The 70,000-nt window shown below is 45.0% G+C and overlaps 1 protein-coding gene across 1 annotated transcript; it reads left to right on the top strand.

Moving 5' to 3' along the window:
* The first annotated feature begins 31,295 nt into the window (after positions 1-31,295).
* LOC137422282 (zinc finger homeobox protein 4-like) lies at positions 31,296-35,531 on the top strand. The gene is made up of 3 exons (XM_078769197.1): positions 31,296-33,960; positions 34,551-35,014; positions 35,469-35,531. The coding sequence occupies exons 1-3, from the start codon at positions 31,296-31,298 to the stop codon at positions 35,529-35,531; spliced, it is 3,192 nt and encodes a 1,063-aa protein (XP_078625323.1).
* Positions 35,532-70,000: the final 34,469 nt, after the last annotated feature.

Below are 70,000 nucleotides of genomic sequence, written 5' to 3'. Positions count from 1 at the left end.
AAAATGCATGTTGTTGTCTCAAATGTATTCACCCTTAATTTATTATGTTATGGCAAAGTCTCAGTCAATAAAAACTATCATAAATTAAAAAAAATATGGATAGATACCTTCAAAGTCATGACAATTTGTTTGAAATCGTGATTTGAGAAAGCTTGGCATGGATTTAATTTGACTGACTTTTGCACCCCCCTTGCATCTTGCTATAATTCACCAAATGTCTGTCTGTCCGTTCGAAGGTACTGCAAAAACGGCTGAACCGATCGCAACGATATTTTGGGTGGGCAATCCTGGGATCTCCTGGAGTAAAATAGGGTATATTGTTTTTCCAATTTCAGCTTTGGCCTCCAGCATTTTCAGGTTTGGACTCCCGCATAACGTTATTTCCCCGGGTGCCGCACAAACGGCTGCACCGATCGGACTCGGTGACCTCGGCTCTTGGTCTTGGTCAAAAGGTCTCTTGCAGGCGCTCCGATCTCTGAGACTCTCTTGCTGGGCTCCTGAGATACGCTGAGCTTCTTCTTGCCGGGTTCCTGCTAGCCTCTCCCTCTGACGCGAACTTTTGCCAGAACGCCATACTCTCCCTCACTCGCTTGGCTCCTGCAGGCTGAGATATGCTCCTCGGGTTCCTGCTACGTGCACGTCCTTGATCAACGCCCCGGCTGCGAACATATCCGGCTGTGGTGTCCTGGGGTGGAGCGATCCTTGGGGGTTTCCGTCCAATGAGCCCGTCCAGCCAAGCTGCACGGAGCGGCCGCGCTTTGTGCGCATTACCCTCTGCCTTTCTTTCCCCGAACGAATGAGGGCCCTTGTCTGGGGACCTAGGTAAGGCCGCTAAGATTCTCCGCTTTGTCCCTTTTCTGTGAATACTGTCCATTGTGAATAAATCCTGTGCTTGGTTTCCAACCTGGCCGTCATCGTCCTTTCCACATTGGCCTAGCATGGCCCCGAATTAAAACTGCTCGATCGGGTTCGATAGTGATAACGGCACGAGTTACGCGATGCACAACTGCTCGGGCGTCCAGTATCAGCGTGACTCGTGCGGGGTTCAGTCCTCGTTCTCACAGCTGCATGTGTCGAAGGTACTCGGGTCATGGCCGTTAACCCTTCCGCGCGTAGCTGCGGGTTGGTGGCTGGAATTGCTTCGCAATCCGTCCACCACGAGTGTAGTGTGGTTGGCGGCCTCGTGGACTCGGAGTTTGAGGGGGAGCATGGCTTTAACCCCCCCCCCCCCCCCCTTAGTACGTCGACGAACCCGAGATCCGCAACAAAATTGCAAATTGGAGGTTGGACAAATACCTTTTATGAGGACATGGGTTGAATCCCTGCTTGGGAGAATGCCAACCCCCTCCCTGCCATCACGGCCGTCTCTCCAACTCTCAATCCCATGAGATATGCGGAAAGGACGACCCAAAACCAATAATCTTCTTTTTGATTCGTATATAAACATATGATGATATGAGATGCAGAAAATAGGGCAAAATGGAGAAGATTGTCATGGGGACCGCAAGGCTAACCCCCGCTCTAGCAGGGAAAATGGCCTTAAAATGCATGTTGTTGTTGTATATAAACATCATTAAAAGTAAATAATGACCTCGGCCAAAGTTCAAACGACGTGTGTTTAATCTCTACATGAGAGAATTCCATATAGCTATTTGGGCGGTGTATAAGCGAACAGATCGCTGTCTCCATCGATCTTGCCGAGGCCGTAACACCTATCGGCTCAAAATCCTTTTAACTGTTGACTGGGTAGTTTTTACAATGAAGGAAACATTAACAATGTTGTTAAAAGTTTATTTTGTGATTGGGGTTATGCTGTTTGGAATGACAAAAAGAGATATCGAGTTCAAGTAAATGACAGGCCATGATGGTTTCTACTTTCTGAACGTGAACTTCGCGGACCACCATATGCAGATTCGCCACCGACCCACGATCGATGTTTCGATGCGTGAACGTACCCGTTTGTTTGTGAACGGGTACGTTTTTCATGGAAGTCCTTCACGAACGTGCTGTCCATGTCTGATGTGCGACTGAAGTGCTACAGGAATGTGGAATTTATTGGTTTCATGCTTTAGCATTCGCCGTATCTGCATTGCCTGTTTGCTTCTGGCCTCCCACCCGTGCATAGCACGGGTATGTCACTAGTAAGCCTAAGTGACCAAAAGTGGTCACAAACAAAATAATGTACATGGAAGAGTGCAGGAAGTAGAAAAACGAACACTGAAGGTGTATTCAGAAATAGAGCCCTCAATAATGAACTGAGAAGAGTGACGGACAAAACGAGTGCTGGAAGGAATCATGTACAGAGCTGGGTAAACATGGCAGATCTGAGATTATGGAGTTTATTGGGAAGGCAAAATGTGCAAAGAACAAAATCAAATGCAAAGCACGATATACGTTGATGGAAACGAACAATATTTTAACAGGTTGAAAATTATCCAAACTATAATAATAATAATAATAATAATAAAGGAGTCTTATATAGCCCCATCAAGCAGAGTAAACTACCCTCATGGCGCTTTACATTATCATGCGAACGCACACACACCGCACACACACACAAACATACACACACACAGACACACCTTCACTCTTGCCCTATTCCTCTCCCTCCCCATTCAAAACCCACAGATGTGTACTCCCCCTCCTCCTCCCCTCCCTCCCCCGCACATGTACACAGACATACTCTCGATCTCTGTCCCACCTCAAACCAAAGGGAAAACAGGACTTAGACTTTGAAAGACTTGTGAAACAGATAGGTTTTGAGGGAGGTTTTAAAGGCAGGAAGAGAGTCAACATGTCGAACAGAGGAAGGCAAGTCATTCCAGAGCAGAGGTGCAGCAAAGGAAAAGGATTTCTCGCCAAACGACTTGGTGCTGGTGCGCGGCGGCTCTAAGGTCATAGAGTCGTCGCTTGAACGAAGCCGTCGCCGAGGTTCATAGAGAGTGAGCAAATCGGAGAGATAGTGAGGTCCCGTTCCACACAATGATTTATAACATAGTGTGCAAATTTTGTATTGCACATGAGCAGAGACAGGCAGCCAGTGTAAAGATGACATGTGACAAGGCACAAGGTCAAAGATGACTGACAAAATGTAAACTAGAAGGGCACTTGGTGGAGCGCATACATACCTACACCAGGTTTACATTTTGTATCCTACTGATAGGCTAGATCTGCATCAGCACCTTAACCTGGAACTAATCGGCTTATTTTTGGTCACCTCCCCAACTCGTCCACCAAGTTTTGTCATAATCAATCCACAACTTTTTGAACTATCATGCTATATATAATTTTTGGCCCCATTTCTCAATGGTGAAGAATCACTTAGAAATTAAAAAAGAAACTCTCGCATCCAGATCCAGATCTTCACCAAAATCGAATCGATTATGATTATTCCTCGTCACACACCCAACACGTACACCAAGTTTCGTCAGAATCGGTCCATAACTTTTTGAGATATCCTGCTCACAGACAGATGAACAAACGGGGGTGAAAACAACCTCTGCGTCCAGTTTTGGTGGCAGAGTTAAAGATAGAATTGTAAGATGAACTATTCTTCGGTGAAGATACCTGAGGACTTGACGTAGGAAGACTGAAAACCTGAGTAGCAATGGAGAGCGCGAGAAGGAACTAGACATAATTCGACATCGTGAGGACCGATTATGTCTCAGCTCACCTTATTATATCATTATACACACTTGTACCAAGTTTGATTTAAATCCCTTCAGCTATTCTCAAATATCACATTTTTACCTGATATGACCTCTGACCTTTGACATTGATATTGGACCTATTAATGCCTAAATCGAATTGGTTCATCTTTGCTTCATATATATATTTACATACTTGTACTAAGTTTGACTTGCATCCCCACAGCTATTCGGAAGTTATCGCGGTAACAAAAACCTATCGGGGACGGACGGCCAGACGGACAACCCGAAAACGCAATGCCTCCAGTGACTTTGTCAGCAGAAGTATCAACAGTCAGGGTGTTGATAGGATCCCAATAGAGATTATAAGAACCTTGGTGAATAAGCATTCAAGAAAGTTGGAGATGTGCAAATCAATGTCCAATTAAAGAAAATTCCCTGCTGACCTAGAAAAACCATGATTATCCCATTTGAGAGCATAAAATTGGTAGTAGTAGTAGTAGAAGAAGAAGAAGAAGAAGAAGAAATGATACGCTCTCGACCATCGTAGATCGCTTGAATCCTCGCTCATCAAAAATCTCGTTGCAGTTTCCATTGGAATGTACTTGGAATTCGGACAGAACGTTGGAGAAGAGAGATAGAACCCATGAACTTGCTCTTGTTCAGAACACCTGATGATGATTCCAGGTGTTTGCATTTGCTTCTTCTTCCCTGCAGACCTTGTTACTCTTCCCAAACGGACTGTATTCTCACGCTACTCATCTTTGCCTCTCTCCATTTTTTTTTGTTTTTTTGGACAGCTCCAGGAAAGTGATTCCACAAGTCCTTCAGGGTGCTGTCCTATGTGATCTCTCACATTTACTCTTCTTCTTTTCTATTACCATCTGTTAATCTCAACATTTTTTTTGCAGTTGACCTTTGTTATTTTGAGGTGTGTGTGGGTTTGGGGGTGTCCTGACTCGAGAGGGATGAGAACGGTGTTGGGCGCTGGTTATTATTTTATTTTTTTGTGTAGCGGGGCGGATGGGTTACGTGCCCTTTTTTGTGTGTGCGTGCAGCAGTTGGCTGGAGCATTCGTTTGCAGTTTTGTTGTGTTTTTACTTTGGCCCTAGCAATTGCACAACTTTTTGAGTTGTTCAATTTTGCCAAACACAATATCAACACATCAACCTTTTTTCGTCTCTCGCTGTCAACTGTCGATCTGTGCTGTAAGTATCGACTGTCGTTCAGTGAGAATTGCGGCTGCACTGTACCAGCGAGTAGTCTTGCCTCTAATTCTTTGATACAGTTGATGTTCCACGTAATTATGCTCTGTATGTTTTATGCGCAAATGGTACTCTGTTCAAATCTTGAAGGTGAGGTGGATGGGGTTGTTTCAAAGAACAAAGGTTTGCTAGAAAAAGCCATCTTTTGTTCTCATCTTGTTCTTTCACTTCTGCATGTAATTAACTCTGGACAGTTGCCACGGTTTCAGACACCAGTAATTAGGCAGCTCAGAAGAGCCCTGCAGCCTGGGGCTTTGGCCTTGTCTGACGAGAACTCCATCCATAGGTAAGGCCACACAAAGGTCACAGGGGCAGGAGGCAGGCGCCACGCTGGTTTTGGGGGTTACTTGGCTGTCTGTTTGAAATGGGCATCTGCTCACTGTTGGAAGTGTCCACATTTTTAGCACTTCTCAAAATTTGACCTTGTGCTCTCTCTTTTGTGCTATACACTATAATTATTTCAAAAGTATTTTTTACTTGGATGTTACCACAGCAATAGTGAATTAATTATTTTTCTGACCTGAAAATCCTTGACACTAAGAGCCTGATAGATGAACGTCTCATTGATTGTAGACCTCGGTTGTTTACTTATCCAGGTATAATCACACGATACCTGACCTATATCGTATAATTGTTAAAATCTCATTAGCATCCTGCGGCGTTGGAGCATCAATCACACTTTAGCGGACGGACGGACGCCCGATCCCCATTGGTTGCTTGGGTGTGTATTTATTTATTTATTCTTGTTCAACATCGATTCCAATTCTAAGTTCTTTGCATCTGAAAGCGTCTTCCTCCATTTTTCAGTTGTGGTCATCATTTTTTGGATGCTGTATAATTATATTCCAATGTTTCTTTACATGTGCAGTTGACTCTGATTTTGACATTGGCAAAAAAAAGAAAATGTCAATCTGTGTCATTTATATTGAACGTGTTTCACGCAATTTATCAACTGACTGCATTTAGTATATCATGAATATCCGGGTGCGATTAAACAGCCAAATTAGGATGGCCAACTGCCGTTACTGTGACATTATGCCATTGGTTTTTCACGCCGAGTGACTGTATTAAGCTGTTTGGAGACTAATGAAAAATTATTTTGCTGTGCATAGTTTTTCTCTGCTATGTAAGGCAACTCTCAAATATTTTCACAGCATTGGTCAAGGAAGACTGTTTACAGTCAGGATACTATGACTTTAATGCCTCCATTAAAAAGGGCTGTTAACACCATTTTGTGTGTAGTTCATGTAATGGTAGCACATTCATGTGGGGCTTCAAATGTGCAAATTTGAAATATTATTATTAGTTTTATCATTATTATTGTTGCGGTGTCCCGAAGCAATTTCCATGAGGGATGGTTTCATTTTTTTGAAGGAGCGTGCATTGATGAGGGGGCTCGGGGAGAAATGCATATTGGCATCTGGACAAGGAAGGATATGAGCGACTGACGTAAGAAATGTCATTGAGCTACCGCTTTAAATGACGGAAGGAAGAAGCAGGACTGGACACGAGCTGGAATGTGGTTTCGCAGATTGTAGAAAAGCGAGGCAAATGAATGGCAGCTCATTGGAGGTGAGCTTTCACTTTTATTTTTTCTTGACCAACGAGGAGTGGGTCCGATGATGAGCATGTCGCACTCGGTGTGAGATATCAGAGCGGCGTCTCCTCTATTGAAGAACCAGGCACTTCAGCACTTTCTCTTCTTTATGGAGGAATGTGAGGAATGTTCTTTATGGAGGAATTTCACTTTATGGAGGCAAGCACAAGATACAACCGAACGCAGGATGCTGAATGTGATGTTTGTTTGACTTACTTGAAAAGGTTAATTCCTTTGTTAGGAGTTGTAGTAACTCTGCAGACCAAAGCGGTCTCCTTGCATGGGTATCCAAGGAGTGCAACATTGCATAACCTGTGTTTGTTGCATGTTGCAATGCAGCTGAGTGAATGTTGTAAAAGCCAAACCAAATGATGTGTGGCCATGAGCACTTTCATGAGGAGGTCCCAGTAATGATGATGCTGGTGCTGGCGGTGGTTGATTGTTCTTATCCGAAGAAGGCTGTTCACATGCAATGTGCGAAGTACCTGGTTAAATTTGTAGTGCAAAAGTTGCTGCCCAATCAGCAAGCAGTGTAACCTAGTGTCAAGGACCTCACGAGAAGACCAGCAGACCATTTGTGACGTGCAGTCGAGGCAGGAAGTTGGAATTTGGCAAGGGTTTTTTCTACCGACTCCTCTCCGGCCTTGCTCCCCCAGCTCTCTCTGTGCTCTGTCCCCAAAATATTCCTACAGGTCGCACAAGATCTGCCAGCAACCCTCTGATGGTTAAACTGCCAAAATCAAGACTCTCTGCTCACCTTCACTCCTTCATTCCTCTTTTCTCCCACCTCTGGAACAAACTCCCTCACTCTCTTCAATCCCACTCCTCCCTCCAGGTCTTTAAAACAGCTGTTCACCACCATCTCTTATCTTACCCCATCCAAAACCTTGATCTTTTCTACCCCCGCTAATTTCACCCCAAATCCAATTTTTTGAAATACCAACTTCTTTCCTGGAAGTCCTTTGGTGTCCTTGTGTTTTATACTTCTCCCACCCCCCCCCCCCCTCTTCCCACGCTTCCTCCCCACAATAGTCTGGTGGCAAGAGTGGTCAACCAGACACGGTCAGCTATAAAAGGTTGTTTTATATGGTTGGATTCCTTAGACCCCCAGCAACAACTTCCAGGTGGACAACCTTTCCAACAGGCTACTGTAACTGTGCAATTCAAGATGGCGTCCAAGATGGTCGCCATATTTTAAAATCTCCATATTGTCGTCAATTGTTATCTTATTTTCATGTGTAATACTTTGTTTCTCTGGTTTTCAAGGTCAGGGAATCTATTTATGATGGTTTCAGAGTGATATGATGTGTTTTATGCCATTTGTCTCATAAAAATCATGTGGGCAGAAATGCCCAAAACTGTGTGATCGGTAGTGGTGTGGCCATTGTGTAGTGTGCATGTAGTCTAGCATATCAGAAATTTGCATGTAGTGTAGCATATCAATAGCTTGCATGTAGGCCTACTCTAGCGAAGTGATGCTACTTGTGTGGCGACTAGGAAGAATGGCACCAGCATCACAGCTATTGAATGTGCCATCAGAAGAAGTCTTGCCTGGTTTTTCTGCTTACTGTGGAAGGCTATTACCACACAAGGATGCCAGCAAGATTGGGTATCTGCCTCCAATTCCAGCTTCTCCAACTAACCCCTGTGTGCTGAAGGAGGAGATGACAAGATTAGTGAATACCTCACATGCACTTGGTGAAAGCTGGACGATCATTACTGGTGATCAAGCCACATATGAACTTGCAATAGTGATCAGGGACAAACACAGACAGGAGTTCTCCAATGTAGTTTTGCTCCTAGGAGGCTTTCACCAAGCACACAACTATGTGAAGGCAATCTGCAAGATCATCAGGAACTCGGGTGCAGCAGATCTTCTTGTGACAGCTAGTCTGTGCCAGAAAGGGACAGCAAACAAGATTTTTGGTGAGAAAGGAGACTATTACCAGACTATGCACGCCATCAGAATCCTCAGTGAGGCCATATGGCGTATCTACTGGGAGGCATTTGAATCATGGGTAGCAGACAGAGACACCACACAGTGGCAAGAGGGCATTGAGAATCTCGTGGAGAAGCTGCTTGAGAACAATGCTGCCACAACTGAGCAGCTGCAAATGACCGAAAAGTCCCAACCACAAATAGCAGCTCTTAAAAATCAGATGCGGGACTTCCAGAAATCCCTAGACCACTATCCCACAGCTATATTCTGGTCCAATTTCCTGGATATGGTTGACATTCTGCACCGATTCATCTACCATCAACGAGAAGGCAACTGGATGGGCCACCTGTGTGAGTCAGCAAGGATGCTCCCCTATCTCACTGCAGCAGGCCACTTCAAGTATGGTCAACAGTCTCTGCCTCTGTATTTGTCAGATATGAAGAAGCTGCCCATCACTGCTCCTGAAGTTCACACGGCACTGATGCAAGGAGCATTTGTTGGAAGGAGAACTACAGGCATCCACAATGCTGTATCTCCTGACATGCTCCTCGAGCAGACCTACAATGCAGATGCCAAGGAACAGAGTGGGCTGGATGGAATAACACTCAATGAGGCTGCCCGGACCAAAAGGGTCTACACCAAACCTGTCACGGCTACGATCTCTGCTGAACTGAAGTCAATGCTGCATCTCACAACTTCAAACCCACATCATGAGTCTGGTCCAACCCGAGTGGCAAGGGATGCAGATATGGTCCAAAAAGTGATAGCAGATAGCATTGAGTGATAGCATTGAGACCAATCCTTTCTCAGCAACAATGACAGCTCTGGTGAACATATCAACAGGGCAGCATGCAGATGCTGCAGTGCAGGACAGATCTGATGACTTTGAGGACTGCGATCTTGGAAAGCTTAGAGCCTATAAATTCCTGATCAACAGGTCAACCATGCTGAAACTACTCCCACCAACAGAACATACATTCCTTCTACATCTACAGCGTGCAGCTCTTGCAACTATTATAGATAAGACTGCACATGTGGCCAAGCCTCAGCTTCCCCCATTTGTGGATTATGGTTGGGCTCTGGAGGATGGGAAACTAGTTCCAGTCCTGTCAACTCAATCAGCCTGGCCACAGACAATTACAAAGGCTGTTGCATGTGGCTGCACCAAAGGCTGCAACAGGAACTGTTCCTGTGCCAGGAAGAACGTGGCCTGTTACATTGTATGTCGTTGCCAGGGATCAGCCACCAAGTGCAGCCGAGTGAAATACATTGCAGCATTTGACAGCAGTGACAGCAGTGACTCAAACAGTGACAATTAACTGTATACCATCAGCTGTTCACATGGACACTTGTATTGCAGCATTATATTGAGTGGTAGACCTGTTCATAGGATGCAACATTGTGGCGTGTATCACTGACATGAATTTTACAAATATTTGCCTCAGCCATTTGGCTTGCATTCCAAACTGTGAAGCACATGCAGTAGTTCATTTCTCATGTAATCTGTTCTTGGTAACTAGTACCTTTCTGTACCATTATTGTTCTTACAACAACAGTAAACTACTGTGTATTGTTATTGTAGATTTTCTGTGTCATGGTCGCCTTAAAATAATATATTAACATGTAATAAATATTAGGCCTAGTACATGGTATAAAACACATCATATCACTCTGAAACCATCATAAATAGATTCCCTGACCTTGAAAACCAGAGAAACAAAGTATTACACATGAAAATAAGATAACAATTGACGACAATATGGAGATTAAAAAATATGGTGACCATCTTGGACGCCATCTTGAATTGCACAGTTACAGTAGCCTGTTGGAAAGGTTGTCCACCTGTAAGTTGTTGCTGGGGGTCTAAGGAATCCAACCATATACAAGAACCTTTTATAGCAGACTGTTTTCACAAAAAATGGGGGGTTTGCCCCCTGGGTACAAGCCCTCTCCCTCCCACACATCTCCCGATGTCCCTGCTCTCAAATGTTGTGTTTGTGTGCTTCCCCTTCTCTCCCCATCTTGTCTGTCGCTCCCTCTTTTGATATATTTTGTTTGTCTGTTTGACTTGTTTGTGTGATAAATGTTACCTCCTTCACGAGCCTCGATTCTGTATACAAAAACAAAAAAAGGGTGCTGGTGATGACTCACCGACTCTTTGAGAAAGACACTGTGGAATCTTTATAATATCCACAACTGCTAGCAGACAAGACATGGAGTTCAATGTCCAACCAAAGGATGTTCCAGACTGATATATCGCCCTATTTGCGAAACACTATGGTAACAGTTTATATGCAGGCCGAGATTTGAACCCAGGATAGGCGGCTCAGACGAGTAGGCATACCTCCTGGCAATTTGGAATTGAGGTCTGTTCCAATCAATTCCAACGGAAGGAAATTGAGTTTTATAGTTATTTGCAAGGTGATTGTGTTGTCTCGTGGCTGGTTTAGCGTAGCAATGCACATTGCCAGTGGTAGTTGAGTAGATTTGCCTATTAGCACCCACATTTGTGCCTATTAGCACCAACAGGCATGTTCTTTTAAAGTATATGCCTAATAAACAAATCCTGCTTTTGTCTTCGTTTTATTTGTTTTTATTGAATTCTGCTCCAGTGCTAAATTGTGGCAGGCATGCGTATTTTGAAAGGTATTATGTAAGGGTTTATGTGTAAGGATATATCTTCAATAATTAGTTCCCCGGTAACTAAAAATGCTCCGTTTGAATTAAAGAATTTTTGTTGATGGCTCAATGCATGAATTTTTAAAGAAATAATTTTTGATATAAAATATACATACGTACACCCTGAATGAAATGAGTGAATGATCGTTTTTAAGGCCATTTTCCCCCACTAGGGTGGGGGTTGGCCTTGTGGGCCCCATCACAATCATGGTTCCCTCTTTGAGGCAATGTTTTTATGGCCGGATGCCCTTCCTGACGCTAACCCTTAGTCTCCTCTTACGATGCGCAGGGATACGGTGTACCTATTCTCAGCCGGGGTACACACCGTGATCATTCATCCCAGCAAGCTGGTACTCAATTTGCCCACCTCGGAAGGATGACAGGCTGAGTCAACCCCCCTGGCGTTAATTCAGCGATTGATAGAGATTCCAACTCAGGATCCTAAGAGCCCAAGCCGGCACCCTAACCGCTAAGCCAACACCAGGCTTACATACGTACGTACACCCTATTGTACTTATTTCTGTCAGTGACGCTGCGTTCATTACTGAAAGGGAGCACACACAATATCAGTGTTGGCACCACTTGCCATTTTTTCCATTCAGGAAAGGTGAATTTATGCCATCCAAGACTTTGACTTCACACAGCTGAATTTGGGTTGATTGCATGGCCATTCTGGTGGTTTTCATAACTATAACATTAGGGGTAATTCGTATTTTTTTCTTTGCAGTGAAAATCTATATGGCATCCTGTGAAACAATGTTTACCATGTGAACGGCAGGATATCATGTGAAGCTGTTCACATTGTGAATGGCAGGATATCATGTGAAGCATCCTGCAAAACAATGTTTACCATGTGAACAGCGGGATAGCACGTGAAGCTATTCACATTGTGAATGACGGGATAGTATGTGAAGCATCCCGTGAAGCATCCCGCGAAACGATGTTTACCATGTGAACGGCGGGATATCCCGCGAAAGTCATGAAAATGCGAAGCGCAGTGCCACAAATGTAGAAGTAGGTCATGCTCTATGCTCGTAGATGGTTTTTTTGTGTATGTCCAGCTGCTTTGTGCATTGCTGGTGAAAGACTGGTTTTATAAATGTCATGCTCATGGCTCGTGGGGAGAAAGGGGGAGGGGGGGGGGGGGAATTTGCGCCCATGAAAAACCGCGAATATATGGGAGATAGGGCTGCGAATAAAGAAGGTCGCAATTTATCAACTGTGAATACACTGCACAGCAAATATGGGGAACCACTGTGTGTGCGTGCGTGTGTGCGCATGCGCAGCATACCTGTACAAGCGCTACAATAAATATTATTTATCACCTTGCAATAAAGACTGGGCATCTTCCATTGTGCAGTCTTTCCATGGCACAGCTGAACTTTTATCTTCCCCAAGGCCTTTATCTGCAGTTTGATGGATGCCCAGTGGCATGCCTGCCTCACACCTTGCTCCGCTTGATGCCGTGGGAGCTAAGACCATCAAAATCATAATTAGTATCTGCCATGAGAATCTGATTGTCTGGGATGATCACTTTCACAATGCAGACAGGTCAGTGGTTTGCCTTCTACTGCCTGATCCTTTTTTGCACCCTCTGTCTCTTCTGTACTCTGTCCTTCTGGTAAAACCCCCAAAATCCAGACTTGCTGCTGCTTACCTTCATCCATTTGTTGGTCTTCTTTTTTTTTCTTTTTTTTTTTCTTCCACACCCTGTGAAACAAACTTCTTCAACTTATTATTCTTTCCTCCAGGGCTTCAAGACAAATGTTCAACGCCATCTTAGGTCATCATTTCTGCCCCCATTAACCCTCTTCAAGCCCACCTCTTTCGGAGATTCCAGCTTTTCTTTCCACTTGTGTGATTGAGAGTTGTGGTTGTATCCATCCTGCTCATCTTGTGTCCTCCCATTGCTCTCATTCTTCTCCATGCCCTTTATCCCTCAAGTCTCTCCACATTTTGTCCCTCAATATTTCTGTAGGTGCCTCCCCCATCCCATCCCACCTCTTTCTACTGCTCTTTTTGGTTTGTTAGTCCTGGTCCATTCTGTGTTGTAGCTCCTGCATGAGCATTGGCACCAACTTCAACCATAACATGTACCGCCACATATGGTTGTATTCTACCTGTTTTCCTTGCAACGATTTATTACATGATTGAAAGCAATTTGCTTGTCTTGGTGAAAGTCTTGCAGGTGATTCTCATTGGGATTTTCTTTTTTTCCCCATAGAAAATCCTTTGTGAAGTGGTCACATCCACAGCAGTAAAGCTCGACTTTGGGGAGCAGGCTAGTTTAGGGTGCAGGCTATTTTTAGGTAGTAGGTTGCAGGCAGAAACCGCTCAGTTGTACTACCGTCCTGACTTAGGAGCGTTAAATTGGTGCCTGGAACCATCTTACACTCTCCACGTCAGGATTGCTGGTCTTGCTTTCTGTCTCACTAAAACTACAGCTACCGGTCTAGCTTTAGTCACACACTTTTCTTCTCTTTTATTTTTGGCCTGGCCTCTGAGAACTATGTAGTTTGTGCCTGGAGCCTTCAACATTAAAAAAAATATAAAGTTTGTATACTCATGCTTTTTGAACTAATCTCATGCAAATTTGGAAGATTGTCTTTTTTTGGGAAAAGACGGATGCTTGCATAATTTTCTCGGTTATTTTGTTGGACCAACCACCAGCAGCCTCTGAGTTGTAGATTGTTGATCATATTGCCAGTTTTTCACAATTTTACAGCAAGAAAGATAGCTGTATTGTTGAACATTGCTTTATTACGATATTCAAGTTGTTTGCAGTTTAGCTTCTATATTTATAATCCGTGATTATATAAGCTTTTCATTTTTTAAAAACAAGGCTCATGGAAGGGGTGATTGACAGGGTGGATACAACAATGTTGAAGCAATGAGCAAATGAAGGAAATGGGCAGACAAGGGACAGAGAAGAACATGAACACAACAATGACAGTAAATGAGTTGTATGTTGATAAAGGGGACAGGTATTGTAATGGTAAAGATCTGCGGAGGTTATTGGGAACTAAATGAGCTGATGGGCTTCTGCTGGCTTGAGTAATTATAGGGGGATGACAAAAAAAAAAAAACACAAAAGGACAGACTCAGGAATGTGATCCGCAAGCAAGGAGAAAAGATTTTAAAGGACGGGAGGTGAGCAGGATAATTGGGCTTTGGGAGGGAAGTATGGAATCCTTTGCTGTATGGATGCATGGGATCCGCTAATGCTTTGGTCGGACTATGATTATCTTGACCATGACCTATTTTGTAAATTAATTTTGCAGGAAAATGTGAGGTTGTTTTTGTTTATCAATGTAGTTCCAATATCGGCGTTTTTATTGTTGGTCCAAGTTTGGAAAGTAAACTGATGGATTAACTGGATGAAACATGGCTACGTCACCGGTGTACTGGGCCAGATCGTGTCAACTCTATAATACAGGAAACGTGTAATTAAATGCTCGTTACAACAGTGCACAAAATTTTTAACTGTTAACATAAATACAAGGCTTGGCCAAAAAAAAATGTTGCAGCTTTAAAAATCCCAGAATTGACATCTGATTCAATTAAACATTGAAAAATTGCATTTCGACTTCTAAAGGGAGAATGTTACAAATACCCGGTACAACAATACATAGATTGTTATCTGTACGTTATATCAACGACTTGCGTTTTACAGTGAATGCAATTCTAAGCAACTCAAAAAGAGAAAACATTCAAGACTGTTTGTCGATGCGCATTTTCACTATCTTAATTTTGACTTGTAGTCCGGTCTACATAGCACTTTTATTTGTTTACCCATTTGGGAAATTTGACCGGGATATCAGAGGGGACCATTTTTATTTTTCGGTCATCTCATCTTGATTGTCGAAGCGATGACCTTACAAAATGGGTCTTCATGTCCGGATGTCTGTCCGGCCGTCCGTCTTCACTTCTTGCTACTTTTGCTGCTCCTCCCTTATAATCCAGCTGATTGTTCTGAAACTTTACACATAAATACAAGACAGTAGCCTGCATGATCGCTCGGGCTTCAATTTTTCGATTTCAGATCAAGCGGGCTCCCTGGGGAGGAGGGGGGAGTTTACCCCCTCCCGCCCCCAAACTTCAGATTCCTACTCGTCCGTTATTTACCAACCGATTGCTCTGAAACCCAATACAGCACTTCTACTCGATCAAGTGATGACAGTCAGCCCACTCGGGGCTATTTATTTGCATTGATCTAAGGCTCATATACTGGAGCTTCTACATATTTTAACCGCAGGAAAGACATTTGATGACATCGGTGTACTTTAATGTGAATTTAAGGACATTAGTATCATTTCAAAAGGACAAATGCATAGTCTGTGGGATTTGAGAATCATGGGCCGTTAGTTCAAATGAGAATGCCAAACAGGCCAACCTCTAACATTCACAAGCGAAAGTAGATGGCATGTTGTTATGCCTCTTCCAAACATGGTGATCTCCATGCTGCACCACCATGTGCCAATTTGAAGGCAGTTTATTAACAAAATATAAATCTAATATCAAGAGGCATTTTCATGGGGTTTTCCGTAGCCTAAAAACATAACATCCCTGTTTTTGAGCAGCGTGAGGACGTTGTGATGAGAATGGTCGAAGTCTAACAGGCCTACACATTCAAGGTTTGGCTATTAAAATGGGAATTGCTTTTTTGGTTTTTGTGGGAATTGCTAATTTGGACAACATACAGGATGTCCATGAATTGTTTTTCCAAATCCACACTGTAATAAAAAAAACAAGGAGCTGATACTCTAGGTCTGCTGCCTCTTGGGTCATATGAGGAATAGCTCGGTGTAATAGGAAAGCTAAATATTCAACGGTTTTTTGAAATATTGCATAAACAAGCCAAGTTACCGAGATGGTTGCTATGGCAACAGATTTCAGCCAATCATCACCGTGATCTAATCGGGTTGAGATAATATTATGAGGAATACATATCTGTAATAGGAAAGCTAAATGTTCAACGGTTTTTTGAAATGTTGCGTACATGAAAGTACATGGACGGTTGGGCGGAGCTAATTTTAATGTCTCCCATCTCAGACCTTGTCCGGAGGGCCAAGGGACAATAATGAAATGGGATGCAATAATGTGGTTTGCTGCACGTGAAGGAACATTTCTCAGTTTTATTGTCAAGATTTGGCGAGATCATCCAAATCCAAATTGACTCATGCGGACTGCACTGGAAAGACTCACGGACGTATTCAACAACTTGCCACTTGTGCTTGGCCGGCCAGTGTAGAAAGTCTGATATAGATGTTGGGATACAGTGAGGGCTAAACTCAGATTGAACATCATTTTACACGAGTGCTTTGGTCCAAAATGACCAACCAGGAACACACCTGAGGGACACCGGACATTTCTAGGCATTCTTAGAGAAGTCGAGGTGTGTGTGGCTGTGATTGGTTCTTCAAACATGAAGGGTTCTGTTATGTATGCATAGCATGAAAACGGTATGGGACGCTTTTAAAAATTAAATTTCCCCACCTAATGAATATAAACCAGGTAGTAATAGCACAGAGAACCTTGGCAATCATGTCTCCACAACCTTGAAGTAGTCTACTTTTGATAAATCAAAATAGTATAGTCAGACCATTGAACTAGGCACACACCCGCACTCGAACAGGCAAACAAGAGGTCAAAAAAAAAAACCAGTCACCTTTGCCAATCACAACATTTATGCCACCAAACATCCTGTCAATTAAATCTGACCACATCCATCCAGCTCCCTTCCTTTATGTAGGTCTCTGTGACCCAAGCTGGTGATGTCAAGACCTGTTGGAACTGCCATTTTGGAGGCCATCCAGATTGTAAACAATGAGGATCAATCAAAATGTCTGGAGAAATATTTGCAACCAGAGGTTGCTTTAGCTTATCTAATATTAGTCATTTAGAAGAAGCAGAGCAGGCCGCCATTAGAGCATTTAAATTACATCAGATGTGGCAATAAATGTGAATTGTTGCTCCCAGCTTGCCGATGCTGATGGAAGACCCCATTTGCATTCTTGCAGCCTCCATCCCTGGTTTAGAATCCCGTGCGGGCACAGGCAACTTGCTCGTGACTTGTAATAAGTCATACACACTTCTCTTTTTAGTAATAGATAACATTAAATAATGAGTTGGCTTACAAGGAACTTAGACACAGGAGGAGGCCGTGAGGCCCATCAAAGCCTGAGGTTGTGGCGGACACGATGGCTTGCTGGCGCGATGACATCATTCCGCGCACCAGGAGGGTGTCGGCCACGCCCGAGGGGTAGGCGTGGCCTCGGGATATACACGGGGCTCACAGCCCCGAGCACGGCAGTGCTATAGTTTGATCCGTGGAATAAAGACGCTTGTGGTTACATCGTTGTTGCTTCCTTTATTGGCAAAACAAGTCGTGCGCATAGCACCGCACTACATTGGTGACCTCGACTAGTTCAGCCGACGCTGAACTACAGAACGCGCCATGACGAGCAGCAACGCGGTGGCGGTGAAACTCCCTGAGTTTTGGGAAGCTCAGGCGGAGATATGGTTTATGCAGGCCGAAGCCCAGTTTCAGCTTCGTGGCATAACGGCAGACGAAACGCGCTATTTCCACGTAATCGCCGCCCTCGGGCCCGGCAAGCCGCCCGCGTCGTGTCCGTCCTGCGGAACCCACCGGCCGACCACAGGTACGAGGCGCTCAAGCGTCGCCTCATCGCCACGTTCGGCCTCGCAGAGGACGAACGGGCCGACCGTCTCCTGGATCTTCCCGACCTCGGTGACACGCGACCATCGGTCCGAATGGACCACATGCTGTCGCTACTGGGGGACAAAGCACCGGATTTTTTATTCCGGGCGCTCTTTTTATGCCAGCTCCCGGCCCAGGTACGCTTCGCGTTGGCCGGTTCCAAGATAAAGGAACCCCGCGCGCTGGCCGTCGAGGCCGACAAGTTTTTCGCGGCGTGTGACACGCGGGCGAGCTTCGGTGCGGCCGTCGCGGATCCCGGGGCTGACGCTGATGCTGATGCACCACACCTTGTGGATCTCGAGGCCGATGCACACCGCGTGGCCAACGCCACGCCCCGCCCACGAAAACCGCGGCCTCCGCCTTCGCCGCAAACCTGGTGCTATTTCCACGCCAGGTTTGGCCACAAGGCGAGGAGTTGTCGCCCGCCGTGCTCGTTCGGCAAGTCGGGAAACTGCCAAGCCGGCGCTCGGTAGCGGCCCTGAGCGTCGGCCATTCCGGCAGCCTTCTTTTTATAACGGACACCTTGTCCGGGCGCCGCTTCGTATGCGACACGGGTGCACACGTGAGCGTTATCCCTGCCTCTACGTCCGACAAGCGAACCGCGGGCCGGGGCCCCGCGTTGCTTGCAGCCAACGGAACACCCATACGCACGTCCAGAAAGCGCTGCCTCTCCCTGCGGTTCGGAGGGCAACGCTTCAAGTGGTCGTTCGTAACCGCCGGAGTGCCCATGGCATTGCTCGGTGCGGACTTCCTCTGTGCAAACAGGTTGTTGGTAGACGTAAAGAACAGACGCCTCGTCCAGGCTGAAATGTTCAGCTCGCTTGCTTGCGCGCTGAGCAGCTCGTTGAGCGGCTCACTTAGCGGCTCACTGAGCGGCTCGCCAAGCGGCTTGCTGAGCGGTTCGGTCCCGGCGAGGTTGGTTTGTACGCTCCCGGCAGCGGACGAGTTCACCCGCCTCCTCACCAGTTTCCCGGCCCTCACGCGGCCCACCTTCTCGGCGGTGGCCGTGAAGCACGGTGTGGAACATCACATACCCACCGTCGGGCCACCGGTCTATGCCCGGGCTCGCCGCCTCGAACCGACGAAGCTCGCGGTGGCGAGAGCGGAGTTCGCTACGCTGGAGCGGCTGGGCATCGTGCGGCGCTCCAAGAGTGCTTGGGCGTCGCCGCTACACATTGTGCCGAAGCCTGGCGGGGGATGGCGGCCGTGCGGGGACTACCGCCGCCTCAACGATGCCACCACTCCCGACCGTTACCCGGTCCCATACATCCAGGACTTTTCCGCCCGGTTGGCAAAAATGTCCTGCTTTTCTAAGGTGGACCTCATACGCGGCTACCACCACGTCCCTGTCAGGCCTGAGGAGATCCCGAAGACGGCCGTCATTATGCCATTTGGCCTTTTCGAGTTCCTTCGGATGCCCTTCGGTTTGAAGAATGCGGCTCAGGCGTTCCAACGTCTGGTGGACAGCGTCTTGCGCGACCTGGATTTCGTCTGTCTACCTGGACGACATCCTCATCGCAAGCGCGTCCCGTGAAGAGCACCTCCGCCATCTCCGCACGCTCTTTGAACGCCTGGGCCAGCATGGCCTGATCGTGAACCCCGCCAAGTGCCGGTTCGGCGTCGCCGAGATCGACTTTTTGGGGCACCGCGTCACCAGGCACGGGGCCATCCCCTTACCAGCAAAGGTGGAGGCGGTCAAGGGGTTTTCTGTGCCCCCGCACGATCAGGGGGCTCCAGGAGTTCCTGGGCATGGTAAACTTTTACCACCGTTTCCTGCCCCGCATCGCCCAGCCCCTGCGCCCCCTGCACGAGGCCCTCCGGGGGAAGCCGGGCAAAGGTGACGTTGTTTGGACCGAGCAGATGGACGCGGCGTTCGCGGGCGCGAAGCTCGCCCTGGTTAACGCCACCATGCTCGCGCACCCGGCGCCCGATGCACCGATCGCCCTCACCACCGACGCGTCGGACTAAGCGGTGGGCGCGGTGCACGAGCAATGGGTGCGTGGTGCTTGGCAACCGCTGGCGTTTTTCAGCCGGCAGCTTCGCCTGCACGAACGCCGGTACAGTACCTTCGACGGCGAGTTGCTTGGGCTTCACCTGGCGGTCAGGCACTTTCGCCATCTGCTCGAGGGCCGTTCGTTCACGGCCTTCGTCGACCACAAGCCCCTGGTGTTCGCGATGGCCAAGGTCGCCGAGGCGTGGTTCGCCCGGCAGCAGCGTCACCTCGCGGCCGTGTCCGAGTACACGACGGACATCCGGCACGTCGCGGGGAAGGACGACCCGGTGGCGGATTGCCTTTCCCGGTCCGTCGCCCACGCGGTCCACCTCGGCATCGACTATGCCCGGATGGCGTCGGACCAGACCACCGACCCCCGACGTCCAGGCCTTGCGGACCGCCGTCACGAGCCTCCGCGTCACTGAGGTGCCGTTCGACGGTGCGGGCACGGCCCTCTTGTGCGACGTCTCCCTCGGGCGGCCTCACCCCATCGTGCCCGCGGGCTGGCAGCGCCGGGTTTTTGACGCCATCCACGGCCTGTCCCACCCGGGCACGAAGGCCTCCCAGAGGCTGGTCGCCGACAAGTTCGTCTGGCATGGCCTCCGGAAGGTCGTCCGCGATTGGACCAGGACGTGCCTCGCGTGCCAGCGCGCGAAGGTGCACCGCCACACCCAGGCCCCGTTGGCCCCGTTTACGGTGCCCGAACGTCGGTTCGACCACGTTCACGTGGACTTGGTGGGACCTCTGCCCCCCTCGCGGGGTTTCACCCACGTCCTCACCATGGTGGACCGCACCACCCGGTGGCCGGAGGGCGTGCTTTGGCGGCGACGATGGCGGCGGACGTCTCGCAGGCGTTCATCGCCACCTGGGTTGCCCGGTTCGGCGCCCCCTCGGACATCTCGTCTGACCGCGGCCCCCAGTTCACCTCAGAGCTCTGGGGGGCGGTCGCGCGGGGGTTCGGTGTCCAGCTGCACTGTACCACGGCCTATCATCTCCAGGCCAACGGCCTGTGCGAGCGTTTCCACCGCTCCTTAAAGGCCATGCTCCGGGCCACCCTCCGCAACGGCGGCTGGGTCGACAGGCTCCCCTGGGTCCTGCTGGGCCTCCGGACGGCGCCCAAGGACGACCTGCGCGCATCCGCGGCGGAATTGGTCTTCGGACAACTGCTGTGGGTGCCGGGCGAGTTCCTCTCCGACTCCACGGCACCGTGGTCTGACTGACGCTGACGCTCTGCAAGCAAACTGACAGAGCAAACTGACGCTCTGCGCTGCAGGAGACCGCCCAGAGGTTCGCCCTAGTGCCGACAGCGCACCACGGGCGCCCGCCAACGCACGTCGCCCCGGAGCTTTGCACGGCGGAGTACGTGTTCGTCCGACACGACGCCCACCGGACACCGCTGCGGCCCCCGTACAACGGGCCCTTCCGTGTGCTGGAGACCGGGGCGAAGCACTTCACCCTGGACATCGGCGGTACTCCTGACCGCGTGTCCGTGGACCGCCTCAAACCGGCCCACCTCGACGTGGACCACCCCCCACCAGTGGCTCAGCCCCCGCGTCGGGGCCGCCCCCCGGCGGGCGGACCCCCGGCACTGCCCAACCCCGCCGGCACGCCGCCCCCGGCCCCGCACCCATCCTAGGGGCAGCCGGTGGCATCCCGGCATCCCAGACGCCGCCAGCCGCCAGAGGGCGCTTCGGCCGGGTCATCCGTTTGCCCCGCAAACTGACCCTTCAGGTGCATGGGAATTCTGGGGGGGGGGGGGGGGGGGCGCGTGTGGCGGACACGATGGCTCGCTGGCGCGATGACATCATTCCGCGCATCAGGAGGGTGTTGGCCACGCCTGAGGGGTAGGCGTGGCCTCGGGATATACACGGGGCTGACAGCCCCGAGCACGGCAGTGCTATAGTTTGATCCGTGGAATAAAGACGCTTGTGGTTACATCGTTGTTGCTTCCTTTATTGGCAAAACAAGTCGTGCGCATAGCACCGCACTACAAGGTACGATTACCAATGTATAGTTTGTCTGTGCTTTAAGTCTTTATTGTGACTTGGGTAGGGTTTGAACTGCCGGCCTCCAAGACCCTCCAAGGTTAGAGCAGAGGTTCTAACCATGACACCACCGAGGCTTTGCATGCAAGCAAGAATTCTGCCAGGGCTGGTTTTGTACAAGTACACATATCGTAGTACAAGGAATGCTATTGATATCCTGACCAGTAATGAGGTGATCTCTGCAGACTCGCAAATGGTCGGCAGCAGCCAGTCTTCACACTTTATCAGCTTACCCATCTTTCCTGGCATGCTGAGTCCACTGGGAATCGGTATAAACTGAGCCCTGGATTATCTCCTCTCCGATTCGTGAAACCATGTGCACGACAAGTGTCAGGCATTGTAAATGGCAGCAGTGATTTGGAGAATACAAACATTCTATGCCGGGCAAATGACAAGATGGTGGATAAACAAAGGCACTTGTGACGTAGTGAGAGTCAGCGCTGCCTGTGCCCACACGGATCATTCTACACAAGCGTACGGATCCTTGCACTGAACCACATCTTAAAATAGTAAGCGTAGTTCCAGAGATACCAAGTAGGAGGGTCTACTGCTATTTTGCTTTGAACTTTAAGGTGCTTCAAAATTGAGTAGAAGTAAGGACCAGAAAAGGTGTGTTAGTCAGGTTCACTATGTTAACAAATATAATTTCGTTCAAAATTTTGGGAGATTTGCAAACCTATACATTTTTGGAATCACCAGAGCATGGAGAATCCGAAAATCAATGTTTTGACTTCCTCGTATGTCAACTATCTTGGAATAAACACAAATAATTCAAAAAATATTTCTCGGAAACCGCTGAATGGAAACATTTGAAACTTTGCACATTGCCAAATACTCCCAATGGGGAACAAAATCATATCGGTGAAGTGGTATACCAGCCATAAATGTTTAATCGGATGCCTTATCCTAAAAATCTGAAATTGCATGCACATGATCTATGACGCATTCGTATTGAAATATTAAATTTATAAACATCATTGGCAGCCATTTTGGACTTAACCTAAAACCTTTAAAAAAAACATCTGCTCCAAAACCACCAAAGCAATTGACTTGAAACTTTACGCATGTCATCGACTAGGCATGGCGATTAAAGTTTGTCATGAAAACGTTATTGGTCACATGGTGGGGCAGCTGTATTGGATTGAACACAACAACAACAACAACAACAACATGCATTTTAAAGGCCATTTTCCCTACTAGAGCGGGGGTTAGCCTTGCGGTCCCCATGACAATCTTCTCCATTTTGCCCTATTTTCTGCATCTCTCCTTGTTAACCCCCTTGCCCGCATTTCTTCTTCCACCATCTTTAGCCAAGTCTTTCTCGGTCTTCCCCGTCCTCTACTTCCTTCTACATTCATTTCCATCACTCTTCTCAACCAGTCACTTTCATCCTTCCTCAACACATGACCAAACCATCTCAACCTGTTCCTCTTCACAGCATCAATCACAGGCTCTATTCCCATCATCTTTCGCAAATCATCATTTGTCTTCCTCTCTCTCAACGATACTCCGCACATCCGTCGAACCATTCGCATTTCCACCCTTTCCAACCTTTCCAACCTTTGTTGCTGCTCTACGTTCATTACCCATGTCTCGCTCCCATAAATCATAACACTTCTCACACATGCAGCATACACCTTTCCCTTCAGCTTCAATGACACTCCCCTCATCATCAGCACGCCACTCAGTTCCCGAAACTTCTTCCATGCACATCTCACTCTAGCAACCGTTGCCGAGTCTGATCCACCTTCTCCATTCAGCTTGTCTCCGAGGTAGCAAAATGTTTTCACACCTTCCAGCTTCACGCCGTCTCCAAGATCCAACTCATTTCCTCCATCTGCAGCTCCCTCTGTGCATACCTTACATTTGAATGTAGCTGCCACACTGGTTAATGACCCTCTCAGACCACTACATTTTTGATGAACCCACTCAGCGCACATTGTACATTCAATGGAGTTCACTCCGACACCCTTCCTACACACAGCACAGGGCCACTTCCCAGTTCTTTCCACCTCACCACATGCTTTACCACTTGCCATCACCTTCGTCTTTCCGATATTCACCTTCAGACCTTTTGTCTCCATACATTCCTTCCACCTGTTCATCTTTTCCTTCAGTCCATCCATACTTTCTGCAATCAACACCAGATCATCTGCATACAACAACTCCCACGGTAAACCCTCCTTTACGGTCTGAGCCAGCACCTCCATCACAGCTACAAATAGTAGTGGACTTAGTACCGACCCCTGATGCACTCCCACCTTCACCTCAAACTCACCACTGTTCCCGTCCTTCGTCACTGTATTGTAAGTACACTGTATTGGATTGAAGGAAAATATTAAATAATTATATCTCATACTGCTTACCCTATCGATGCGAAACTTTACAAATGTCATCTTACATCATTTCTGCATATAGTTTGAAAATGATGTCGTACGTCACGTGATTTGGCAGCCATCTTGGATAGAAAAACGAAACTTCACAAATGTGATCCCCGACTCATACATGTGCAGAGTTTACATTTGATGTCATATGTCATGTGGTTTACAGCCATATCAGCTGGAAAGACTATACAGTCACCTGAAAAGTAAGCACACCCCATGTTAAGTTTTGACTTTTTCAACATATTTCAACATACAGCTATTTGATCTTCATTTCAACAATATTGATAGATAAAGGTGATACGATATAACAAATATCATGAAACATTTACATTTTGTAGTCCATTGTATAATTTCAATAAACATAAATGCAGATTTCGCATGTGGAAAAAGTAAGTACACCTTTGGCTCGAAGAGGTGGTATTGCCCCCTTTGGCAGAAACAACCTCAAGTAGGCGTTTCTTATAACTGTCTACCAGTCTCTGACATCGACTGGCAAAAATTTTTGCCCACTCCGCCATGCAGAATTCTGTCAGCTGTGCGATGTTTGAGGGGTTTCTTGCATGCACAGCTCGTTTCAAATCCCCCCACAACATCTCGATGGGATTTAGATCCGGGCTTTGACTTGGCCATTCCAGAACCCTCCATTTCTTTCTTTTCAGCCATTCCTTGGTGGATTTACTGGTATGTTTACGGTCATTGTCATGTTGCAAGGTCCACCTTCGGTTGAGCTTCACCTTTCCGACAGATGGCCCCACATTATCCTCAAGCACCCTCTGGTAAAATGAAGAATTCAAAGTGGATTCTATGATAGTGAGCTGCCCAGGCCCTGATGCAGCAAAGCTGCCCCAAACCATAATATTTCCACCACCATGCTTTCCAGTTGGTATCAGGTTCTTGTGGTCAAATCCTCACCCCTTCTGACCTCACTGACTACTACAACCACACTCTCTCCTCCTGCCTTGACCAGCTTGCGCCTATAAAAATCAAAACAGTTTCTTTCACCCATTCTGCTCCCTGGTTTACCCCTGAACTCCGCCTGATGAAAACTCGTGCTCGCCAACTTGAAAGACTCCGCAATAAAACAGGTCTCACAATTCACTCCCAAGCCTACAAGGACCACCTACAACACTACAAAGATGCCCTCTCCCTCTCCCGCGCCCGCTCCGCCTACTACTCTCAAATTATCCACTCTGGCTCCGGAAACCCAAAAGCACTCTTCTCTACAATAAACAAACTCCTCAGCCCCCTGAACACCACCACCCAGTCATTCACAGTAGACAACTGCATCTCCTTCCTTTCATTATTCCAATGCAAAATTGACAACATCTACAACAGCTTAACCACCACCGCACCCGCTCCCCCTCAAACCACCTGCCCCCCCTTATCCTGCCAACCCCTGTCTCAATTCTCCCCAGTCTCCCCTACTGACCTCTCTGAACTCCTCATAGGAATGAAAACTGCCACCTGCACTCTTGACCCCATCCCCTCCAGCTTTGTCAAGGCCTCCCTTCCTGCTCTCTCTCCACTTATCACTGCAACAATAAACTCCTCCCTGTCTACAGGCATCGTCCCACCATCCCTCAACATTGCTGCTGTTACCCCCATTCTGAAAAAACCTGGACTCAACCCTGACACCCTAAATAACTTCAGACCCATCTCCAACCTACCCTTTCTGTCAAAAGTTTTGGAACGCGCTGTAGCCACTCAACTCAAACATCACCTCTCTGCCAATAACCTGTATGAAACATTCCAATCCGGAATCCGCTCCAACCACAGTACTGAAACTGCTCTCCTCAAAATCACCAACGACCTTGTCCTCTCCTCTGACGCTGGCAACCTCAACATTCTCATCCTCCTCGACCTCAGTGCCACCTTTGACACCATCAATCACACCATCCTCCTCACTCGACTTGAAACCACCTTTAACATTACCAGCACTGCCCTCTCTTGGATCAAATCATACCTCTCTGACAGACGCCAGTTCATCTCCATCAATAACTGCAAATCCCCCACTGCTCCCCTCCCCCAAGGTGTCCCCCAAGGTTAAGTTCTTGGCCCCCTCCTCTTCATCCTGTACCTGTCCCCCCTTGGTCACTTAATCTGCAATCATGGTCTCCAATTCCACTGCTTCGCCGATGACATTCCAGCTTTTCATCTCCACCAAGTCCATCTCCACCGCCACCCACTCTATCCTGACAAACTGCATCACTGAAATAAAATCCTGGCTTCAAATCAACTTCCTCAAACTTAGCTATGATAAATCTGAAATAATCATCATTGGCCCAAAAACGCTCACCAAATCCACCCATAACTTTGCCCTCAACATCGACGGTTTCCCAGTATCCACCTCCCCTCACATCCGGAATCTTGGCAGCATCTTTGACCAAACCCTCTCCTTCGACAAATACACTAAACACATCACTAAGACAGCCTTCTTTCACCTGAAAAACATCGCCCGTCTCCGTCCATCCCTCTCCTCCACGGCTGCAGAAACCCTCATCCATGCCTTCATCACCTCCCGTTTGGACTACTGCAACAGCCTCTATGGTTCACCCTCAATTATCACCAATAAACTCCAATGCATTCAGAACTCCGCTGCCCGTCTACTCACCCATTCCCGGACCCGTGACCACATCACCCCCGTCCTTTACAAGCTTCACTGGCTCCCCATCCCCCAGAGAATCCAGTACAAAATCCTCCTCTTGACCTACAAAGCCCTCCATAACCTGGCCCCATCCTACCTGGCTGACCTCCTCTCCAGACACACTCCCACCTGCAACCTCCGCTCTGCTGGTATCAACCTCCTGACCTCTCCCCCCCCCCCCCCCATCCGGACCAAATTCAGATCCTGGGGGGACAGGGCCTTCTCCATCGCTGCTCCCACCCTCTGGAACTCACTACCTCACACCATCAGAGACTCCTCCTCACTCACCACATTCAAAACATCACTCAAGACCCACCTGTTCAACACTGCATTCAACATTTAACCCACAGCATTTAACCCCTGACTATCTCTTCTCCTTCTCCTTCCTTTTGCTTTGATTATTTACCTATTGATTTTTGTCTTTTTGCACTTGCTTTTTGTACTCTGTCAAAGCGCCTTTGGGCTTCTTGAAAAGCGCTATATAAAATAAATGTATTATTATTATTATTATTATTATTATTATTATTATTTTTAAATGCTGTGTTTGGTTTTCGCCAAACATGTCTTCTGGTGCTGTGGCCAAATATCTCTACCTTTGACTCATCTGTCGAGAGCACATTGCTCCAGAAGTGCTGGTCTTTGCCTCGGTGTTCATTGGCAAACTTTAGCCTTGCCCTGATGTTCCTTCTGGACAGCAAAGGTTTCCTCCTGGCACACCTCCCATGTCGATCAAATTTGTGCAGCCTCTTTCTAATGGTAGACTCGTGCACTTTGACATCAACAGTGGCAAGAGCTACCTGTAGGTCCCGTGATGACATTCTGGTGTTCTTAGAGACTTCTTTCAGCATCTTGCGGTCAGCTCTCGGGCTGAACTTGCTGGGGCGGCCTGGTCTGAACAAGTTGGCAGTTGTTTGGAATCTTCTCCACTTGTAGATGATCTTCCGGACAGTCGAATGATTGATTTCAATTTGTTTGGAGATCTTTTTCAATCCCTTCCCAGACTCATAGGCATCTTTAGCCTTCTTTCTGAAGGCCTCAGAGCTCTTTTGATCAAGGCATGGTGACGCCGCACACTTCAACAACAAAGAGCAAACCAAACTAAATGTCTGAGGTTTAAATAAGACAGGTTCCTCCAAGATCCTCTCCAACGATGTTCTAATCATTTGCACCTGAGCTGGTGCACCTGATTCTAATTTTAGGTATTTGAAGTAGTGATAAATGTAGGGGTGTACTTACTTTTTCCACATGTGAAATTTACATTTATGCTTATTTAAATTATACAATGGACTACAAAATGTAAATGTTTCATGATGTTTGTTATATTATATCACCTTTATCTATCAATATTGTTGAAATGAAGATCAAATAGCTGTATGTTGAAATATGTTGAAAAAGTCAAAACTTTACATGGGGTGTACTTTTTCACGTGACTGTATAATTATATATATTTAAAAAAACCCTTCTCCGAAACCTCTTCACAGATCCATGTGAAACCTGTCATGTCTAGTAAACATGTGATACTTGAGAACATCTGAAGGGATTTAAATCAAACCTGTTTGTTTTTAGGACGGTCAACGAGGGCATCTGCCAGTTGTCGTGGGCAGGGACTACGAGGAGGCATATTGGAGATGCAGTCGCATTGCTCTCGTTTAACTCTAAAGTGTGTTAAAAAAAATATTTCAGTAACTTTATAGATCACAGATAACAAACGGCATGCATGCTTATACTCGTACTTGTGTGCACGACTTTCTTTCAAGTTCCCAACAAGTTCGGTGTTTATCGGATGGTACACCAGTTCTAGTCATGACGTTATTGGGTCGTTTGGTGAACTGTGCTGTATATGTTATTGACCATCTTGTTATAAAGAGATGGTTTGGTTATGTTGTGCAATGGACTGATTACCAGCTCGGAGTTGCCATTACCAGTTAAGTTTGCCATTGCAGTGCTGTGTGATGGCATGCTTGCTTGCTTGCTTGCCCTGAACACTAGGAAGCTTCCCATTTTTCGGTGGTTGAGGGGTGGCTGTAGGCCGCTGCATTGTTGGAAAGGATTCCAGATATAATGGATTTTTTTATATAACCACCGGTCCTTGAAATGCTTCTTTATTAAAATGAGACTATTGCACCAAAAAGCCAAATGATTCCTTCATTTGTATATGTAGACTTTCATTTCTTCCCTCTTCAATAGGTAGTCCTAGCTTTGACAACCTACAAGCCTTATTAGTGGCTTGGCTGCCTTTGGCATGGTTCAAATTAAGCATTTAGATTGCTTGCCTATAGCAGGAACCTTTGACTTACTGAAAAATTTGTGCTTTTAATTGTGAACATGTCCGCACGGAAATGGTCGTCTTGTCATTTGACCTTCTTGGACTCTATATTTGTCTTTCATTTAGATGCAAAGTCATGGACATGGCCAAGTATGCAGATCTAATAAATAATGACTATATGCGGTCTGGCAATCTTTTAATGCTGTTTTTTGACCCTAATTTGACAAAACTTTTCAATAATTACGAGGGACATGACTAAAGCTTTCAGTGGTCCATGATGTGCCAATGGTCATTATATTTCAAATTTGTAGTTGGTTAGGAATTTGTTTTCTTGCTATTCATTACCTCTGCCACCGAAGGTGGATGGAGGTTGATTTTATCCCGTCTGTTTGTCTGTGAACAAGATATCTAAAAAACTTGTGGATGGATTCGGATGAAACTTGGTGGAGAGGTTGCGTACGCGACCAGGAAGAGTTGATTCAATTGTGGTGAAGATTCGAATCTGGATCTGGATCATAGAAGTTTTAAAGTGATTCTTCACCATTGGGAGATGGGGCCAAAACCGATATATAGCACGATGTCTCAAAAGGTTATGGACGGATTTGGATGAAAATTGGTGGACAAGTTGGGTGTGTGACGAGACCAAATCTATTAGATTTTGGTGAAGATCGTTCGCTCTTTCACGAGCCTCGATCTTGTATGCAAAAAAAAAAAAAAAAAATTGGATTCGGATAGGAGAATTATTTAATTTTTAAGTGATTCTTCACCATTGAGAGATTAGGTGAAGAGTGATATATACCATGATGTTAAGAAAACGTTATGGACGAGTTATGACTAAATTTGGTAGATGAGTTGGCTTGGTGATGAGAACAAGCTGATTGGATTTTGGTTCAGGTCCGAATCCAGATTGACACCTGATTGACGAATCCAGATTCGGACTATCAGTGGAATACAAAACATAAACTGTTCAGCCTGGCGGAGGTATGCGCTCTACCGAGTGCCGTTCTAGTTTTGAACAATCTTCTCAGTGACAGAACTTTTCACAGCTTTTGAGCCAAATTTTCAAACAGATGAAAACAAAAAAGAATCTGAGCATGATAATTATCCGTGGAATCAAATAGCAATTTCTTACTCCTGGAAAAGAAATGACAAATGTGAGTTTACTTCACTTTTTCTAATCCACAAATCTATACAACAAATTGCTCGTAATGACAGCCCAAAGTTTAATCCAGATGTTGTGAAACGTTTCCAGCAGACGTTTAAAAGTTGTGAAGTGTTGTGAAGCAGATATTTAAAACATAAATGTCTGCTCGACGAGTCTATGTACGAAATAAATGATAATACATGCATGTACAGACATTAGCCTCACATAAATTTTGAGTTTACATTAAATCGATACAATTATCTCACTTTGCATTGAATTTCCAGAGTTACATCTTTATATGCAGATATTGAGACCCGTAGAAGAGCAAAAAGCCAGGAGGCGTTGGGGCAAATATAAAGCAGTATGATGATGACGAATTGAAGAACCGTATCACAAGTTGAGGAATTCTAGCAGAAGGGTGAGAACATGGTCTCAATTGTTTCACTACTGCTGAATAATAATGATGGGAGAGATCCTGAAGTGGTGATGGGTGGCAGTTTTGAGATGGGGTCGGGAAGGACTCGCAACAATGAACTTACCCCCCTTCTCTTCATTCCGCTGTCACTCCATTGATGTAATTTGCCTTACTAGATCTTTAAGAATTGTGCATTCCAAAAGGAAATCAAAATGGAGGAGGGTGGCAAAGAAGGGAAAAGTTCCAAGGAAATAAGTGTAAGTTAAGGGAGGAATGGGGGAGATAAGAGAGGAGGAAGGGGTTTGGATGGACAAAATTGGCATTTTATCTTCAGTGTACTCTGACTCATCCATTTAACTGTTTTTCTGTTTGTTTATCATAATCAGTCAGTGAGGCTGCGAACAATGCACAAAATTTGATTCCTAAAGTGTGTGTGCATCAAAGTACTACTCTATTGTATATGAAAGGACACTCAGATTGAGAATAACTTTTCATATGCTTTGTTTGGTAGGTTTGGCAAGGCGGGATGTGATGAATGAACATCGAAAGGCTGGTCATGGATGCCTCCAATTTTCATGATGTCCTCAGCCCTGCTGTCCACCACCAAAGCGCTGCTGGCCATGAAGCAAAACCTGGATCGTCAGCTGAACTCCGGCAACATTCTTCCCCCCTCCTGCCTTCAAAGCGATACCCAACACTGCCACAACTACCCCTAAATGATCCATGCTGCGATCCTGTGACTGAATGCCAGTGCACGACACCATGCAAGCAAGAACCACGGCCATTAGAAGTTGAAATGAATGAAGTTGAGAGCCTCACGAGCGAGATTATTTACCATGCAGATGGCTCCGTATTTGTGCTTGAAAGTGGGAAAGGCAAATTGATACTTGAAGATGGAGGCGGTAGTAGTGGAGACTTGCTTGCTGCAAATAGTGTGCTGTTCAGCGCTCTTACCTCGGACAGTGGGGCAAATCTGGGCTCTGGCCGCCCTGCTATCATTAAAACCTGCCACATCTCTGCAGCATCTGTGGGCTGGCATTGCCGAAAAGAAGGCATTGTGGCTGGGTCTATGTCAAATACCTCAACCCGGGTGCATAGCCCGGTTCTCTACAGCTTTCGTGTGTATGATGTGCGTAATGGCACGCCTGAGGCAGAAGCTTTTGCCAAATCTTCCTCGTCTGCTTCTACTTCTGTACCTTCTCCCTCTTCTTCTACTCCAGATAATGATTCTTTTTCTCCCTCTTGTTCTTTTAAATCTTCTTACATGGCCAAAGACACAGTTGACTCTGAAGACCTCAAGGCATTTGAATGCCTGCCCCGGCCTTTGGACGAGAAGCACAAGCCCATTCTCATGTGCTTCCTTTGCAAGCTTTCATTTGGCTTTGTATATTCGTTTGCTGTGCATGCAATTGAGCGGCATGGTTTACACTTTGTACCAGAAGAGCGGCAGCTGCTCCAAAGAGTTGGGGCCTCTGCTATTGTGCAAGGTGTTGGGCCAGATTGGTATCCCTTGTTGAGCTTTCTCGAGCCCAAGGCCACCGATTTTCCTCGTGTACCATCAAGAGACTATGTTGTGGCACACAGTCCTACAACAGCCAGGGAGACTGTTGGAGAAGTGGTTAGTGCCAGTGTTAGTTGTAAAGCACAGCCAAATTTGGACGGTATATTAGCACCTGACAAGACACCCAAATCCCCAATTACCTCAATTTTGCTGGTAAGGCAGCAACCTTTAAAGATGGGCTCTGTCGATTGTAGTGCTGTTGGAAATCTTGAGGTTGTCAATAGGGCAAAATCTGAAGACGACAACTCTACAGATCATGCTGAAGCAGAGGATGAGAAGGAAATGTATAATGATGGGATGAATGACACAGATGAAGTACCTCAAGTTTTACTTGTCAGCAGTCCTCATGTTAGCACCAGTGAGCTTTTAACTCTATCAAACCAAAGTGTTTTTAATGCTTCTTTACCGACATCTAGTGTGATAAATAACGCAACCACAGTCACAACGATCACTATTCCAAAGGTGAACTCATCTACCTTTAGAGCTATCACTAACAGTATCGGAGCTGCAAGCCAAAATGGATTTGGTGATGCATTAGCCATCCAAAAGTCAGCCAATAGTGGCTGTACCAAGGCAACCTCATCATCGGAGTCACAATGTAACAAGCCTCTAAAAGTCAGCAAGGATTACGAGAGAGTGGTAGACATGGAGATAAATAACCATGCATCTACTGCCATTTCAAACATGGTCACCTTGCACGCTTCACCAACTCTTCTAACCGTCAGTTTGTCAGGCAGGATTCCTGAGTGTCAGGGTCAGCATAACGGTGGCTCCGTGGAGTGCCCAAAGTGTGACATGATCCTCGGTTCTTCACGGTCTTTGGGTGGTCACATGACGATGATGCACTCTCGCAACTCTTGCAAAACATTGAAATGTCCTAAATGTAATTGGCATTACAAATACCAGCAGACATTGGAAGTGCACATGAAGGAGAAGCATCCAGAACCTGGAAATTCTTGTGCATACTGTCATACAGGGCAACCCCATCCACGACTGGCACGTGGAGAAAGCTACACATGCGGCTATAAACCATTCCGCTGTGACGTGTGCAACTACTCGACAACAACCAAGGGGAACTTAAGTATTCACATGCAATCTGACAAACACCTTAACAATATGCAGAGCTTTCAAAATGGGGACGGACCGATATCTGAGCAGGGGAATGGTCCCGCATTTCTGCATGGATCTCCCACTGTGATTACATCTGGCTCTGGTTCAACTCTGACCATTTCAAGTATGCAGAACACGCAACCTGGAACACTGTCTGCTCCTTTGCAATCGCCCACACGGTCAAAATCCAAGCCCATCTGGCGCTGTGAAGTGTGTGACTACGAGACTAATGTAGCACGAAACTTACGGATTCACATGACGAGTGAAAAGCATATGCACAATGTCTTACTTATGCAACACAGCATGAAGCAGCTCTCTGTACATCCTCATAACCTTGATCTTGCCAATGGACGACATGGTTTGTCTGTTCTTGCACCATATGAGGCAGACTTCCATCAGTACTATGAAGCAGATGTGCATGCAGCGGCCCAAGATCTTGATAACCCCAATATAGATAAACCTGATGAAAAGTCAAACGAGAAGAATTTGATATTGGGAGATTTTCAAGTTGACTCGAGTTCCACGCTGCCATTGCTATCACCTGCAATTGGTAAATAACGCATCTCACCTACTTGGTAATGCTTGATATACCAACCACCTTTAGAGGCCATTTTTCCCTGCAGAGTGGGGGTTGGCCTTTTTTGGGCACCGTGGTCCTCTTTTTGAAGCAATGTTTTATGGCCGGATGCCCTCCCAACCCTGTTAATCGCCTCTTGCGACACACAGGGAATTACCAGTGAACTGGTACTCAATTTGCCGACCTCAGAAGGATGACAGGCTGAGTCAACCCCCCTGGCATTAATTCACTGATCGACCGGGATTCGAACCCAGGATCCTAGGATCCCATGCCGGACCCTAACTGCTAAGCCAACACCAGGCTTGGTAATGCTTGATATATCGTCTATATTTATTTGGCTTTCATGAAACTTTATAATCATTAAAAAGCATGTCAGCAGTGCATATAACCTTGGATCGGGCTTTTTGCAATTGTTTTTATTCCTGAACTAAAGGCGCCAAAAGATGGACCTTTTAATTTTTGCACACGACTTCACAGTTCAGAAGTGAAAATGTTTCCTTAATTTATTTACTTCCTGTTGCAATGCAAAACTTCTGTCATTTACTGCATTCCTATTCTGACAGGCCAGAAACCTATGCTAGTCCGTGAAAACGAGGTTTTGGATCGGTGCTCGGCATCTACAGACCTGTCGCTCCAACTTTTTCAATGTGCAGTGTGCGGGGCATTCACTACCGACAGTCTTGAATCGCTAAGCCTACACGCCACTGCTGAGCGCTCACTCACCGAGTCGGAATGGAAGGCAGTGTTGGCCGATGGAGCACATTCCTGCCTCCTTTGCCAGTATACCACACTGTTGCGTGCAAACTTCCAGCTCCACTGCAAGACTGACAAGCATTTGGCACGGTACCAGTTGATGGCTCACGTTCGAGAGGGTGGGAAAGCCTCGGAGTGCCACCTGAAATGTTCCACAGTGGGCAGCTCAATACAATTGCGCTGCAATGCCTGTGACTACTTTACCAACAGCGTGGACAAGCTATATCTGCACACAGCTAGCGCGAGGCACGAGGCCAGCCTTAAGCTATACAAGGTGAGGATAACGTCAGCTGTTAGTTTTCTTTTTTCTGTTTACAAATTGGACACAAAACATTGTGTAAGAGTTATGTCAATTAGTGGATTTGTATATTTATTTTACACTCCAATTTGCTTGACTGGAAAGTTGATTTGTTGAGGCTTTTATTCCCCAAGCACTTCTACATCACACCTGCTTTTTGCAGAGGCTATATTGCAATTGCAAGCAAATCATTTCATTTGACCACACTTCTTTGGCTTTATCTGAATGGGAAGAGTGAGTGCATTTGTGTGCACATGCGCAATGGGTTTGGTTAAGGTTGGCATGGAATTCTTATTCTAAAAGGTCAGGGGGCGTTGACGATGCTTTCCCATTTCTCAAGGTGTTCCCAATGCAAGATCTACACACCTGTCCCATCAATGTGGTCGTACCTTCATTCCATCCCACATATATCTTTGCGATGGGTATGCAGCTATTTCAGGACACGTGCCTTGACATCATCATCATTCGTAAACTTCACGCCACCCAGATGTGAACTTTAAATTGTTCAGAGATGAAAATCACAAGGAAACAAGTATGGAGTCTGTGTGATGAATTAGAACTTCATAATCCACCTCCACGAGAGTAGTGGTGGTCATATTTTCATGTTGAGGGTGAACATTATCATGCAGTGAGGTCCCCCCTCAGACAGCATACCCAGCCATTGTCTGTGTATTGCTCGTCTTACTTCATAGCATAATAACTCGCTGCAGTTAATCTTTTTCTCACTTTAAAAAAAATTCCATATGAATTGACCATTAAGGTCTGAAAAGCTTGTTACCAGAAGCTCTGGCAAATAGCTGAACCATTTCCTTTATTAACGTGGTTTTGTTCCATGCTTTTTTGCTTCGACTCTGGCATGAAATATCTCCATGACCAACAAACATCGTGGAATTATTTATTTATATACACTATGCTATCTCCACTACTAACACACAACTTTGAATGATCTATTACTTCCATGCACCTATCACCGCTACCCACTGGTGTAGTGCCAAATGTTGAGGTACTGCAGGCCTGCAAAAATGTCGGCCGTGACGTCATCGCCAGATCAAATCTACCGTCGCAAGTTTTAAAATGACGCTCACTATTTGAGTTCCCAAAATGAGTGATAAATGAAATACGCACATTTTACCATGATAACCAAAAGCGTAAGCAACACTCACATTGCATGCATACGATTAAGAATCCCCTTTAAAGAAAATGTCTTCACCATTTAGTCTCCAGCCACCATTTTTTGACAAAACTATGCATTTTAAGAGTGTAGAGGAGTTTTTTATTTTGTTTTTATTTATTTATTTATTTAGTACCATGTGGTGTTTTTCACCACCACAAGATCGACCTTCATTACTGGTTGCTCCCATCTTTAAGCTGCAGCGGTTTGTGGAATATCTTGTGCAATATTTACCTCCGCCACCAAAAGTGGATGGAGGATATGTTTTCACCCGTCTGTTTGTTTGTCTGTCCGTTTGTGAACAAAATATCTCAAAAAGTTGTGGACGGCTTTGGACGAAATTTGGCAGAGACGTAGAGTATGTCACGAGGACGAAATGATTAGATTTTGGTGAAGATCCGGATTCGGATCCGGCTGCTATAATTTTTTAAGTGTTTCTTCACCATTGGGAGATAGGGCCAAAAACGATACATAGCAGGATATCTCAAAAAGTTGTGGACGGATGATTTTGATTAAATGTGATTCTGTATTGTGATTTTCTGGTCTACTCTGGGATACAAAATGTAAACTGTTTACCTGGTGGAGGTGTGCTCTCTGCTGAGTGCCGTTCTAGTGAACGTATGTTTTTTGTTCTTTAAAACAATTATTTAAATGGAAGCATTAAAATTGTTTGGTTAAAATACATCAGTTTGCTTTTAAAACCTTTGACCTAAATTTTTAAGATATACACCAACTTAGTTTCAAAATACAAGATGTCTTTCAGAAATTCCGAAGGAGGTGTTTGTGGTGAGCAAGCTATTGTTTCTATGGGGAATATAAAGGGTTTCATTGCGATGTTTTTAGACCATATTCACAAAGAGCCTGATTCAGCTGCTTCTGCAACCTTCTTCTGCAAATTGCTCCTGCAAAGCCTTCTCATTTCACTTCTTGTGAAACCCAAATCACGCAGCCACTTTTGGAATGATGTTGCTATGTAGCCTCGACAGCCAACCTCAAATGGGTAGCATACTGCTTTCCATCTTCTGTCCTCGCAGTCCAACTTCAGTTCAGCATACTTGGAATATTTTCGCTCATTAGTCTGGGCGAAATAGGGTTTGACCTTCCAAAAAATATACCATAGCAGATTTTTGGCTCAGTGATGCCATATCATATGTAGATTGATACATTAGGAGCCTCACGCTGAGGGTGTTGGGGAAATTTTTTTAACTTGATTTTTTTCTGGGGGTTGGAGAGGGTGCAATTTACGTAAAAATGCCATCAAATGTAACAAAGGCGAGACACATTCAACTGCACTAAAAACCGTTAAATACTAAATTTTACAGGTATAGGCCCCTATAGTATGAAACTATATATAAATAGCCCCTTAAGCATTCATAGCTTGAAAATATGCTGCCAACATGAATATTTCTCGATACACCGGGGACTCGATGTAACATGGTTCGATATAAGGCGGTATTCAGTTTAAGGCGGTTTATATATGGCCTGCAAAAGCAATTTTCACAATCTAAGGACACCCATCGGCGTTGTATAGAGTTCTCACTCTTTAAAAGGAAAAGTTTGAAACTGTTGTAAATTACAAAAACGATCCACCACCAAACCAAACTAATAACTACAGTTTGTGGAAGTCTACAAACTTGCGAGTTCATCATCTTCCAAGATCACGTCCGTTTGCTCTGCAGACACGTTGTTGCAAGAGACGCCCCGGCAATCACTGCATGCAGGGACACATGCAAGTCCATTTTTCTTGCAGCTACACAACATTGTACCACATGCGTTCCTTGATGTTGATTTGCAGCCGCAACACACAACGTTTAGAATAAACTCTGGCGCAGCAACAATATCAGTCTTGATTGGAATGAGGATGTTGTTGTCGAAACGCCATCCCCACTCGGTCGGATCAAGGCATTCCAGGTTGTGTGGCCCATTGACATACTTGGAGTTGCACCCTGAGTGAATGGAAGTACACTGCACGCCCAGTCGTGGTCAGGGCTTCCGGCTTTAGCTTTTTCTTGCCCAGTATCATCAACTGCCAATCGGCATGACGTAAAGTTGTGAGCGTATCATCCTCTTTTCCATTGTAGATATTTAGCATAATGGTGTTTCCTGCAGTGCCAATCTGCTCGCGAGTGGCTTTCAAGTTCCCAAAGCAAGAAACAGCTTCCTGAACAATATCCGACTTCAGAGTTTGCATGATCTTCAGCTTCCCTTTTCCGTAGGTGGCAGATGTTGTGTCACAGCCTCCCCAGGCATGAGCTAACAGGATAAGCTCTGAAGGAATCTGCAATGTGGCCACGAGGGTTTGAATCTTCCACCACATCGGTACTGATTTGTTTCTTGATGCTTTACAGGCCTTTTCTCTAGCACGCGTTTTCATCAATGTTGTATAGACTACATTTCCCATAGTTGCCTTCACGTGTTTCATCAACATAATGCATACATTGGTGTCATCACTCGCCACAACTACAGATTTTCCAGTTTTGGCAAGACTAATCGCAGTTTTGACAATGAGAACATCAGCATCACCCTCACCTTGAGAGTTTGATATACGGCGCTCAGTCAGTCTCTGATGTAGTAGCTTGATAAATTGACATTTCCACAGTGGTACCAAACAGAATCGGGGACAGTGATGACCTAGGCCTGGCAGCAGTCACAATTGCCTGGCCAATACATGCTTGTTGCAATGGATTCTTGATCAAGCCTTCCATAAAGATTCGGAGATACATTGGTAACCACTCTTTGTTCTTATCAACGTTGCCGATGTCTTCGTTAGTTGGATATGTTTGCAGGTCATATTGTTTCGCTCGCAGCTCGCAGAGAATGATCTATGCAGCGGTAATTACAATGCGTTTTGAATCGTCTTCAGAGTTAGAATTTCGTTTCTGGTACCATTCATCACCGATAATCGAGCTTGCTGTGTCCTTAAAACAAACAACATCAGCTTTACCATCCAGCTCGGCAAAAACGATTGAGTCACCATATATTTTCACAAGCTGTGTCTTCAAGTAACTCTGTCTACTGTAAATGGCATCTTCCGAGTCAGAAAATAATTTCATTTGATGATATAGTTCAGTAACGCTGTATAGTTCTCCCTCTGCCTCGAGCCAGTCACATAGTCTGTTTAAAACTTTCCATCTGCGCGTGGTCTGTTGGCCGGCCTTTCCGTTTTGTCTGTTGTTCACTAGAGCTCTGCTCTGTCTCAATGTTGAACTTATCACGACAGGCATAATGGTACCGCGCTTCAGCTGCAGGTAAATCAGAGCAACTGAGAAGCCGACTTCGTACTGTCTCCGCAAAAGAATCATTTCTGCACTTTAATCTTTCTAATAACTCTCCTCTATATTCTATCGTTTGACACACTGCAAAAATAATGCTTCTGTCGGGATGTCGTGAATCGTGAACACAGGACTCTCCACAGAACAAGCAGTGGTCTTTCCAGTTAAATACAGTTGGGGTACTAGAGCGATGCCTAACCTTACTGCTAGTGGGTACGTCTCCAACATCGCATGTGCTTCCGGATCGCTTCTTCTTCCGTATTTCATTACTAATAGTCTTCTGGCAACTAGCGTGGATTTGCACAACGATGCTGCTGCTGTCTTCGTTCGCCTGTTGATCCCGCGAGTTTTGTAGGTGTTTTTGTAGATCAGTACAGTTAAACAGTTCGCTCTAGGTTATAATTGTCTGTAATCCTGTGGTTGGCACTCTAAGTTTATCGTTTGCTTGTTCAGGAAGGCGGCAAATAATGCAGGTATCATTGGTGAAGTGGGGAGATCAGGATTCCATCTCTATTGCTGTGAGGTGGATATAGGTCAGTTCACTGAAGTGATGCAACCAGTTTGGGATCTGTAGGAGCCGCACCTGTTGAAAAGAGAAATTGCTTCATTGTAGTGTAGAATAGAAACATAGAATCAGACATATTAATATTAGTCCTGGCTCATACGACATACGGCCGGTTCGAAAACTCCGAACATCAATGCAACCACGGGGGCCAGTCATATGTCATATGAAATTAAACTGGGTATAGAAATACATCAGTTTGATTTATTTACGTTTCACTTCGTACACATAGGTCTCGATATTGGTTGTTGAAGAAACAATTATTGTACTATACTTTTGGGTATCAAATCTTAGTTAGGGCTTATGCATGGCCGTAGCTGGCTTCTTGGAATTGGGGGTGCTCAAGCACCTTACGATAGTATCATCGAATTATTGGGGGTGCTCAACGAGCTGGTGAATGGATTGATACATTGTTTTGTGTATACCTCAAAAATATTTGGGGTGCTCGAGCACTCCATGCACTCTTGCAATCTACGGCCCTATTATATTCAAACAGTGTAAACATTGCACAAGTTACCTTGGGTTCAAAGGAGATGGCAATCTTGTCTGAAGTCCGTAACGTGTAGATGATGCGTCCTGCAACCACAGAAATGACCTCTTGTCGTGAGTGTGTCCAGAAGCTTGGTATCTCGGATAGGCAGATAACAATCAGATATTGCTCGCATGCAAGTTGGCTGTGTATTTGATGTATTCTGAAATGAAAAGTACAACATGTAGATTGTAGACTAATAAAACAGTACACAAAGAAATTTAAAAAGAAAAACACAAAACTTTTAAGACATTAATCCGACATTACAGGATTTTGGACCCCTTTTGTCCTAATATTTGGACATTTTTGCCCGCATTTTTGCCCCATTATTGCCCCATGGAGAACAACCACGGCACATGTAGTGCCTCTAAGAGACTGCTTCCTTATTATGACCCCCTTATAGGCTACTCGGTACTTTAAAATGAAGTTTAGCTTCAAAATTACCTAATTTGTGTATTTTCGATTTTGCCCGCATTTTACCGCGATACCCTCCTTTACTTAAATCAACATAAAATAATTTCCCCAACAGACTCAGGGTGAGGCTCCGAGTATGTTAAACTACTTAAAATTCTGCGTCGAATGGTACCAAATTCAGCTATGGTATATTTTTTGGAAAGTTTGGCCTATTTTTGAGCTATCTCGCCCAGACTACATGGGCTTCCTGGATATTCTTCTCCCAGAGCAGTCAACTCTCTGAAAATCATTTGCCATTCAGAAGCTGAACAAATGACCATGTTTCAAAACATAAAATGATCTCCTTCTACATGGCTTGAAATTTGTGATTGCTATTTCAGCTGGAAAGATTCCTTCTCCTTTAAGATCTGCTAATGCCTTCCGATCATTTGCGCTGGAGAGAATGCTGCGTCTTGGTCACAAAATGCCACAGCTACCAGGCCTAAGGCACTCTTTGACAAACGCGATGTACTGCTTACGGCCTGTTAGTGCCCCTGAAATGTTGGCATTCTGCACCCTCTTCACCTGCATCAACGATCACTTGGAGTACGTTACATTATGTTGCCAGGTGTACATGCCAGTAGATAGATTAGATGGGCATGAGCTAAGGATGTGTTTCAACATTTCCTTTCTACCACATATATGGCAGCAGTCTGACTTGGCATGATACCAAATGCTTAGGTTGGCTGGTGTGGGGATCAAGTCTTAAATAGATCTCCAGAGAAATGAGATTGAGTGGTTCCATCTTCCACAGCACATTCCATGATGCATGTCTTTGACCACAGGATCTTTTGAGTTTCTTATGGTCATATACGAACGTGCTTTGGATACCTTGAACTCTTCAATGAGAGACTTCTTGGGCAGCACCAACTTCATACAACAGCTGTGTGTAGCTACATTACTCAGGCTATTGGGAACTCCCAATCACCTCCATGTATTTGTTCAACTGGCGCTCCATCCCTTCTACATGAATAGTCACCACTAGAGTACCTACATAAAGAGAGTAGCGACATAGGGGGACCAGAAATTTAGGGTCACGTGACTCCAGGTGCCATTTTGTTTCACACGCGATCGCGGATCAATCAACGCCGTACGCAGCTTAAAACGAATTAGTACTGAAAGTTTGGTGATCAAAAAATCTGACAAAATGACGGGATGTTGCGCCTTTGGATGCAGCAATAAAGCGGAGAATGGGTACAAGATGTATAGGTTCCCTGCAAATCCACAAAGACGGAAAGTATGGGAGAACAAAGTGAGCAGAGTGGGATGGAAACCAACTTCGTCATCGTGTTTGTGCGAGGTAAGTAGTGGTGATATCGGTCCCATGTATTAATATTGGCGTATGTATCGGTTCGCATGAAAAGGGAGGAGCTTAATCGTATGACGTCATGAAAAAACGCGATGACAGCCTTGCAGAACAAGAGCGGATTCTCCATACAGTTCCAGGTGTGTGTGTGTGTGTGTGTGTGTGTGTGTGTGTGTGTGTGTGTGTGTGTGTGTGTGTGTGTGTGTGTGTGTGTGTGTGTGTGTGTGTGTGTGTGTGTGTGTGTGTGTGTATATATATATATATATATATATATATATATATATGTCTGTGTGTGTGTGTGTGTGTATATATGTATGTGTATATGTGTGTATTTGTATTTTTACCAAGAAGACAATATCTTCTTTTTTTCCTTCATTTTGCTTATAAAACTCGATAAGACATACTCGATATAATATTACATTATTTCCGAAAACCCTATTTGTAATCATATTACCCTCGGTCATAAAATGATTTTGCCATGACAATATGTGATCTACCATTGTGTTGGGCTAGCGGCTAGGGTGCCGGCTTAGGGATCCTAGGATCCTGGGTTTGAAATCCCGGTCGATCGCTGAATTAACGCCAGGGGGGTTGACTCAGCCTGTCATCCTTCCGAGGTCGGCTAATTGAGTACCAGTTCACTGGTAATTCCCTGTTTGTCGTTAAAGGCGGCAAAAAGGGTTGGTGTCAGGAAGGGCATCTGGCCGTAAAACATTGCTTCAAAAAGGGGCCCAAAAAACAACAACAACCACGGTTCCCGAAAAAGGCCAACCCCCGCTTCGCGGGGAAAAATGGCCTCTAAAGGTGGTTATTTTATATATATATAATATGTGATCTACCATTGCCTCGACTAAGAATTTTAATTTTCTCGAGCAAACGAACTTGGGGCACCACCGTATGGACCACTTGTTTGTGGCCGAGCACCACCATGGACCCCAATGTTTTGGGGCATGACCCCTTTGTTGGGAGGGGCCAAGGGCCTTGCTCACGGACCACGGTAACGTGGCACCTATGCCCAACAGGTGGACCATAATAGTCGGCCCCTGTTGGCCATAAATAACAAAACGGTCAGACAATTTTTAATTTACAAAACAACTGACAAAAGTTTTACATTTTGAACATGTGTAACGGTAAGACGTCCTTAACTCAGAATGTCCAGCCACCAAATTATTATTTGCAAATACTTATTTCAATGTTATGAAACCCCCACAAGAACTGTCTTGTTGCTAATGCACTTGTTCCATGATTGAATAATATTTTTTGTCCATGACATGTCATGAAATGACAGAAAATAATCAAGGTTTTATCAACATACTGGTATGACAACAATTAAGTACAAATTAATTTGTCGACAGACATCGAGAATTATTTCCTTATAATGATTTATATTTATATTAGTTTAGTATTAGTTCACTAATTTATATTAGTTCGTATATTAATTTATATTAGTTCACTGGCGTTGTGGCAAGCGCTCGCACCGCGCGCTGGCGAGTGAAACAAAATGGCGTCAATGCGGAAGTTGTCGCTACTCTCTTTATGTAGGTACTCTAGTCGCCACCTCATGCACAGAGAGGCCACACGGTCCTTGGCATGAGGCTATACTGCAAACATTAGAGTTTCAGCTTTCCTGACAGACTGCATTTGTCAATTGACTCCAGACCCTCTGCCACCTGCTGAGCTGTCTCCTGAACTCCCCTGGTATCCTTCAACTCCTCAGTATTCCACTGTCCAAGGCTTTTCATGGGCTGCTTCTGGATTGATAGAATCTCCTTGCCACGCATCAAGAAATTGGTGTTGACCAGCTTCCCCTTATTGAGAACCAGACTATGGGACTTCTTGGTTTTAAACTTCATCGCTCCCCAGTATACCAGCCCTTCAAGTTTGGTCAATATCACCACCACTGCCTCATTTGCTTGGGTTGAGCAGTGTCAAGTCATCGATAAAGGCACATAGAGGTGGAAACTCTTCTCCTTCATGGAATGTTATTCCTGGACCAGCCTTCTCGGCAGCTCTGATAACTTCCATTGCCAAAACAACCAGGATGGGGACGAAAGATTGCATCCTTTTGGGAAACCAACTTCAAGGTCTACCCACTTTACTGTGAATTTTCGTGTCAAACCTTGAAATGAGACAGGCAGGGAAACCGACTTCAGGGTCGACCCACTTTACTGTGAATTTTCATGTCAAACCTCATCTGAATGCCCTCATAATACTTCATGATAGAATTCGTCACCTTCTCAGGAATCCAGAAGAAGTCCATAGCATACTCGATCAGTGTGTGGGTTACAGATCCATATGCATTGGCAAGATCAAGCCACACCACACTCAAATCCCTTCTATGCTTTTTTTACTTCCTGGATAGTACTGTATGCCAAATCATGCTAGTATGTTCCAAACAACCTGGAAAGCCTGGTGTCCCCACCTTCTGTACAGAGGTGTTGATCAGTCCGTTCTCTAGAAGAAAGTGTGACATTATCTCAGCTAAAATTACAAAACATGATCTTGTCCTCCACATTGAATGAATATATGAATATGAATGATCGTTTTAAGGCCATTTTTCCCCGCTAGAGCGGGGGTTAGCCTTGCGGGCCCCATGACAATCATGGTTCCCTGTTTGAGGCAATGTTTTTATGGCCGGATGCCCTTCCTGACGCCAACCCTTGGTCACGCTCTTACGATGCGCAGGGATATGGTGTACCTATTCTAAGCCGGGGTACACACATGGGGATCATTCATCCCAGCAAGCTGGTACTCAATTTGCTGACCTCGGAAGGATGACAGGCTGAGTCAACCCCCTGGTCTTAATTCAGCGATCGACCAGGATTCGAACCCACGATCCTAGGATCCCAAGCCGGCACCCTGACCGCTAAGCCAACACCAGGCATTAAGGTATTAAGGCATTAAGGCACCATAAGCCAACACCTCCACATTGAGCAATGAAATTGGTCTGAATTGCCCAAGGCCACTTGACCCTTTTTCTTTCGGAATATCCACCCCTTCTGCTTTGTTCCATGAAGAGGGAACCTCATCTTTCTGCCAAAATACTTTCAACAACCTCCAGAGGAAAATCCTAAGTTCACAACACTTCTTGTACATTTTGAAGGGTACTTCACTTGGACCTGGAGCAGATGCAGATCTTGCTTTCATGATGAACCTCACCACCTCTGCCAGTTTTGGTTGTGATACATCAAACTCGATGCCTGGTTTTGTTAGCCTTACCAGTTTTCATCAGAATAGGTGCTATTAACGTGCTCCTCCATAACCTCTTGGGGTACGATGAGCTCACCACTCTTGCTCTGCTCAAAGAGCTTCTTTGCGAACTGGTATGGGTTGATAACGAAAGTTATCCTCCAGTGTTCTCTCTTCTTCCTTTTCCGTGTTTGCTGCTCGGCATGTCTGAGTGAAGCTAACTTGCAACAAACCTGGTTACGGAGCTCTGCACGTCCTTGCTTTCCATCATCACTATCCTTCTTCCACTGTTTCAACATAAACAATGCTATCCTGGCTGTCATTTTCAATTTTATTCGATCCTCTTGACAACTTGCCCAAAATAACTTGGGTTAGGAGTGGCTACAGAGTAGGAGGAAGAAGGAAAGAAAGATTCATCCTTGATCTCTCTCAATCTCTGAAGAATTCTCTTTATCTCTGCCGATGACTTCACTCTCTACCGTGGCATCCCTCATCCTTCTGACACAGGCAGCAACCTCTTCCATCTCCTTCAACCTTGACAAAATCACAAACTGGTCAAACACTTGGAATATGCCTTTTAACTCTGAGAATTTTTTTATTTTCAATTTTAAATGTGATATCCCCCGCCATATAGCCTTTAAGGCCACTCAGACACATTGCACCATTCTGGTCTTGCGGACGCCAGGTGCCGTTCCGGGCCTGCGGACAAATGTCGAACAAAAATATTTCAAACAGGTGCATTGCCGTTTTTAATTGGTATTCTTAATGGTTTGCAATACTTCTCCGTTTTTTAATATTCATCTTCTGTTTGAGGCATGCCATGCCATGTCTGCTCGTTTAATTCTGCATTTTGTTTTATTTCACTTTCATTCTATGGATTTATATTTTTGTCCCCCGTCGCACCGCGGAGCGAAAGGGGGACTATGGTTTTCCCCTCCGTCCGTGCGTCCGTCCGTCCGTCCGTCCGTGCATGCGTGCATGCGTAAGCGAAGGACCGCATTCGAATTTGGTGTGTGGGTGCAACCCACGTCAAAATCCAAGATGGCCGCCACCATGTATGTCTGATGCCATGAATGTCTGAACCTTGTGAGCGGAATATCTTGAAAAATAAGCGAAGTACCAACTTCTAATCTGGTGTGTGAGTATATCTAGGCATAAGGAAGAACGCTATTGAAAATTGGGTCGCCACGTCAAAATCCAAGATGGCCACCGCCATGTATGTCTGAACCTTGTGAGCGAAATATCTTGAAAAATAAGCGAGGTACCAACTTCTAATCTGGTGGGTGGGTGTATCTAGTCATAAGGAAGAACCCTATTGAAAATTGGGTCGCCATGTCAAAATCCAAGATGATCGCCGCCATGTATGTCTGAACCTTGTGAGCTGAATATCTTGAAAAATAAGCGACGTACCAACTTCTAATCTGGTGTGTGGGTGTATCTAGGCACAAGGAAGAACGCTATTGAAAATAGGGTCGCCACGTCAAAATCCAAGATGGCCGCCACCATATATATGTCTGAACCTTGTGAGCGAAATATCTTGAAAAATAAGCGAAGTACCAACTTCTAATCTGGTGTGTGGATGTATCTAGGCTATTGAAAATTGGGTCGCCACGTCAAAATCCAAGATGGCCGCCACCATATAAATGTCGGAACCTTGTGAGCGAAATATCTTGAAAAATAAATGAACTACTAGTACCCGACTGCAAAGCCGCAATGAGCTGGCGAAGCCAAAGCCTCTTGCCACTATTTTACCCATCACGATGGCATCAGTAGGTTAGGTAGTTGATAGTAGGTCGGTGTAGGTACTGTACCTGGTAAGACTTGGTAAAAGAGAAGAGCAGACAGTCCTCCCCAATACCTACATACAATAAATGTCACAAGAAGCTTAAGGAAGTAACTATACGATTTGCTAGCTTAAGGCCTATTTTAAGAAATTTTAACTGGGCTTAACATACGTTTTCACAGTATGTGTGTAGTCTTCTAACTTCAGTCGCTGTCAGGACTGGTTCTCTCCGGGCACGGCAGCTTCCTCCACCAGAAGAAGTTAGCTTGCAGTAAGATCAGTGCCGACAGATCAGACGATAGCGCCGTTGCAACGGCAATGTGTGACTGTCGTTAATCAAATCGAGCTTTCTTTCTTTATGTAAACCGCTTATACCGTATTTCTGGCCATGAAAACCTATCCCCTACCTACGGCCGCGAGATTTCTAAAAAATAATTATTCGTCAATTTTAGAATATATGATGCCGTTTTCAGCGTCTGAAACGTGTAATAAGCTTTTTAAAAATATTTTTCAAATGCTCGAATCTCATTGGTTCCGGTGTTTGGTGACTATTTTCGTTGAAGATAACGAGGTTGGTCTTAACGTATTTTAATTACAAATTAGAGGTGCATTTTTTTTTTTTTTTTTTTTTTTTTTTTTTTGTATACTGAATCGAGGCTCGTGAAAGAGCTAAGTACATACCTCAATACCTCCAAATTTGAGTTACCTGTGCGAGGGTGAGTCTGAGTGAGTATATCAAGACAAGAACAAGAACTAGAAGGAGGTATGTACGGTGCGAGTCATATAATATATTGTTTAGTTATCGTCGATGAGGAATTTGGGGTCGGGATGCGTGGTCGGCCTGGGTGACTTGGTCTTGACTAGATGCTAGGCCGCACCTCATTTTGTCCAATAAAGTGGTTTTAAAATATTTTTTGATGGTTCTTATGCTTATCGTTAGATGCATAACGTTCGTAGCGAGGTGTGGATATATGGATTGACATCGGATGGCATGGGATTTGGGATTTAGGAACTCCGGAGTTTCTCCATTAGAAATATATGCGATTTGTTGTGGGGGGCTCTTAGAACTAACGGAGGCTCGGATTTTAATTCTGATTCCGGATTTCGCAGTCGCTAGTACGTCTTAACACTCGACAGAAACTGGCCCCGCGAAATTTCCAGGATTTTCGGTAAAATTACTTCAGGGTAAATTTACATAGGAAAACCCCATGCTAAATTTTCGTCGCCGAAGGACTTTATTTTTTGCGAAATTCATCCTGACTTCGCCTCTAGGAGGATACAGGGGTATCTGTGGATAACGGGAACCTTTATTTGGCGAAATTCGGACTGGTATTGACCGAGTTATTCAAAATATTAACTTATATAAAATTGCCGGTTAAGCCTGTAAACGCAGTGACGTCATCACGTCCACGGCACGACTCGATTCCGAGGAAATTTTGGTTTTATGGTGCACGGCTCCATTTCACAATGAATGTGAATTCTGTGTACAGTTTTGCCACGAAAATGAGATCCCCGCATCAAGTGTGGTATCTTATTTGGTGAAATTCGGTCGATTTGAAGTGGTGAAAACAAAATGTGATCGTGGAAAATCGTAGCGAGGGGCCATTTTGAATCGGTTTTCGATTATTGCACTGGGTTATTGCAAAGATTGGGTAAAAATTGACCGAATTCAAAATATTAACTTGTATCAAATAGGTCTTTTAAGGTGAAAACGCGATGACGTCACCACGTCACGCGGCACGAATGCGCACCTGTGTCGTTGGAGGTATTGACTTATATAGGGTTGGGTTTCTAAGGCTTATATCAAAATATTAACTTATATCAAATAAGTCTTTTAAGGTGAAAGCGCGATGACGTCACCACGTCACGCGGCACGAATGTGCGCCTGTGTCGTTGGAGGTATTGACTTATATAGGGTTGGTTTTCTAAGGCTTATATCAAAATATTAACTTATATCAAATAAGTCTTTTAAGGTGAAAGCGCGATGACGTCACGCGGCACGAATGCGCGCCTGTGTCGTTGAAGGTATTGACTTATATAGGGTTGGTTTTCTAAGGCTTATATCAAAATATTAACTTATATCAAATAAGTCTTTTAAGGTGAAAGCGCGATGACGTCACACGGCCTTGCCTAGATGTAGGCCGCACCTCATTTTGTCGAATAAAGTGGTATTCGGGTGGTTCCGGTATTTGGGACCGCAGGGACGGAAAGTGCAGGTACGGGGTGCCAGTCACTCCCCAGCCGGCCCGCTCTGAAGGTTCGGATCGGGACACCGGGATTCATTCCGGTCGGCCCGGAGGTGGGGGTGCGGGGCCTGTCACGGAACGTCAAAACAAACGGCCTGCCGGGGCCACCCAAAAGTCGGGCGTGAGGGGCGCGTCCACTAATGGAACGCCTCTCGCTTCCCAGATCGAGGGCCACGTGGTCAGGAGAACCTCGTCCCTTCTGGTTGCCTTGCCGTCCCACCGTGAGCGCTGGTCAGGGTGCACTTCAAACTAAGCTTAAGTGTCAAGCGTTAAGTTCCTCCTTGCCCTCGCAAGGGAAAGGCTAGGGTCAAGCTCTTCCAAATTTCCAAACACTAGAAATCGGACGTCTCAAATTAATTAATTGATTTGTTAATACATCTCAGTCGCCCGCGACCTCTCCAGCGCGGGCGTCGAACCAGTCCATTTCCGGTGCGACTGGGCCGAGTATCGGCCCGGCCGTGGCCGAAGCCGTTGATCCCGCCGTAGCACGCTAACGCGTAGGCTCGCGCGTCCCTGGTCCGCCGGGGCTCCGCGGGTGTCCTACCGTGCCCGGCGCCGCTATTCTCTCAAACTTCCGGGAGTAGGTGCCGGTGCCCGGGGACGGAGTTCGCTGTCTAAACATGGTAGCACTAGGCCAGTGGGACCGCCGGGACCTACGTGCACTCACAAGTTGTTCTGCGCGTGGGCGGCAGTATCAGACCGGGGCGCCCAAACGCTCCCCGGCTAAAGTTCATCCTGAAAGCGCCCACATTGTGCGGACAAACCCCACCAAGTCGAGGGCCACGTGGTCAGGAGAACCTCGTCCCTTCTGGTCACACTGTGCCTATCGGCCGGCCTCGAAGACCGAAATTGTGACCATGTCACCCGAAAAATTGTGAATTGTGAATAGATTGTGAATAGATTGTGAATTGTCAAATTGTCATATTGTCAAATAGATTGTGAATCAAAGAAAGACGGGTGAAACAAACTCCTATTGAACTTTTTCGCAATTGTTTTATGCAAACTTCCGCATCCGGTCGATGGCGGCCTCCATTGCGTGATTTGGTTTTAGAAATATTTTTTCAAATGCTAGAATCTCATTGGTTCCGGTGTTTGGTGATGCTTTTCGTTGAAGATAACCAGGCCCGTGCGGGCCGAGGTTGGTCTTAAAGTATTTTAATAATAAATTGGAGGTGCATAAGAATGTGAATCAAACAAAGACGGGTGAAAGAAACTCCTATTGAACGTTTTTCAATTTGTTATGCATACTTCCGCATCCGCAAGATGGCGGCCTCCATTGCGCTTCGGAATTCTCAAGCCAAGGCATAATCTGGTTTTCGACATAATACGTACGCGTTTATTGACAACACCGGCTTCGCCGGCTACTAGTACCCGACTGCAAAGCCGCAATGAGCTGGCGAAGCTAAAGCCTCTTGCCACTATTTTACCCATCACTCTGGCATCAGTAGGTTAAGTAGTTGGTAGTAGGTAGGTGTAGTAGGTACCGTACCGAGTTCAAAATGACACAATTTGCATTCTGGATGAGATTAAAATGTATTAAATTTTCTTCTTGATTAATTCGGTGAATTCCGTCTCAATTTCGGATATTTCCGGCCGTGAAAAACTATCCCCGATGGCCGCGATATTTCTAAAAAATAATTCTTCGTCAATTTTAGAATATTTGACGCCGTTTTCAGCGTCCGAAACGCGTAATAAGCTTTTTTGAAATAATTTTTGAAATGCTCGAATCTCATTGGTTCCGGTGTTTGGTGACGATTTTCGTTGAAGATAACGAGGTTGGTCTTAACGTATTTTAATTACAAATTAGAGGTTCATTAGATTGTGAATCAAAGAACGACGGGTGAAACAAACTCCTATTGAACTTTTTCGCAATTGTTTTATGCAAACTTCCGCATCCAGTCGATGGCGGCCTCCATTGCGTGATTTGGTTTTAGAAATATTTTTTCAAATGCTCGAATCTCATTGGTTCCGGTGTTTGGTGACGCTTTTCGTTGAAGATAAACAGGCCCGTGCGGGCCGAGGTTGGTCTTAAAGTATTTTAATAATAAATTGGGGGTGCATAAGATTGCAAATCAAACAACGACGGGTGAAAGAAACTCCTATTGAATGTTTTCAATTTGTTATGCATACTTCCGCATCCGCAAGATGGCGGCCTCCATTGCGCTTCGGAATTCTCAAGCCAAGGCATAATCTGGTTTTCGACATAATACGTACGCGTTTATTGACAACACCGGCTTCGCCGGCTACTAACTTCTAATCTGGTGTGTGGGTGTATCTACGCATAAGGAAGAACGCTATTGAAAATTCGGTCGCCACGTCAAAATCCAAGATGACCGCCGCCATGTATGTCTGAACCTTGTGAGCGGAATATCTTGAAAAATAAGCGAAGTACCAACTTCTAATCTGGTGTGTGGGTGTATCTAGGCATAAAGAAGAACGCTATTGAAAATTGGGGCGCCACGTCAAAATCCAAGATGGCCGCCTCCATGTATGTCTGAACCTTGTGAGCGAAATATCATATCATAGCATGTTTTCTGCATCTTCCACTTTGTCAACTCACATCACTTCCCCGACGGGGGACCTAGGCGTAACGCTTGTTTATCTTGTAAGCAATATTTGATTGTAAATTATGAATATTGTTGTGTTGGTGGGGGTAGGAGATGAAATACCATAGAGCAGGTAGAAATGTGTAGATTAGCATGGGCCGTGGACGCGAATCTCGAAGAAGAAGACTCTCGATGTAGTTTGTGGGGAACATGTCAAGTTAAGAGTGGTTAAGTCTCAGGTGTTCGGTACATGCTCATAAATTGGGACATGGGGAATCGGAATATGGGAGTGGGCGAGAGTGACTCCATGGTTGGGAAGTGGATTGTGTTGAGTGCCACAAAGTGTCTTGTGGTTGGTGTCCATTATGTGTAAAGGGTTTTGTGTTTTTGTTGTTGTCATGAGGAAAGTTGAGTTGTGTTTGTAAGAGTGAATGGGAATTAACACATGTACGCAGGCCTTGGAAGTGTAGGAACAAATCACCATTTTTACAATAAAGTGTTTGAGAATTGAATGGCAGCGGGGGAGAAAATGACATGTGAAATTTTGTCGGTGGGGAAGGTGTTTGTGTCCGCAGGAATGGATCAAGCTCTGGAGGAGCGGTGACTGCAGCCCCCCCGAGGTAATTTGTCCCTCGCAGCCAGTGGTGTCTGGAAATGGAGACCCGTCAGAGGGGGTCTGGTTGGGTGACCAGTGGGTATGGAGACCCCTGGCGACCCAGAAGAGGCTATGGGAGGCTGAGAGAGCCTGGATGTTGCGGAGACCCTCCCTGGCGGGATGTACAGTGAAGGAGCTGGTTGGTTGTCAGGGGCCGATAGTTGAATGCGGGGGGTGTAGGGGGGGGAGGGGAGGGAAGAAGTCATAAAGTCGAATGACTTGTTTTTGGACTGTGGGCACCATAGCCTGAAGCGCCCCCACCATCTTGGTTGCACGGTACCTCTTCCCTCCCCCGCCCCCCCCCCACCCCCCGCTGCCTAATTGAGGATCACACGTGTGGAACCAGTGATATGCCATGGTCTTGCATGGTTGGAATGAATGTTTGATTATTGGGTTTATGTGTGCGGGAAGGTCCACCGAGCCATGTCACGAACCTGTACCGCGGAAATTTGGGTGAAGTAAATTGGGAAGGCTCCACAGGTAACGTTGGGTATTGTGGCATCTACCAGGCAACGTAGTCTTTCGTAGGGGGTTGTATATATCTTCTTGAAATTTTTGAATAAGTTTTGTCTGAACAATGAACAATACATATGATGGTACCATCATTCCGCAATGTTCTCAAAGCAATAAACTCACGATACGCCAAACGCGAGTGGAATGTAACAATCCCAAAGTCAGTGCACGAATCCCCACGCGGGGTGAAGATGGAAGTCATGCAGAACGGCAAGAACAGGCAGTTATCAGCGTGGCAGCGAACGAGGAGTTACCAGGTGAGAGGTCGACATGGGAATTGAGCTGATATGGGAACCAACGGCGATCTACACGATGATGTCAATATGGGAATCCCAATGACAAAACATGAAGCACCAGGCGGACGGCCTCTTCGAGGAAAAAATGGCTGATCGGCCTGTAATGGAGGCTCTTGCTTTCCCGCCAACAATAGTTTCATTGCAATTGCAATATAGGACGATGTTGCGGGCAGTCCCTTTCATGGGAAGCCTCAACTCATTCGCGCCTGATATCAAAAAAGTCCGCTCGCAGCCTCGATGCGACTCACGGCTGTCTCTCTCATGGCCGTATCCTTTCCCTGCCGATCTCCTCCTCTCTCCTCTTCTGGTTTCTTTGCCGTGTTTTCCTTTTTCCTTCACAAACATTTATTTTTACCTTTTACTAAAGTCATCTCCATTTCACACAAATATCTTACAACAATATTACCTGAAACTAAAAATCCTACCAGTATATAATAACAACAAAGGTGGAAGTGCCGAATCCATAACAGTACTTGCCTCCTGTGATTTTTTTTTCTCCCTTATGTTTTTCTCATTCACCTGGCCAGCCAGGCAAGCGCTCCATTAAACTACGACAACCGAGATAATGCCGACAGACTTGAACATTTGCCGATCGACAATAAACCCCGCCCCACCAACGTCTAAGGAAAACGGCCTGCCCATATCGGCCCGATATTATAATCAAAACGCGGAGAATCGGTGGGCGGTCAAGAGGTTCGTGAGGCCCCGCCCCCAAAATGCATGATTGGCGGGGTGACGTCATCGAAGGTTTGAGCATTGCAGAGGAAGAAGAAACTTGTATTGGCTTGGCGGGCGGACGCGTTTCTCATATGCACTTGTGAAGGGAACATTCGGAGCTTCGTGGAGCCTTGTCCAGTCGAAAGGAGGTGTGGTTGTTGGCTGTGGTGCTTGCTGGAGGAGTTGGAAGCCACGGCTCGCTTCGCTGCGGGAACAAAGAAGGCCGTGTGACTGCTTGCCCACGCCTGGGCATTTTTGACGCGGGGTTTCGGTGCCATTAGCGGGGCGCTTCACGTGCGAGCGGCGTTGGGCCACCTCCTACTGCCGATATATTTTGGTATGGATTAAATCCATCTGTTATTAATGTATTGATATACTCATTTCAGTTGATTTTGGGGATGGGGATGGGGGTTAGGAGGGGTGGAGAATAAGTATCTTTTTTGAAAAGGTTCTGTCCATTTTCCCACCCTCCCACAATCTTGGCCTGTTTTGGTTGAGTCCATATTTACGATTGAACTTATTTGAATGAAATGCTTAATGTTCTTATATGTTTTTAAATTTTGTGTTGTGTGCAATAGGCCAGATACAAAGTAACTCACTCCCATTGGAATCACTATAATCGCTTTAGCCGTTATTGTTAGATTGGGCGTCAGTTTAACATTGTTTGTAGAGGGGAATAAAACGAAGATGACGAAGTACAATTTCGCAATTTATCAATCTCCCAATGTGTTACTCTGGCAATGTATTCTGGTGTCTTTTCAAATCTTGATAGTTCAGCAAATTCTTGAAGAAAAGGTATGGCTTTTGAAAGGTTTATATCTTCACCTTGTATTATCTTCTCTGAATATAACTTTTTTACGCATTTGATGTGGCAGCCATTTTTTTCCTATATCATCCCTCCATATGTAGTCCTCCCATACTCTATGATATAGTTATCAAATATAATCAATTAACTTGTAATTTCATTAATGCAAACACCTTTGACTATCAATTTAATTTTAAACCCAAGTTCCAAGTGGTGCCTGGGGCAGCTGCCCCCTTGCCACTATTTGCTATGCTATAGGAAGGGAGTTAGACTGGGAGACAATATCTTCAAAAAAAGATATTATATGTTTGTGAATAAATATTGAGGGAAATAGATCTGCCTGCCAAGGGAGTAAATGTCGATTGATAATTTGCTGAGTATATTATAATCATTTTGTGTGAAATGTCATGAATAAATAATGTTAGAAATGTGAGTTTACTTCTGGAATTGGTGGTTGTTTTGGAGTGTCTCCCTTGGTTGTTGTACAATATGTGTGTGTGTGTGTGTGTGTGTGTGTGTGTGTGTGTGTGTGTGTGTGTGTGTGTGTGTGTGTGTGTGTGTGTGTGTGTGTGTGTGTGTGTGTGTGTGTGTGTGTTTGTGTTTGTGTTTTTTAGACAGAATTATCCTCTTTATAGAAAAAAAATCTATGACGTTTAGATTGTTTTAGGGAATGTTGTCTGTGAATTTAGAAGCAATAAGGAAGCTGTTACTTTTGCTCAGTGCTGTTCATTGATTTGGGGCAGTGTTCTCCTGTCAATAATCAGTTTAGCTTGCAGTAATTTACACTTAATTCTTTCAATACTGATTTTCTGTTTCAGTGCAAACATTGATGAGAAAATGTTATTGACCTAATGTCAGATATTGAGTTTTTTTCACCGTTTTTGTACATTTTCCCATTTTTGTTTCATTGCACTGATTTGTCATTTTATTGCTGCCAAGCATACTTCATCACTTTTAAATCCAGCTGTTTACCTTAAAACCTCTATTTTCAGATTGATTATTTTCCTACAACAATAGTTTAAATGGTCTTTGTGCAATTCTTTTGAGGCTGAACTGTACATGGCTTTTAGACTTGTTCTGTGCACTTGGGGTATTTCATGATTAATCTGGGTGTTGGATACTTTGCTGTTCATTTGTGCTGATATCCTTATCCTCTTCTTCATATACAATAATTTGTAATTCTATATCTGTCGTGCATTCTCTTATTCATAGAAAAGAAGATGCAGAAAAAGACAGTTTTGCCCATATTAACTGCATCACATATTCGCTTCACTATTACAATGTGGGCAAACTCACAGCCCATAATTCACTCGCAACAACCAATATTGGTTTTTTTCACAATGTGAAATTAAATTATTTTGTAATAATCTACAAGTCACCCCAAGACTTTGACACTGTCAAATAATTTTCATATGACCATCCTGCACAGAACCTTGGCACACAGCCAGGTGACTACGAAGCATTGGGCAATTCTGTTATTGGGTCGTAGGCTGTCTGCAGTCACACAGCGAGGTACCGCCACCTGTCCCTTAAGTGTCTTTCATGGAACACTGGTTCTGTTGCAACCTCTTGAGGTAGGCTACCAGAAGGGGTAACTTGTGGGTTCTGAGGGTTCTTTGTGGGACGGCAACATCGAGAGTCACCCAGTTTTAGGACCGGCAGAGAGGATAACTGAGAAGGTAGTTGAGAAAGCGATAAAAGCAATTAAAAAAAACCACCTTTAGAGGCCATTTTTCCCCGCAAGCGGGGGTTGGCCTTTTTCGGGAACTGTGGTTGTTGTTGTTTTTCGGTCCCCTTTTTGAAGCAATGTTTTACGGCCGGATGCCCTTCCTGACGCCAACCATTTTTGCCGCCTTTAACGACAAGCAGGGAATTACCAGTGAACTGGTACTCAATTAGCCGACCTCGGAAGGATGACAGGCTGAGTCAACCCCCCTGGCGTTAATTCAGCGATTGACCGGGATTCGAACCCAGGATCCTAGGATCCTAAGCCGGCACCCTAGCCGCTAGCCCAACACCAGGGATAAAAGCAATGAAGAGTAGAAAAGCGTGAGGGCCGACGGGAGTTGTGGGAGATATGTTGAAGGCAGCAGGAAGTTGGGGTGTGAAGAGAATGACAGAGATCTGTAATCTGGTGGTGAAAGAAGGCCGCATTCCAGTGGATTGGGAACTGAGTACCCTCGTCCCTCTATACAAGGGGAAAGGTGACCCTCTGGAGAGTGGCTCGTATCGAGCGATAGTTATTGGAGCATGGAGTGAAGGTATTGGAAAGGGTGTTGGAGAGGAGGATAAGGAAGAAATTGAAGATCGACGAAATGCAGTTTGGATTTATGACAGAAAGAGGAACGACAGATGCACTTTTTATTGTAAGGCAGTTGCAGGAGAAGTATATGGAGAAGAGGAAGAAGTTGTTTCTTGGGTTTGTTTATCTGGAGAAAGCATTCGATAGGGTTCCACGCAAAGTAGTGACATGGGCATTGAGGAAGTTAGGAGTGGAGGAATTGTTGATCAGAGTCGTGATGGCAATGTACAAAAGAGCACGCACAGCTGTAAGGACAAAGGACGGGAACAGTGGTGAGTTTGAGGTGAAGGTCGGAGTGCATGAGGGGTCGGTACTAAGTCCACTACTATTTGTAGCTGTGATGGAGGTGCTGGCTCGGAATGTAAAGAAGGGTTTACCGTGGGAGTTGTTGTATGCAGATGATCTGGTGTTGATTGCGGAGAGTATGGATGGACTGAAGGAGAAGATGAACAAGTGGAAGGAATGTATGGAGACAAAAGGTCTGAAGGTGAATATCGGAAAGACGAAGGTGATGGCAAGTGGTAAAGCATGTGGTGAGGTGGAAAGAACTGGGAAGTGGCCCTGTGCTGTGTGTAGGAAGGGTGTCGGAGTGAACTCCATTCAGTGTACAATGTGCGCTGAGTGGGTTCATCAAAAATGTAGTGGTCTGAGAGGGTCATTAACCAGTGTGGCAGCTACATTCAAGTGTAAGGTGTGCACAGAGGGAGCTACAGATGGAGGAAATGTTGAGTTGGATCTTGGAGACGGCGTGAAGCTGGAAGGTGTGAAAACATTTTGCTACTTAGGAGACATGCTGAATGGAGAAGGTGGATCAGACTCGGCAATGGTTGCTGGAGTGAGATGTGTATGGAAGAAGTTTCGGGAACTGAGTGGCGTGCTGACGAGCAGGTAGTGTCATTGAAGCTGAAGGGAAAGGTGTATGCTGCATGTGTGAGAAGTGTTATGATTTATGGGAGCGAGACATGGGTGATGAATGTAGAGCAGCAACGAAGGCTGGAAAGGGTGGAAATGCGAATGGTTCGGTGGATGTGCAGAGTATCGTTGAGAGAGAGGAAGACAAATGATGAATTGCGAAAGATGATGGGAATAGAGCCGGTGATGGATGCTGTGAAGAGAAACAGGTTGACATGGTTTGGTCATGTGTTGAGGAAGGATGAAAGTGACTGGTTGAGAAGAGTGATGGAAATGAATGTAGAAGGAAGTGGAAGACGGGAAAGACCGAGAAAGACTTGGCTAAAGGTGGTGGAAGAAGAAATGCAGGCAAGGGGCTTAACAAGGGGAGATGCAGAAAATAGGGCAAAATGGAGAAGATTGTCATGGGGACTGCAAGGCTAACCCTCGCTCTAGCAGGGAAAATGGTCTTAAAATGCCTGTTGTTGTGTTGTTGTTGAGGGTTCTTTGTGCTTTACTGGTGGCATTCCTGGTTCTGCAGGGTCTGCTAGAAGGTACAATTGGAGTCTGTGTTTCTGAGGCTCTCAGCCAGAAAATTAGAGGCCAGAACTCAGCTGTAGCATCCTGGGAGGCTATCTCATAATAATGGGTCTGCTTGTCTGCAAGTTCGCGACAGGAGCCCCACCTAGCATGTGATTCTGGGAGACTCTCCCGAGGCCACTAGTTTGCATTGTTGGTGCCATCTGGAACACTCCTTGTCTGTTTGCAAAGTTTCCTGAAGCCCCATGTCCCATCGTTACTTTTCCCCTACTCCCTACAGTTATCATCTGCAGCACCTCCATTCTGATTATATTCCCCCCCCCCCCCCCCCCCACATTTTTTTTTTTTTTTTTTTTTTTTTTTTTTTGCACTTCTACAGGTCCCGATTGGTCATTGGGCTTGACCTTTCCCATGTGGTCTTGATCTGTACTATAAAAGGAGCTCGGTCTCCGTGTGCTTCTGTCCGTCTGTCCGTGAAGCCGTGTGACTGTCTATTACATGCGTAATATTAGAATATACTTTTTGACGCTTTAGACTGCTAAAACGTCATAAACCTTGGATCCTTTAAGACTCCTAAGACCACAAAGACCTCTAAAGACCCTGATGACCTGGAGGGCTCTGAAGATACAAAAGATCCCAAAGACCCTGAATAACCAAAAGGCACCAATGACCCAGAGGACACAAAGACAAAAGACCCATTAGACCCCAAGACCCTCAATATGATCAAGACCTCTTTTACCTTAAAGACCCTTTCAATACTATCTGCACTTTTATATCCCTTCACTCTTTTGACCTTTTATACCCTTCAGACCCCTAGAGCTGTTAGACCTTTACACCCCTTAAGTTCTTTTTGACCCCTTAGACCTTACCACCATTTAGACCCCTTGCACCCTTCAGACAAATTAGGCAGATTGGGCCCTTGACCATTTTGAGCTTTCGACCACTTGGTCCTTTTTAGATTACGATTAAATAATATCACCAACATTACAAATAAATTTGTACAAAATAAATGTTTGTATTTATCATTGGTGTAAATCATGCAAGACAGCAACTCACATAGTCATTATCCTCATTTCAAACAAGCCTGTGCCTTTGCAGCGACATGTGGTGAGGCGAGCGCAGCGAGCCGATCCACACTAGTATCAATCTTGGGTAAAATGCCAGGGGCATAGAAAAGGCCCCTTTATATAAGGATATGTGCCATGTGGCAAAGTAGAGAAAAAGGGACATTCCATAGCTTATACAAAATGTCAAACAATAGAAAAGAAGGGACATTCAAAAAAATCTCTTGTGCATGCTGTACTACCCTTGTGTTCTTAGGAGGAAGCAAGTAATGCTCTGGAAAAGTTCATAGAAAGGGACACCAATTTGATTCATACACCTGCATGAAGAAGTTAAATGTATTTTCTTTGCCAGATGTAGGGCGCCCCTTTATATTATCTTTTCTGGAGCATTATTAAGAAAGAAAAAAGAAGTAAGAAGTAAGAAGGAAAAAAAAAAATATTCAACACAGATGGGACTCAAATCTACAATCCCCAGTTTATGAATCTGATGCCTTATCCATTAGGCCATTAATTCAGCACATTCGATTTGGGTAATAACATTTTGAAGAGTTGTAAAGTATGAATATATATTTTTACTCCCACCAGGGATATTTTTTCTCCCAGTAATGCATTCGATCGTGTCCGTTCGTGTGTGTTCGTGTATTTGTGAACAAGATATCTGGAAAAGTTCTGAACGGATTTGGATGAAAGTTGGTGGGATGATTGCCCTTGGGATAAGGAAGAATTGATTAGTTTTTGGTGAAGCTCAGGATATTATTCCGGATCCAGGAATTTTTTGAAGGATTTTCTTTACCATTGGAAGATAGGGCTCATTTTTTTGCGGAGAGGGGATGTTAAACAAAACGTATTATTCCAACTTGACACACGGCGGGAGTATGCGCTCAACTGAGTGGCGCCCTACCTCTCAAGAACATCTTACCCTTTGTCCAGCGTTTTGAAAACAGAACAAACAAATAAACAAACAAAAAATTCTATATTAATTCTTTCTCTCCTCCCGGACACGTGCCTGTTCGCTCTCCTCCTCGTCTCGACTTGTGCCCCGCCCCCTATATCTCGTTTTTCTTCCACCTCTGCTCCTGCTTTCTCAAATCCACGTTCTCACTTAGACTTTTCCCAGATTGTTTTTCATGGTTTTGTTTAAATATTATTTAAATATGTTTAAACCGCAACCGTGATGCTGACGCCGCCCCCCCCCACCCCCCCCCCCCCAGAATTTCCATGTTTTAAACGTTTCCCAGTGTGTACCCTGGATTAGAATAGGTACACCGTATCCCTGCGTGTCGTAAGAGACGACTAAGAGGGTTGGCGCCAGGAAGGGCATCCAGTCATAAAAACATTGCCTCAAAAAAGAGAACCATGACAATTACAACTACATATGGGCAGGGTACAGCGCGAAGTGGAGATCGGTTTCTGAGGTTTGGGACATGGAATGTAGGGACAATGACAGGGAGATCAGGAGAAGTGGTGGAAGTATTGGTCAGAAGAAGAGTGGACATATGTTGTGTGCAAGAGACAAGATGGAAGGGAAGTGGTGTGAGAATGGTGAAGGGTAGGCAGGGACAGAAATACAAGTTTATGTGGCAAGGGTGCCTGGAGGGCGTGAATGGTGTTGGTGTCCTGTTTTCTGAGGAGTTTGTAGACAGTGTGGTGAGTGTGACTAGAGTGAGTGATAGGTTGATGATGGTGAAAATGATAATTGGAAAGCTCTTGGTGAACGTCATCTCGGGATATGCTCTGCAGGTTGGTCGAAGCGATGAAGAGAAGGACAAGTTCTGGTGTGCGATAGAGAAGCTGATGGAAAACGTGAAAGATGAGGAAGTTGTTGTGGTAGGAGGAGACCTAAATGGACATGTGGGAAGGAGTATGGACGGTTTTGAGGGAGTTCATGGGGGTTGCGGATATGGTGTGAGAAATGGAGAAGGTGAAAGGATTTTGGAGTTTGCTGATGGAGTTGATTTGTTGATCTGTAATACTCAGTTCCAGAAATGGGATAATAAGCTTGTTACATACACGTCAGGTGGGTCGACGACAACTGTTGACTACCTGATGATGCGTAGGCGAGATAGTGGGCACCTCTGGGACACAAAGGTGATCCCGGGGGAGGAGGCTGCTTCACAGCACCACTTGGTTGTCTGCGACATAAGGGTGAAAGGTGCGAGGAGAGCTCGTCGGGTGAAGTACCAACCGAGAATGAAGATGTGGAGGTTGAAAGAGGTGACAGTAAGGGAGGCATTAAAAGAGATGCTGAGTCGGGTAGAGGATGATGTGGTTGAGCTTGAACGTGGTTGGATGTCAATGAAAGATAGTCTGTTGGGAGCTGTTGGTGAGGTATGTGGATGGACAAAAGGACCACCGAGGCACTCGGAAACATGGTGGTGGGATGATGAAGTTGGAAAGAGGATTGACGAGAAGAGGAAGAAGTTCAAGGAGTGGCAGAAGGCGAAGGGTACGGGAGCAGAAAAAGCAGATCATGAAAGTTATAAGGCAGCCAAGAAGGCTGCAAAGAAAGAGGTAGCAAAGGTGCAGGAGACATGGAGGAAAATGTTCGGAGAACGCTTGGATTCAGAAGAGGGTCAGAGAGCAGTATTCAGGATTGCAAAGCAGATAGCGAAAGAGAGGTGTGATGTGATGGGGGCGAGTTGCTTGAAGGATGAAGTGGGGCAAATCGTTGTGGACCCAGATGGAATTAAAGGAAGATGGAAAAGATATATGGAAATGCTGTTGAATACAGAGAATGAATGGGATGGCAACATAGAGAGTAACCCAGTTTTAGGACCGGCAAAGAAGATAACTGAGAAGGAAGTTGAGGAAGTGATAAAAGCAATGAAGAGTAGAAAAGCGGGAGGGCCGACGGGAGTTGTGGGAGATATGTTGAAGGCAGCAGGAAGTTGGGGTGTGAAGAGAATGGCAGAGATCTGTAATCTGGTGGTGAAAGTAGGCCGCATTCCAGTGGATTGGGAACTGAGTACCCTTGTCCCTCTATACAAGGGGAAAGGTGACCCTCTGGAGTTTGGCTCGTACCGAGCGATAAAGTTATTGAAGCATGGAATGAAGGTATTGGAAAGGGTGTTGGAGAGGAGGATAAGGAAGAAGGTGAAGATCGATGAAATGCAGTTTGGATTTATGCCAGGAAGAGGAACGACAGACACGCTCTTTATTTTGAGGCAGTTGCAGGAGAAGTACATGGAGAAGAGGAAGAAGTTGTTTCTTGGGTTTGTTGATCTGGAGAAAGCATTTGATAGGGTTCCACGCAAAGTATTGACATGGACATTGAGGAAGTTAGAAGTGGAGAAATGGTTGATCAGAGTTGTGATGGCAATGTACAAAAGAGCGCACGCCGCTCTAAGGACGAAGGATGGGAACAGTGGTGAGTTTGAGGTGAAGGTGGGAGTGCATCAGGGGTCGGTACTAAGTCCACTACTATTTGTAGCTGTGATGGAGGTGCTGGCTCAGACCGTAAAGGAGCGTTTACCGTGGGAGTTGTTGTATGCAGATGATCTGGTGTTGATTGCGGAAAGTATGAATGCACTGAAGGAAAAGATGAACAAGTGGAAGGAATGTAAGGAGACAAAAGGTCTGAAGGTGAATATAGGAAAGACGAAGGTGATGGCAAGTGGTAAAGCATGTGGTGAGGTGGAAAGAACTGGGAAGTGGCTGTGTGCAGGAAGGGTGTCGGAGTGAACTCCATTCAATGTACAATGTGCGCTGAGTGGGTTCATCAAAAATGTAGTGGTCTGAGAGGGTCATTAACCAGTGTGGCAGCTACATTCAAATGTAAGGTGTGCACAGAGGGAGCTGCAGATGGAGGAAATGTTGAGTTGGATCTTGGAGATGGCGTGAAGCTGGAAGGTGTGAAAACATTTTGCTACCTCGGAGACATGCTGAATGGAGAAGGTGGATCAGACTCGGCAACGGTTGCTAGAGTGAGATGTGCATGGAACAAGTTTCGGGAACTGAGTGGCGTGCTGATGAGGAGGGGAGTGTCGTTGAAGCTGAAGGGAAAGGTGTATGCTGCATGTGTGAGAAGTGTTATGATTTATGGGAGCGAGACATGGGTCATGAATGTAGAGCAGCAACGAAGGCTGGAAAGGGTGGAAATGCAAATGGTTCGGTGGGTGTGCGGAGTGTCGTTGAGAGAGAGGAAGACAAATGATGAATTGGGAAAGATGATGGGAATAGAGCCTGTGATTGATGCTGTGAAGAGGAACAGGTTGAGATGGTTTGGTCATGTGTTGAGGAAGGATGAAAGTGACTGGTTGAGAAGAGTGATGGAAATGAATGTTGAAGGAAGTTGAGGACGGGGAAGACTGAGAAAGACTTGGCTAAAGATGGTGGAAGAAGAAATGTGGGCAAGGGGGTTAACAAGGAGAGATGCAGAAAATAGGGCAAAATGGAGGAGATTGTCATGGGGACCGCAAGGCTAACCCCCGCTCTAGCAGGGAACATGGCCTTAAAATGCATGTTGTTGTTTGTGTTGTATGTTAAAGCTGCATACAGAGAAACGATCCCATATAAAGGGAGCCGCGCTTTGTGCCTCCCTTTGATTAAAAAAAGAAAAAGAACACCAGTATGTGGCGACATTTTTCACAAACAAGAAATATATAAACTTGCTCAAAGAACATCTTAAAGGAAATGGTCTTAATAAGGTAAGAAGCTGTGTGACCCACTCAGTCTGTGGGAAGGGAAAGTGGAACGTTAGCGACATTGCCTTGGGGTTGGCAAACTCCAAATCATGGGAATTCACGTAAGGTTCTCGTGCACACTCTTTGAGCAATGGATAAAAAAAGAAAGAAGAAGAAATCATAGCTTTTTTTTTTTTCATCTTGTATGCCTTCTCCATCCTTCTTCCTCTCTTCTTCTGCCTCTTCTTCCTCTTCTTCTTATTCGTCTTCTTCATCCTCCTTGGAGTATTATTGCACTGATTGAACTTCTTCACAGTGAATGATTTATTTTTGCCCCTGTGGATGTTAGTTTTACTGGTAATCTTTCTTAAACCCTCCTTTTTATTTTATTTTATTTTATTGTTATCAAATAAGCACATGCGTTAATTATACAATGCCCAGACATCCTAATTGCTGAACCCCAAATTATACAGAAATTCAATACATAAATTGAGGTTTGTTGAGTATTCTAATGCTAAGGATTCCCATCTCCACATGTAAGCAGCCCATAAGTAAATGTGTATTTTGTAATTATAAGCCAAACATTTGTTAAAAAATAAATAAATAAATAAACAAACAACAACATCTATGGAGGGAACAAGATGGCAAGGAGCTTATTACCACCAGGCTGCTACATCAGAGCTGCTGATTGTCTCCCCAAGCAGGTTACGGCACTCACAGAATGATTAGTAGAAGGAACAGCACCTGCAGGCTGAGCCCCCATTGGCCCTGAGGGTGCTAGTACGGTGCCCCCGCCCAGTGGACACACCCAAGATGGGCCTAATTGGTCGTCACGGCTGGGGTGGATCGCTCTGTGTTTGGGCGGTGCCCTGAAGGAGAGGGGTCCATGAGGGAGGAGGGAGGCAAGGAGTAGGGGGGTGGGGTGGGGGGGGGGGGGGGACTGTAAGTCACCGAGCAACAGCTCTTGTTGCTGGTGTTCTGGCTGCATCGTTCGGAGCCACCATCCAATCAAGGCTATTCATGCCACCGCACTGTGGGTCTTTACCTTAAAAGCTGGTCTAGTTTGTGTGTATGAGACGTTAATGTAGGTCCTGAGCTTCTCTATTTATGTTGATTTCCTCCGCCACCAAAGGTTGATGGAGGTTATGTTTTCACTCCTGTCCGTTTGTTTGTGAACAAAATATCTCAAAAAGTTGTGGACGGATTCAGACGAAATTTGGCAGAGATGTAGTGTAGATTTGACAAGGACGAAATCATTAGGTTTTGGGGAAGGTCCGGATTCGGATCCGGATACTAGAATTTTTAAAAGTGTTTCTTCACCATTGGAAGATCGGGACAAAACGATACATAGCAGGATATCTCAAAAAGTTATGGATGGATTTGGATGAAACTTGGTGGAACGGTTGGGTGTCTGACGTGGAAGAATCGATTCGATTTTGGTGAAGATTCAGATCCAGCTAGTATTTTTAAGTGATTCTTCACCATTGAGTGATATGGCCAAACAGGTGGAGGTGTGCTCTCTACTGAGTGTCGTTCTCGTCATTAAGTGTTAATTCATGTATTTATTGTGAAAGTCTGTCTGACTTTGTTCTGCTAGACCAGTACACTTAAATGTCTTGTGCCCCTGTCCTTTTAATTTTAGTACATTACTCGTATCTCTTAAGAATTAAGAACGTGTCTGCTTGGTTCTGCATCCTGCTGTGTTTTGGACAAAACAGTTTTGGTATATTGACTATTCCCTGGGGGTCCTTTTTGGGTTAATTACGCTTTATTAATAACCGGTGGGGGTGTTGGACCACGTAATGTTGTGGTGCAAACTGCTAGGCACTACCTCATTAAATTAGTGCATTCACAAAGCGACCACTTAGGCGTTTATTTCCACACCCGACGGCTGTAAATGCGACAAAAATGCAATTTTGTGGAAAAATTCTCCATTTACACTGTTGTCACTCGTGTATAAGCCGCACTTTTTCCCCCAGAAATATCTGATCTAAAATCGGGATGCATATTATTCATGAGGACTAACGTTCGAGCTCTATTTTTCCAGATTTCTTTCACCTACACAAGACCAACCAACCTTCATACAAGTCAAAAGTCACATTGTGTTGAATCAAACACAATCTAAAATGGCGCTCTCCATGGATTGGCAAAACATTGCTTTTGTGATAAGTACGTACATTTCCAGGACTGAGCTGCAGTTCATTTTTGGGGTGCATGTTACACATGTAAACTGGTGTTCTCCTAAAAAGTGTATCTGAAAAGTTCCCCGCGTATTATACACGAGGTTTAGCGGATTTATACACGAGCATATGTGTAAAAGGGTGTAGTGAACATTTCATGCATTTGTCTATATCAGATTTATGCAGGTATTTTGCACAGGTTTATGTGCATGCAAAGCGTTGTATCACCAAGTCCTGGGGCAATGTAGAGAACTAAGGAAGCTGAAAGACTTAGTCCCAATGTCCTCCTGTCCCCCCCCCCCCCCCCCCCGCCCCATATTTGAGTGATACAAGCCTCTGGGGCTGCTTTCTGTCTCTAATTTCCAAATTTCATTGTTGTTTTGCATCTTGACCATTCCCTTTAATCCCAGTCTTTACATGCAGCCAATAGAGTACAAGTTTTCTGTACAGCCTTTTTTTTTTTAAACGCCACATGTGTTGTCAGCACTTTGTGGGTGTCAGAGGGGTTTAGGGATTGATTGTTGTCTTTATTACCCCACGCATGTGAAGATAAAAGCTAGGTTAAACAATTGGTTCACTTCTCTGTCATTCCGTCCGTCCGTCCAGCCACACGCGTCAGTTTATGATCGAGGAACAACTTCATCTAAATTGCATGTTGTATTTTGAACACAAATCATAAAACAAAGCTGTAGTTTAGCAGTATTTTGTCTCTGAATACGTCCCGATCGCACATGCGCAGAGATGAGCGATAATTTCCTTACTCTGCCTGTCTGGCAGTCAATAAAATTGAAAATAATTCCAAGCAGGAAACTTAGTTTTTAAGGACTTCCGAAACGACACAAACAGGCACGAAGTTATAATGTAACTTAAACAAGGTGATATAAAAGACGCTGCATCAACGGCGGTAAACTTCCAGAATCTTTTTTTTTTTTCTACGAACTTTAAACTTTATTTTAATTGAATTATAAACCTGAACACCACAGAACACAATTTTTTACACTTTCAAAACCCTTCCATTTATAGCAGTATCTGGACAAAATATTATGGCATTTTACTACGTAATCGGGACCAATCAAATTTTCCGCTTGTTCATCTTGCCCATGTTATTGTTTGTCACGACAGTGTGAGGTAAGGTGTTCTATGAACTCTGTAGTTTCAGATGTTGTGCCAGCTGTTTTAAATTCTCATTTCTCCTATTTATTTTGTAAATAACAATCCTTGTATATTTAAATTGTGTGGATACACTTTCCTGCCATTCAGATAATTAAAAAAGAATGAGAGATGCACATGAAACTGTCCCTCGCAATACTTACCTTAACAACTGGAGACCTTCCAGGCTTAACCCACTTGACTGGTACAAAAACAGCATCAGACATGCACATGACAATATCATCGCACAAATATTCAGCCTTGAACTTGTTTTTACATGTTGGGTAATAAAAATCCTACATCGAAATGATCTGCAGTGTATTTTATTCATAATTGTAAACACAAAAAGTTTCAACACAGTATTGCATAAGGAAGAAGATAAGGAAGATAAGGAAAACATAAGGAAGAATTTTTTCCTAGTACTCGCTCTTTCATGAGCCTTGATTATGTATACAAAAAGCATAATTTACCAATTTAACCAAAACATAGATTGTAACAGATATTCTCAAATAAAGTGTGTATAAATAAATAAAAGGTAACCTTTTTGACTAACGTAAAGGATGTTGTAGCCTTCAATTGTATTCATTTAATTCGAAGTTTTTATCCCAATCGAGAAAAATATTGCAAAGCTCAATCATAATGTTCCAAATTCAATGTGATCTCTCAATTCAACCAGTTTGATATGAGATAACCAGTTAATGTGTGAAGTTAAGAATGCAGGTCTCAAAGGAATGTATTTATTTATTTATTTTATTCCAAAATATAGAAATGAAATTACAATAGAAAGCTTACAAGTTTTTGAAACGACCTTATTTGATTAGGGGCTTATACATTTGGGCAAAAATCTTACCATAATTCACCAAATGTCCGTCTGCCTGTCCATCCGTTCGAAGGTACCGCAAAAACGGCTGAACCGATTTGCAACGATATTTTGGGTGGGTAATCCTGGGGCCCCCTGGAGTAAAATAGGCTGTATTGTTTTTCCAATTTCAGCTTTGGTCTCCAGCATTTTCAGGTTTGGACTCCCGCATAACGTTATTTTCCCCGGTACTGCAAAAACGGCTGCGCCGATCACAACCTGACGAATGAAAACACATCGTTCCAAAGTACCACAAAAACGGCTGAACCGATTGCAACGATATTTTGGGTGGGTAATCCTGGGACCCCCTGGAGTAAAATAGGCTAATTATTTTTACAATTTTCCAGTTTTTTCCAAACACGATGGAATAATATTTACTGATATGAACAGTGATGTGGCTTTTATTGAAATTCTACAAATACTGTTTAGATGTTGATGACAATTACGTACCTGTCGCGAATGCGAAGTGGACACATGACGGCAATGGGCGGGGTGAAAATATACCAATACATCCGTCATTCAATCTTAATGTTTAATCGTTAAACGTTAATCGTGTTCATCGTTTTGTTAAAGTATCAATTGATGATTGGAATTGAGTGAATACAATTACGATTTTGAATTCATAATTGTGTTCACCCAACCGTACGGAACTTCACATCATGATTTAAATATTTGTTTATGTCACGAAGGTTGTTAAAAGATAATTTTTTTATATTAATGTAATTTAATTTGTGGTTTGAGTTATGCTGTTTGGAATGAAAAAAGAGATATCGAGTTCAAGTGAATGACGGAATGCCGTGATGGTTTCTACTTTCTAAACATGAAATTCGCGGATCGCCATATGCAGATTCGCCACGGGCCCACGATCGATGTTTCTATACGTGAACGTACCCGTTTGTTTGCCAACGGGTACGTTTTTCATGGCAGTCCTTCATGAACTTGCTGTCCATGTCTGACGTGCGACTGAAGGTGCTCCATGAATGTGGGATTTATTGGTTTCATGGTTTAGCATTCGCCGTTTCTGCATTGTCTGTTTGCTTCTGGCCTCCCACCCGTGCATAGCACGGGTACCTCACTAGTGTATTCCCAGTGATAATCGACATAAACCAACAAATTTAGATGTCGTTTATACCTCTGCTCCCGTCGGCATTAGTTTTTGGAGGCATTAGTATTTGGGATGCCCGTGTGTGCTTGTGTCCGTCCATGATTAATTTTTGTTACTGCTATAACTTGTAAACTGCTGAATGGATTTTGACCAAACTTAGCAAAACTATGGCATGTATTGTGAAGATGAACTGATTAATGTTTGGGT

This window comes from Myxine glutinosa, unplaced genomic scaffold, assembly GCF_964187855.1.
Source record: "Myxine glutinosa unplaced genomic scaffold, kmMyxGlut1.1 SCAFFOLD_1668, whole genome shotgun sequence".
NCBI lineage: Eukaryota > Metazoa > Chordata > Myxini > Myxiniformes > Myxinidae > Myxine > Myxine glutinosa.
This window is presented reverse-complemented; position numbering and strand designations above follow the sequence as displayed.

Excerpts from the sequence above, each read along its gene's own strand:
- LOC137422282 (XM_078769197.1), top strand. The coding sequence starts at position 31,296 with ATGGATGCCTCCAATTTTCATGATGTCCTCAGCCCTGCTGTCCACCAC. Across the intron at positions 33,961-34,550 it reads ATTGCTATCACCTGCAATTG|GCCAGAAACCTATGCTAGTC; the intron begins GTAAATAACGCA and ends CTATTCTGACAG. Across the intron at positions 35,015-35,468 it reads CCAGCCTTAAGCTATACAAG|CTATTTCAGGACACGTGCCT; the intron begins GTGAGGATAACG and ends ATGGGTATGCAG.